The following is a 72,089-nucleotide window of genomic DNA, read 5'->3' as shown; positions in this document are numbered from 1 at the left end:
ACAGATAAACAGACTAGAGACAAGGATTGAGAAGATGCAAGAAATGTTTAACAAGGACCTAGAAGAAAAAAATAAGAGTCAATCAATAATGAATAATGCAATAACTGAGATCAAAAGCACTCTGGAGGGAAGCAACAGCAGAATAACTGAAGCAGAAGGTAGGATAAGTGAGGTGGAAGACAGAATGGTGGAAATAAATGAAGCAGAGAGGAGAAAAGAAAAAAGAACTAAAAGAAATAAGGACAATCACAGAGACCTCTGGGACAATGTTCAACACCCCAACATTCAAATCATAGCAGTCCCAGAAGACAAAAAGAAAGGGCATGAGAAAATACTTGAAGAGATAATAGTTGAAAACTTCCCTAAAATGGGGAAGGAAATAATCACCCAAGTCCAAGAAACCCAGAAAACTCCAAACAGGATAAACCCAAGGTGAAACACCCCAAGACACATATTAATCAAATTAATGAAGATCAAACACAAAGAACAAATATTAAAAGCAGCAAGGGAAAAGCAACAAATAACACACAAGGGGATTCCCGTAAGGATAACAGCTGATCTTTCAATAGAAACTCTTCAGGCCAGAATGGAATGGCAGGACATACTTTAAGTGATGAAAGAGAAAAATCTACAACCCAGATTACTATACCCAGTAAGGATCTCATTCAAATATGAAGGAGAAATCAAAAGCTTTACAGACAAGCAAAAGCTGAGAGAATCCAGTACCACCAAACTAGCTCTTCAACAAATGCTAAAGGATCTTCTCTAGACAGGAAGCACAGAAAAGATTTATAAACTCAAACCCAAAAACAACAAAGTAAATGGCAATGGGATCATACTTATCAATAAATATCTTAAATGTAAATGAGTTGAATGCCCCAACCAGAAAAGACTGGCTGAATGGATACAAAACCAAGACCCCTATATATGCTGTCTACAAGAGACCCACCTCAAAACAAGGGACACATACAGGCTGAAAGTGAAGGGCTGGTAAAAGATATTCCATGCAAAGAGAGACCAAAAGAAAGCAGGAGTAGCAATACTCATACCAGATAAAATAGACTTTGAAATAAAGGCCATAAAAAGACAAAGAAGGACACTACATAATGATCAAAGGATCAATCCAAGTTCAGTTCAGTTCAGTTGCTCAGTCGTGTCCGACTCTTTGTGACCCCATGAATCACAGCACGCCAGGCCTCTCTGTCCATCATCAACTCCTGGAGTTCACTCAAACTCATGTCCATCAAGTCGGTGATGCCATCCAGCCATCTCATCCTCTGTCATCCCCTTCTCCTGCCCCCAATCCCTCCCAGCATCAGGGTCTTTTCCAATGAGTCAACTCTTTGTATGAGGTGGCCAAAGTACTGGAGTTTCAGCTTTAGCATCAGTCCTTCCAATGAACACCCAGGACTGATATCCTTTCCAATGGACTGGTTGGACCTCCTTGCAGCCCAAGGGACTCTCAAGAGTCTTCTCCAACACCACAGTTCAAAAGCATCAATTCTTCGGTGCTCAGCTTTCTTCACAGTCCAACTCTCACATCCATACATGACCACTGGAAAAACCATAGCCTTCACTAGACGGACCTTTGTTGGCAAAGTAATATCTCTGCTTTTCAATATGCTATCAAGGTTGGTCATAATTTTCCTTCCAGGGTTTAATTTCATGGCTGCAATCACCATCTGCAGTGATTTTGGAGCCCCCCAAAATAAAGTCTGACACTGTTTCCCCATCTATTTGCCATGAAGTGATGGGACCAGATGCATGATCTTCGTTTTCTGACTGTTGAGCTTCAAGTCAACTTTTTCACCCTCCTTTTTCATTTTCACCAAGAGGCTCTTTAGTTCCTCTTCACTTTCTGCCGTAAGGGTAGTGTCATCTGCATATCTGAGGTTATTGATATTTCTCCCAGCAATCTTGATTCCAGCTTGTGCTTCTTTCAGCCCAGCATTCCTCAGATGTACTCTGCATATAACTTAAATAAGCAGGGTGACAATATACAGCCTTGACGTGCTCCTTTTCCTATTTGGAACCAGTCTATTGTTCCATGTCCAGTTCTAACCGTTGCTTCCTGACCTGCATACAGGTTTCTCAAGAGACAGGTCAGGTGGTCTGGTATTCCCATCTCTTTCAGAATTGTCCACAGTTTATTGTGACCCACACAGTCAAAGGCTGTGGCATGGTCAATAAAGCAGGAATAGATGTTTTTCTGGAACTCTCTTGCTTTTTCCATGATCCAGCGGATGTTGGCAATTTGATCTCTGGTTCCTCTGCCTTTTCTAAAACCAAGAAGAAGGTAGAACAATTTTAAATATATATGCATTCAACATAGATGTGCCACAATATGTAAGGCAAATGCTAACAAGTATGAAAGGGGAAATTAACAGTAACACAATAATAGTGGGAGAACATAATACCCCACTCACACATATGGATAGATCAACCAAATAGAAAATTAGCAAGGAAACACAAATTTTAAATGATACAATCAACCAGCTAGACCTAATTGGCATCTATAGGACATTTCACCCCCAAACAATGAATTTCACCTTTTTCTCAAGCGCACACAGAAGATTCTCCAGGACAGATCACGTTCTGGGCCATAAATCTAGCTTTGGTAAATTAAAAAAAAAATTGAAATCATTTCAAGCATCTTTTCTGATCACAATGCAGTAAGATTAGATGTCAACTACAGGAAAAAAAAACTATTAAAAATACAAACATATGGAGGCTAAACAACATGCTTCTGAATAACCAACAAATCACAAAAGAAATAAAAATATGCATAGAAGCAAATGAAAATGAAAACACAACAACCCAAAACCTATGAGATTCAGTAAAAGCAGTGCAATACAAGCTTATCTCAAGAAACAAGAGAGAAGTCAAATAAATAACCTAACTTTACACCTAAAGCAACTAGAAAAAAGAACAATGAAGCACCCCAGGGTTAGTAGAAGGAAAGAAATCATAAAAATTAGGGCAGAAATAAATGAAAAAGTAACAAAGGAGAGTACAACAAAAAACAACAAAACTAAAAGTTGGTTCTTTGAGAAGATAGATAAAATAGACAAACCATTAGCCAGACTCATCAGGAAAAAAAGGGAGAAGATTCAAATCAACAAAATTAGAAATGAAAATGGAGAAATCACAACAGACAATACAGAAATACAAAGGATCATAAGAGACTACAATCAGCAACTTTATGAAAATAAAATGGACAACTTGGAAGAAATGGACAAATTCTTAGAAAAGTATAACTTTCCAAAACTGAACCAGGAAGAAATAGAAAATCTTAACAGACCCATCACAAGCACGGAAATTGAAACTGTAATCAAAAATCTTCCAATAAACAAAAGCCCAACACCAGATGGCTTCACAGCTGAATTCTACCAAAAACTCAGAAAAGAGCTAACACCTATCCTACTCAAACTCTTCCAGAAAACTGCAGAGGAAGGTAAACTGCCAAACTCATTCTATGAGGCCACCATCACCGTAATACCAAAACCAAAGAGGCCACAGAAAAGAAAACTACAGGCCAATATCACTGATGAACATAGTTGCAAAAATCCTCAACAAAATTCTAACAGAATCCAACAACATATTAAAAAGATCATACATCACAACCAAGTGGGCTTTATCCCAGGGATGCAAGGATTCTTCAATACTCACAAATCAATCAATGTGATACACCACATTAACAAATTGAAAGATAAAAACCATGAGATTATCTCAATAGATGCAGAGAAAGCCTTTGACAAAATTCAACATCCACTTATAATCAAAAACCCTCCAGAAAGCAGGCATAGAAGGAACATACCTCAACATAATAAGACATATATGATAAATCCACAGCAAACATTATCCTAAATAGTGAAAAATTGAAAGCATTTCCCCTAAAGTCAGGAACAAGACAAGGGTGCCCACTCTCACCACTACTATTCAACATAGTTTTGGAAGTTTTAGCCACAGAAATCAGAGAAGAAAAAGAATTAAAAGGAATTCAGACTGGAAAAGAAGAAGTTAAACTCTCACTGTTTGCAGATGACATGATCCTCTACATAGAAAACCCTAAAGACACCACCAGAAAATCACTAGAGCTAATCAATGAATATAGTAGAGTTGCAGAGTATAAAATTAACAAACAGAAATCCCTTTCATACCTATACACTAACAATGAGAAAACAGTATGGTTTTCTCATTGTCAAGAGAAATTAAGGAAACAATTCCATTCACCATTGCAAAAAAAAAGAATAAAATACTTAGGAATATATCTACCTAAAGAAACAACAGATCTGTATATAGAAAACTATAAAACACTGATGAAAGAAATCAAACATGACACAAATAGATGGAGAAATATACCATGTTCACAAATCAGAAGAATCAATATAGTGAAAACTAGTATACTACCCAAAGCAATCTATAGATTCAACGCAATCCCTATGAAGCTGCTGCTGCTGCTACTGCTAAATCGCTTCAGTCGTGTCCGACTCTGTGCGATCCCATAGACGGCAGCCCACCAGGCTCTCCCATCCCTGGGATTCTCCAGGCAAGAACACTGGAGTGGGTTGCCATTGCCTTCTCCCCTATGAAGCTACCAACTATATTTTCACAGAACTAGAACAAATAATTTCACAATTCATATGGAAACACAAGAAACCTCGAATAGCCAAAGCAATCTTGAGAAAGCATGGAACTGGAAAAATCAACCTACCTGACTTTGGGCTATACTACAAAGCTACAGTCATCAAGACAGTATGGTACTGGCACAAAGACAGAAATATACATCAATGGAACAAAATAGAAAGCCCAGAAATAAACTCATGCACCTACAGACACCTTATCTTTGACAAAGGAGGCAAGAATATACAATGGAGAAAAGCAATCTCTTTAACAAGTGGTGCTAGGAAAACTGATCAGCCATTTGTAAAAGAATGAGGCTAGAACACTTTTTAACACCATACACAAAAATAAACTCAAAATGGATTAAAGATCTAAATGTAAGACCAGAAACTATAAAATTCCTAGAGGAAAACATAGGCAAAACACTCTCTGATATAAATCACAGCAGGATCCTCTATGACCCACTTCCCAGAGTAATGGAAATAAAAGCAAAAATAAACAAATGAGACCTAATTAAACTTAAAAGCCTTTGCACACTGAAGGAAACTATAAGCAAGGTGAAGAGACAGCCTTCAGAATTGGAGAAAATAATAGTAAATGAAGCAACTGACAAAGAACTAATCTCAAAAATATACAAGCAACTCCTGCAGCTCAATTCCAGAAAAATAAATGACCCAAATTGAAAAATGGGCCAAAGAACTAAACAGACATTTCTCCAAAGAAGACTTACAGATGGCTAACAAACACATGAAAAGATGCTCAACATTACTCATTATCAGAGAAACGCAAATCAAAACCACAATGAGGTACCATCTCATGCCAGTCAGAATAGCCGCTATCCAAAAGTCTACAAACAATAAATGCTGGTGAGGGTGTGGACAAAAGGGAACCCTCTTACACTGTTGGTGGGAATGCAAACTAGTACAACCACTATGGAGAACAGTGTGGAGATTCCTTAAAACACTGGAAATAGAACTGCCATATGACCCAGCAATTCCACTGCTAGGCATACACACACCAAGGAAACCAGAATTGAAAAAGACACGTGTACCCCATGTTCACTGCAGCACTGTTTACAATAGCTAAGTCATGGAAGCAACCTAGATGTCCATCAGCAGACGAATAGATAAGAAAGCTGTGGTACATATACACAATGGGATGTTACTCAGTCATTAAAAAAAAATGCATTTAAATCAGTTCTAATGAGGTGGATGAAACTGGAGACTATCATACAGAGTGAAATAAGTCAAAGGAAAAACACCAATACAGTATATTAACACATATATATGGAATTTAGAAAGATGGTAATGATGACCCTATATTCAAGACAGCAAAAGAGACACAGAGATAAAGAACAGACTTTTGGACTCTGTGGGAGAAGGCGAGGGTGGGATGATTTGAGAGAATAACATTAAAACATGTGTATTACCATATATGAAATAGATTGCCAGTCCAGGTTCAATGCATGAGACAGGGCGCTCAGGGCCGGTGCACTGGGACGACCCTAAGGGATGGGATGGGGATGGAGGTGGGAGGCGGGGTTCAGGATGGGGGACACATGTACACCCATGGCTGATTCATGTCAATGTATGGCAAAAACCACTACAATATTGTAAAGTAATTAGCCTCCAATTAAAATAAATAAATAATTTTTTAAAGATATTCATACTACTCATGAAAACATATAGTGTGATTTGAAGTGGTCTTGGATTAGCTGTAAATACATATTTGTAAACTCTAGGGCAACCACTCGGAGAAGGCAATGGCACCCCATTCCAGTACTCTTGCCTGGAAAATCCCATGGATGGAGGAGTCTGGTAGGCTGCAGTCCATGGGGTTGCTAAGAGTCGAACACGACTTAGCGACTTCACTTTCACTTTTCACTTTCACGCATTGGAGAAGGAAATGGCAACCCACTCCAGTGTTCTTGCCTGGAGAATCCCAGGGACGGGGGAGCCTGGTGGGCTGCCGTCTATGGGGTCACACAGAGTCGGACACGACTGAAGTGACTTAGCAGTAGCAGTAGGGCAACCACTAAAAAATTTTTAAGTGTCACAGATATGCTTTAAAAAAAGAGAGAGAGAAATAGAATGAGTTTCTCAATTGAATGTTCACTTCAAGCCACAAAAGACAGTAAAATATAAATATAGGAATAAAGAATAAGAGTAACAAAAACAGTAGTAAATACAGTAGATATTAATCTGAATATATCAATAACCGCTTTGAACATCATGATTTAAAAAAAAACAGTTGAACAACAGAGATTGTCAGAGTGAATCCAAAAATAAGACCCAACTATATGTTGTTTGGGCTTCCCAGGTGGCACTAATGGTAAAGGACCCACCTGCCAATGTAGGAGATGTAAGAGATGTGGTTTGATTCTGGGTCAGGAAGATCCCCTGTAAGAGGATATGGGAACCCACTCCAGTATTCTTGCCTGGAGAATCCCATGGACAGAGGAGCCTGGTAGGCTACAGTCCATGGGGTCACATAGAGATAGACATGACTGAAGCGACTTAGTACACACACACATATGTTGTCTACAAGAAAACCAGTTTAAAAGTAAATATACACACAAATTAAAAGTAAATTGATGGAGAAAATATAGCCTGCTAACACTAATCTAAAGAAAACAGGAATAGTTGTATTAATTTCAAACAGCTGCTGCTACTGCTGCTAAATCGCTTCAGTCATGTCCGACTCTGTGTGACCCCATAGACGGCAGCCCACCAGGCTCCCCCGTCCCTGGGATTCTCCAGGCAAGAACACTGGAGTGGGTTGCCATTTCCTTCTCCAATGCATGAAAGTGAAAAGTGAAAGGGAAGTTGCTCAATCGTGTCCGACTCTTAGCGACCCCATGGACTGCAGCCTACGAGGCTCCTCCACCCACGGGATTTTCCAGGCAAGAGTACTGGAGTGGGGTGCCATTGCCTTCTCCCGAAGCGAGGCTGCAGAGGACTAAACTTCAAACGAGCACATGTCAAACAAGAAAGGCTATCAGGAATAGAGCATTTCATAATAATAAAAGGGTCATTTCTCCAAGAACACATGATAATCCTTAATGTTATGATAGATAGTGATAATCCTAACAGAGCATCAAACTATAGAGGGTAAAACTGATAGAACTGCAGGGAGAAAGAGATATATCCACTACCGTAGTGGAGGCTTCAACACCTCTCTCTCAGAAATGGACAAATCCCATCGGCAGAAAATCAGTAAGGACATAGGTGAACCCAATAACACTACTGATCAATAGTTTATAATACACATCAATAGATTATTTCATACAACAGCAGAATACATATTCTTCCCACACTCACACGGGATAGTTACCAGGATAGACCTCAGTCTGGGCCATAAAACACACCTAACAAACTTAGAACAGAAATCATACATTGTCTGCTCTCAGACCACAGTGGAATTAAAACTAGAAATCAATAACAGAAAGATAACTAGAAAATCCCATAACATATGGAGACTAAATAACACACTTCTAAATAACACATGGGTCAAAGAAGAACTCTCAGGAGAAATTTTTAAATGTTCTGAACTAAGTGAAAAAGAAAATACAACTTATCAAAATTTGTGGGATGCAGAAAAAAGTAATGCTTAGAGAAAATTATAGCACTGAATGCATACATTAGGAAAAAAAAGATCTAGAATTAATCATCTAAGTTTTGGAAACTAGAAAAAGAAGAACAAATTAAATCCAAAGGAAGTAATAAGAAAAGAAATAAGACTTAGAGCAGAAATCAATGAAACTGAAAACAGTAAATCAATAGGAAAAAAAAAAAATCAATGAAACCAAAAGCTGGTTCTTTGAAAAGCTCAATAAAATTGACAAGCCTCAATCCAGGCTAACTAAGCGAAAAAAGAGAGAGGATACAAGTTACAAATATTAGAAGTGAAACAGGGAGAAACACTATATAGATCCTGTGGAAGTTTTAAATGATAATAAAAGAACATCATGGAAAATTCTATTTCCACAAATTTGATAACCTAGATGAAGTGAAACAATTCCTTGAAAAACACAATCTGCCCAAACTCTCACAAAAAGAAACAGAATTTCAGCTTTGTAAGATGAAAAAGTTCTAGAGATCTGTTGCACAACAGTGTGAATATACTTACCAAACTGTACATTTTCAAATGTTTAGAACAGTAAATTTAATGTTATGTATTTGTTACCACAATAAAAAATATATATATGCATATTACATTGATACATATGTGTGTATATACATCAATCCCTGGGTTGGGAAGATCCCCTGGAGAAGTAAATGGCAATCCAGTATTCTTGCCTGAAGAATACCATGGAAAGAGGAGCTTGGCAGGCTATAGTCCATAAGGTCACACAGAGTAAGACACAACTGAAGCAACTTAGCACACACACAACAATTACCATAGGGAAGGCAAGGGAAACCAGTATGTATTTGCAGAATATGCCTCCTTTGAGCAATTTTACAATTAAAAAGAGAGATGAAAAAGCAGACGTGACCTCTGCATCATTACTAACAGTGGGTAGGACAGGGCATCTAGGGAATGTCTCCCCAGCCAGGTGAAGGGTGGGCTGATGAGGAAGAGTGTTGAGAAGAATACCCAAAAAGTGTTGAGGGAAAGGCTTATGAACGGTGAGAACAAGGCTCACATGAGCCTTCACTTTTCAGCAAACAGAACTATTCATATCTTTTCAAAAATATTTTAACTTCAAAAATTTAACAAATAGTTCATTACCATATTTAAAAACCACCAAGGAATTATCGGTCTCTGCAAATTTTTCAGCAACTCATGCTTCCTATTAAGTTACACAAGTTATTATGTGAAAAGTGTTACTCCCTCAGTCATGTCCAACTCTTTGCAGCCCCATGGACTGGAACCCACCAAACATCTCTGTCCATAGAATTTTCCAGGCAAGAATACTGGAGTGAGTTGCCATTCTCCATCTCTCCAGGGGATCATTCTGACCCAGGGATCAAACCCAGGTCTCCCACATTGCAGACAGATTCTTCACTGTCTGACCACCGGGGAAGCCCAAGTTATTACATACCTAAACATAGTATTAGCTTCTATGACATTGTGGAGCTCTTCTTCAACTTCACATAATACTTTTCATTTATTTCTTTAGAAAATTAAGATATCATATTTTTTGTGCTCTTTTTTTTTTATACTTTAAAATATTGTATTGGTTTTGCCATACATTGACATGAATCCGCCACAGGTGTACATGAGTTTCCAATCCTGAACCCCCTTCCCACCACCCTCCCCATATCATCTCTCTGGGTCATCCCAGTGCACCAGCCCCAAGCATCCTGTATCCTGTATCAAACCTAGACTGGCGATTCGTTTCTTACATGATAGTATACATGTTTCAATGCCATTCTCCCAAATCATCCCACCCTCTCCCTCTCCCACAGCATATTTTTAATAGACAATGTTCTGAACTGGAGAAAAATCTGTTTTTATCAATTGCCCATCTAATAATTCCCTTTTCCTGTTCTCCTCCAAAGCAGAAGCCAGCAGACACAAGAGCAAACATATATTTGGACAGAATCACCCTAAATTCATGTGGCCATGAGCAGTGACTGTCAAACTCTAAACACATCCTATTTCTCATCCACATTTACACAAGTCATGATCGCACCCCTGCTTTTGGCCAAATGCTCAGAAAGTTATTGAGCCGTCCTGTTTTCATTTTCAAATCAAATAGATAAATTTTCAAAAATAAGGCTGAGCCTGATAAGCAAAGCATACATTGACTTGTATGTTTTCAGCCCAGGAATAACTTCATTGGACATTCAATTCTCTCATGACCTTCTAAGAATAAATTTTCTTTTTTTGATTAAGAGGCATTTCAGTTGACCTTCCTACAGGCTTAACTGTTGACAAGAACATATTCCTGAATGCCAGTACATGAAACAACTAAAAAATATTTAGATGCAGCTGTCATTCCTGTAGAGGCAATTTGTGAGAAGTAAGCAGTTTCTTAATCATTCACTTATTTATTTACTCGACATGTGTTGAGTTTCCCTGTCCTTCAACATTTAGGCAAGCAAGCATTATTCGTGCTACCTGGAGTGGATCTGCCTTACCTGGAAGGATGGGCTGCCCCTTGTTCAAAACAGGAAATTCTCGACAGACTTCCCCATCCTCTTGATCTCGTGCCAACCATCGTTGAACAGGTATGTGAAACTGTCTTCCAGCATTCAGGTCCCACAATTTTATCTATAACAGAAACAGTATGACTTCTAAAGAACATAATACATTATCAAAGAGTCAAATACAATTTTGTGCCCAAGCCTGACACTGAAGAAGGCTTTCAACTTTCTTTTAGTAAAAGCTGTTGAACACTTGACAAGAAAAGTGCTAATTTCTTCTATTGCTATCTCAAGTACAATGGCATTTCTTTTCTTTAATTTGAAATTTTTCAGTTTCTTATTTCTCTATTCTGAAATGCCAAACATGCCAATTTCCTCCTAAATTTTCTAACAGTCATCCATATTTTCCTATTTGGAAATATAATTACAATTTTAAAAAATCTATTACTTCCTTGTTCCAACCTCTTAGTAATGACTTTTTTTAATTTTAAAATGATTTTCTAAAACACTAGCATGAGCTTAGACTTCATACACTACAGATTCAGATCAATATAGTTCCTTCTTTGGGTTCCTAGCAATTACAGACATTCAAAGTATCATTCTTTATTTGGTACCTATTATACAGTATTAGGGCTTCCCGGGTGGCTCAGATGGTAACGACTCTGCCTGCAATACAACAGACCCAGGTTCAGCCCCTGGGTCAGGAAGATTCCCTGGAGAATGGAATGACTACTTACGCCAGTATTCTTGCCTGGAGAATTCCATGAAAAGAAGAACCTGGCAGGCTATAGTCAATGAGGTAGTAAACAGTCAGACACAAATGAGGGACTAACACTTTCTATACCATATTTTATCTTGGACTTAAACAAAGATGTTAATAAATTCTGGTAGGATCAGACGAATGCCCCCAAATCACTGAAAAGTAGAAATACGTTTTCTGATTCTAAAATCTAGCCTTTGATGAGTAGGGTACTATTATTCTTTTAAAAGCTTCAATGAGCTCTTGTTTTTTCTGTTAAATTAATCTTACTATCTTTAAAATGTCTTAAATCAGAGATTTTCAACTTTACTGTGCTTAGAAAATCACATTATAATAAAGGTAGATTGTTGATTCCTAAACCTACTGTCTCCATGGGCCCTGGTAAACCCCAGAAACCTGCATTCATAAAATACCATCACACTTTAAGCAAGGCTCCCCAAAAACAGAATCCATTCCCTTCTGCCACCACTATTTGGTCAGGTTTTTAATTACAGTCCAAGGAAGACCATTTGAGAAATACAAAATAAATTACCATTTGAAATGCTTTATTTTGTAACCTTCCTTAAATAAACTATAAAAAACAAGATGAAGTTCATAAAAGCAACATGATTATTTTATGGACTGTGGACATGTATCATTATTGCTATAAAGGCTCTGTTTTCATTCAAATCCCTTCAAGTTATAGGCACAAGTTAGCTTACTTAAAAATTTACATTTCAAACTTCTAAACAGTACTATAAAAATTCAACAGAAAATCCTCTACCTATTATCTAGCATCTTGATTTGCTAGTTATGTAAGGGTGTTATATACTCAGGATAAGACCTTGGATGAAAAACATCTCCTTTTCATTGGTGCTGAAGGACGGGTGAGGTAAACCTCAGGCAAACATGTGGCCTTGCAATGAGAGAGGAATCGCCATAGACAGAAAGACACTAAAAACTTTCGGCCTGACACTTTTGTTTTTCCTTGACAATATTAAATAACTTTTTCAGATCACTTAACCACTGTCTCAGCATCCCAGCTTCATAATCCACATAATATTGCTTATTGGTTACTAACCAAATGAGTTAGTGATCACTTTCATAAATTAGTTTGGCTCACTATGAGAGAAAAATAAAAGACAGTATTATTATCATATATAATCATTTACATATTAATGTGGATACCATACTTCAAAAGCTCTAAATAGCATAAAAAAGTATCTTATATAGAAGCCAGGCAGTAATCCTGAATTTTGAAATCTGACTTCTACACTCTGTGTTTTCATAAAGTAAATTTCATTTTTGCATTCTGCTTCAGGATCTTTTGTGTCTTTAATGTAAAAGAATGCCATTATTAATAAATATATATTTATGCTAATGAAATAAAAGATATTTACTCATCTTCCATGAATTTTTCATTAACTTTCTCATATATTATAAAACTGTAGAAGAAGTTTGCCAAGAATATCAGGGGTTTGACTGGGTGTTCTTTGCCTTTTGAGAACTTGCTTAAAGATTATTTATTCTGAAATGACAAAAGATGTAGATACCATACATAAAAATGGATGACAAGTTGTGTGACTTCCAGTGTTAAAGAGATGCATTTCTGCAGTCACTGGAGTAAGTAAAATTTTTAATTCTGAACAATGTAGAAAATTTAAGCCTTCTTTTGCTCCTGAAAGTATTCAGGGAACATTATGTCCCTTAGCATGAGTAGACTAAATTTGAGGGGTGGCATTCCAGTCTAGCAGATAATTATTTCACCAAGGGAAATGAACTATTTTTACAACTCTTCTGAAGCAGGTAACATCCACCTAGTCATGTTTCCACCACTATTACAACCAGGTGGAGCTAGTGGTAAAGAACCCACCTGCCAGTGCAGGAGATATAAGCAATGTGGGTTCAGTCCCTGGTTGGGGAAGATCCCCTGGAGGAGGGCATGGCAACCTGCTCCAGCATTCTTGCCTGGAAAATCTCATTGACAAAGGAGCCTGGCAGGCTACAGACCACAGGGTCGCAAAGTTGGACATAACAAAGGGGACAGTGCACAACCATATCAAGAAGCAGTGTGAGTTTTTACAGAGTCCCAAGTGTTTTCTTTGCAAAGAGGTGAGAGGACTGTTTGGTTGAGGTGCTTCTCTCAATTAATTAGGTGTTAAATTATTAATGGCACATGATATTGCTCCCTTGAGGAATACAATGACTAAAAGACCCAGATTTGACTCCATCAGCTCACAGTACAAAGTCTGATTCCCAAGCAGGATTTACAAGGATCTGGCAAAGGATGGAAGTGTGGGTGTACCTCTTTACCTCTTTACAGTGCCAGGAAGGGGAAAGCCCGGAGTTGGTGTGACCAACACGGATCTTAAAGAGCATCCCAATGTCTCCAACCGTGATCTGTAAAGGAACCACAGGAATTTCTTTCTGTGTAATTTCATAAAATCCATTTTTAAAACCTTATATTACAATATTATATATTGATAGAATAATCAATCAACAAGATCTTAAAATTATACAAATTTACACACCTAATAACAGAGTGCCAAAATATATGAAGCAAAAACGGACAGAACTGAATGAAGACATATTTTACAAAAACTGTCAGAGACAATTTGAATAACTCCCCTCTTTGAATAACTGTAGAACAACTAAACAGAAAATCAGTAAGGAAACAGAGGACTTGAACAACATTACACACCAACTAGATCTAACAGACAGAAGGTTCCACTCCAACAAGCAAGAATACAGAGTTTTCCTGTGGCTGATTCATGCTGATGTTTGGTAGAATCAATGCAATACTGTAAAGCAATTCTCCTTCAACTAAAAATAAATAATTTTAAAAAATAGTAATACAGTTTTCTCAAATGCACATAGAATATTCTCCAAGATAGATTATATGTTATGTCACAAAGTAGGCTTTGACAATTGAGTATCTTTTCTAACAATAATGAAATGAAACTAGAAATAAATACAAGAAAGAAAACTGGAAAATCCCCACATATGTGTAAATTAAACTACATACTCCAGCAATGAATGAGTCAAAGAAATTGCAAGGGAAATTTAAAAATATTTTGAGATGGATGAAAATAACATACAAAAAACATAATGGAGGGGACATCCCTGGAGGTTTAGTGGTTGAGAATCTGCCTTTCGATACAGGAAACGTGGGTTTGATTCCGGTGGGGGAACTAAGATGCCAGGTGCTGTTTGGCAACTAAGCCCACATGCCAAAACTACTGAGCCCACATGAGCACTGAAATGAAAACAGTTCCACTGCTGGCCTCCCCTGCTTCATCTTTGCTACCTCTGTTTCTCCCTATATCTTGATCTCAGTGGGTCTAGCCAAGACCTAACCACTTGCTGACAACTTCTGTGCTTTCCTTTATTTGATCATTTTTCCCTTTTGACCTTGACTTTTAGGCTTATTTGTTAAAGCCTCACACAGAAAGGCACAGCCCTTGCTCCTGACAGCCATGAGTACAGAAACAACAAATGCTGGTCATCCAGTATTTCTCTCTAGCTGTTGTCTCTTACCATATTGTAGTTTTATTTATGTGCAGTCCGGAGCAAAAAAATTGCCACACATTACTTTTGACTGAGCTTCTGCAAGACACATGTTGTTATGATAAGAGGCACCCAATTCGACAGACTGCATTCATTCCAAAGTATTAATACCTACTAGATGCATCCCTTACGTTATCAGCTTTTATTAAGTTGTGCTACTCACAATAAATGTGTCTTCATGACCATCCTGAAATCGGGCTCCATCTGCTCCATAAAGATATATGGGGGCTGAACTTCTATGTTGTCCATACAATATAATATAAATCTGTGAGCTGGTCCCGGCATTTGGCAAGTCACTGGTGATTATGGAAACTTTCCAGTTACCACCTATACATGCACAAACAACACAGAGACTTACAACAACTTATATTTATGGAAGACTAGGAAGAGCAGGTCATCATGAAGCTGAGAGAGTCCAAGATGGACATAACTTACTTTTTTCCATCGAAAAGTGCTATAACACAGGATTTAGAGCTGATTTCTTAAATACTCAATAAAATGACTGCCTCCTATGGTGTAACTGGGAGAATATTTCCTAGAAGATCTTTAATAAGGTTGTCATGGTTCATGATGCCTGGACTCCAAGAGTCACTATTTAAATTCTCCTAAGTTCCCATAAGATGGTGATTGCAGCCATGAAATTAAAATACTCTTACTCCTTGGAAGGAAAGTTATGACCAACCTAGATAGCATATTCAAAAGCAGAGACATTACTTTGCCAACAAAGGTCCATTTAGTCAAGGCTATGGTTTTTCCAGTGGTCATGTATGGATGTGAGAGTTGGACTGTGAAGAAAGCTGAGTGCCGAAGAATTGATGCTTTTGAACTGTGGTGTTGGAGAAGACTCTTGAGAGTCCCTTGGACTGCAAGGAGATCCAACCAGTCCATCCTAAAGGAGATCAGCCCTGGGTTTTCATTGGAAGGACTGATATTGAAGCTGAAACTCCAATACTTTGGCCACCTCATGCGAAGAGTTGACTCACTGGAAAGGACCCTGATGTTGGGAAGGATTGGGGGTAGGAGGAGAAGGGGACAACAGAGGATGAGATGGCTGGATGGCATCACCAACTCAATGGACATGGGTTTGGGTAGACTCTGGGAGTTGGTGATGGACAGGGAGGCCTTTCATGCTGACTGAGTGACTGAACTGAACTGAACTGAAGTTCCCAGAATTTTAACAAAACATCTCCAATAGTCTTAGCTCTGACATGTAATATATACACTCATAATTATATCTTTTAAGATCTTTTGAGTTTAGATGTTTATTTTCTAAAATAAAAATTATGTAATGATTTACATAAACATAAAAATTGGAATCAGATAATTTAAAGGAATTTCAAAAGTCACCTGATACAATTTCTTCATTTATTAAGTATTACTAATTAAAGTAACTAAGTTCCACAGATGTTAAGTAAATTTTGTACTACCCAGCAACAAATAAAAACAGTGCTAGACTATATACAGTTCCTGGTGAACATAACTGTGATAACCTAAATATATTGACAGTAGTATGATATTCAGTTTAATTTTGCCAGGTTTCCTTGGAGTAAACATCAAGAACTGATTAACAAGAAAACTGAAGTAATGAAAAATCAGGGAAACACACTCAAGCTTATATCAAAAAAGAGAGAAAATGAGGCAGTAAAATTCAGAATTGTAAACTTAAGTAATATTCTACTCTAGAGTGTGAATTACTCTCACCCATATTTGAACTAAAATACATTTCCTGTCTTGATCATTCAAATAACAATCAAATTCTAGATTTAAATTTTACTTATGTGGTACAATAAATATATGTTAAATGAATGTCTATTTTTTTAAATCTACTTTAAAACAAGAAATTCTACTTAATTTTTCCAACAGTAAAAAGGCATGTTAGGCTACCAAATTATCTTGGTAGACAATCAGTTAGTAAATAAAAATTCTTTTTTAAAAAACTGAAAGATGGACAGGCTGTCTTTAACAATGGCAGAAGCAACTAAATTGTAATTACAAACTACAGAGCTAGGAAAATCCTAGCTGTTTTCTGTAGAGTAACTAGTATGTTAGCGCTTGTTTGAATAAAATGAAAGAAAGCTCTTCAGCTTTTGCTGCCTTAGAAATGCAGCGAAGAGTTCAGGGAGATCAATACTTGCTAAATGTACAAGGACCAAATCAATAGGGAAAGAAATTGCCTTTTCCAACAACTACGATAGGAAAAGATGAAAGGTATAGGAACAGAAATAAAACTGAAAATAATGAAATATGATGTCTGTTTACCATATGTTTTTGCACCTCTTTAAATCACTAAAACCTTAACCTTGGAAGGGAGCGTTGTAAAAACTACAGTAGAATCTAAAGATCATGAACTGAGATTCATCTTTTAGTTTATAACTTCAGTCAATCAACACCCTACAAGTCACCGAGTACTACTGGGCCTCCAGGGTCATAGGGAGGAGTAGATGGAAATCGTAGAATGACGTCTTGGTCCTCCTTCCAGTCTATAATCTAGATGAAGCAGGAAGGCCAACACACCAAAGAGGAAAAAATACCAGAACAGAACACTCTTAAGGTAGGATGCTGATGAAGTGAGGTCATGGTACAGAAAAGCTAGCAAAATAAAAATTTTTTAATTAAAAAAAAAATAACTGGCTCCAAAAATCAACAGAAATTAAACAAAGATGGTATAAAACCTTGTGCTATAATCTTTGTAAAACAGAATCCAAGAGAAGAGTGAGACATGATTTCAGGAATTTATAGGGCAGCTAACCTGGCTTGCTCAGCAACATTATGGGAGGAAGAAGGTGAGAAGATAAAATTCTAAAAACCTTAATATTCATACCCTTGTTGTTACTGTTGTTGTTACGTCACTCAGTTGTTTTCAACTCTTTGTGACCCCAAGGACTACAGCCCACCAAGCTACAAGGGATTTCCTGTCCATGGGATTTCCTAGGCAAGAATACTGGAATGGTCTGCCATTTCCTTCTCGAGGGATCATCCTGACACAGAGATCAAACCCATGTCTCCTTTCACTGAGCCACCAGGGAAGCCCATTCATACCCTATTAGGCCCTAGTTTGAAACAGCAGGTTGAAAGGTGAGTAGATGGGCTGGATAGAAATGGGATGTAGAGAACAGACAAATGGACAAATAGTTTGATAAAAGATTCAAATTACCAAAATATACACAAAATAACTAGAAATCTTCTAAAGCCCTTTATCTTTTAAAAAATAATAATTAAAATTGGTAGTTAACTCATTTTAACAAAGAACTACAGGCCCCAGATGGTGAATTTTCTACCACAACTTTAAGAAACAAATAATGCCAATCCTACACAAATCCTTTGGAACAGCTCCCAACTCAGCATGTGAGATGAGCATTACTCTGATACCAAAACCAGACTAAGGTACAATTAGAAAACTACAGAGCAATAACCCTCATGAACATAAATGAAATAGTCTCAACAGAAATATTTGGAAGTGAAATCAACCACAAACTTTAGGTTGATCTCAGGAATGCAAATATTTTTAACATTTAAAAATTAATCAGTATAATTCATTGGGCTTCCCAGGCGCCACAGTGGTTAGGAACCGGCCTGCCAATGCAGGAGATGCAGGAGACGTGGGTTCCATCCCTGGATGGGGAAGATCTCCTGGAGGAAGAAATGGCAACTCGCTCCAGCATTCTCGCCTGGAGAATCCCATGGACAGAGGAGCCTGGCGGGCTGCAGTCCATGGGGTTGAGAAGAGTCGAATATGACTGAGCGACTGAGCACACCTCAAGCCTGTGTATGGTTTCACAGGACTTTGGACCCAAAGGAGATCACAGCCAGTGTCTCACCCATACCTGACTTACATGCTATCAAAGATGGGATTCCACACTTTTTGAGATGACTATATGATATTATATGATAAAGGATATTTTGGACTTAAAGTTGATGCTGGAATGATTAACACTTTGGGGAATGCTGGGATGTGATACATACATTTCACAATAATTTTCTAGGACAGGAAAACTATTGTGAGTTAAGTCCCCAGAAAGCGGTGTTCAAACTCTCACTCCTGAGCCCTGTGCATGTGACCTTACGTGGGGACATGATTGCTGTGGATGTGATTTGCTAAGGTAAAGTCACACTTGAGTGGTGCTGGTGTCCTTAAAAAAGAGAAGAGACAGAGACAGAAGAAAGACTGTCAACAGAGATTGGAAATACACAGCTGCAAGCCAAAGAATTCAGACTTGTAGCAACAAGGCAGAATAAATTCCATTTTTTCCCTTTTTTAAACTGGTAGGTTGAAGATCATGGCATCTGGTCCCATCACTTCATGGGAAATAGATGGGGAAACAGTGGAAACAGTGTCAGACTTTATCTTTTTGGGCTTCAAAATCACTGCAGATGGTGACTGCAGCCATGAAATTAAAAGACGCTTACTCCTTGGAAGAAAAGTTATGACCAACCGAGATAGCATATTCAAAAGCAGAGACGTCACTTTGCCAACTAAGGTCCATCTAGTCAAGGCTATGGTTTTTCCAGTGGTCATGTATGGATGTGAGAGTTGGACTGTGAAGAAAGCTGAGCGCCGAAGAATTGATGCTTTTGAACTGTGGTGTTGGAGAAGACTCTTGAGAGTCCCTTGGACTGCAAGGAGATTCAACCAATCCCTTCTAAAGGAGATCAGCCCTGGGAGTTCTTTGGAAGGAATGATGCTAAGGCTGAAACTCCAATACTTTGGCCACCTCATGCAAAGAGTTGACTCATTGGAAAAGGCTCTGATGCTGGGAGGGATTGGGGGCAGGAGGAAAAGGGGATGACAGAGGATGAGATGGCTGATGGCATCACCGACTCGATGGACATGAGTCTGAGTGAACTCTGGGAGTTGGTGATGGACAGGGAGGCCTGGCATGCTGTGATTCATGGGGTCACAAAGAGTCAGACACGACTGAGCGACTGAACTGAACTGAATGAGCTCAGCCGCAAAGTGTCTGACTCTTTGCGACCCCATGGACTATAACCCACCAGGCTCTGCTGTCCATGGGATTTCCCAGGCAAGAATACCAGAGTGTGTTGCCATGCCCTCTTCTAGGGGATCTTCCCAACCCAAGTATTGAACCTGCATCTCCTGCGTTGGCAGGAGCCATCATCGGGGAAACTGAATACTTGGGATGAAACCACTGGCCATTGTATTCCAAGCAAGGCAAAAAAAAAAAAAAGTGTTGCATTGCAGCTACCACTGTTTGAAGATTGATTGTGTGAAATCAAGTGGTCGTAAAATAAATAACTTCTGAGTAGCAGGAGACATAGAACTAATGGATGAGAACTGCTTCTCGAATCTTGCCAGAGAAGCCTTTCTTCTCACTTTCCACCCCAAAGTAGCAAAATGCCAAGGCTGGGAGTCCAAGACAATGATGGACGGCTTTACAAATGGGCTGTTGTGTTTGGTTCCCTGTGGCACTCCTCTGCACAAGGCCTCTAAGCACCAAGCTGACTGGACTCACACATCTTTGTCCTGGCTTCTATCTACACCCAAGAGCATAAAGTCCATGGCTACTTCCAGGCTGTGTACCTAGCAGTGCTTGAAAACTCCCAGCAAGGCATTTAGGGCTTTGGTCTCCAGCTGGTTGAGCAATATTTGAAGAAGAGGGAAACGAGGAGATAGAATAACAGCAATTTTGAAAGAGAACGGAGTTGAAAAATTTTGCACTATCTGCTTTTAAGACTTATTATGAGGCAACAGTAATCAAGATGGTGTATTTTGGCATACAAATAGACACACCGATCAATGAAATAAAATAGAGAGAACAGAAATACTCCCACACATATATGGCTGGATGATTTTCAACAACAGTCTAGCCTTTTCAATTGAGAGTATTTCAATGGGAAAAGAATAGTCTTTTCAACAAAGGGTGATGGAATAATTGTACATCCACCTGAAATAAAATGAGCCTTGGCCCTTACCTACTATCATATACAAAAAATAACCTCAAATGAGTCAAATACACCCAAGGTAAGCACTAAAACTATAAAACTCCTACAAGAATACATAGAAAGTCCTGTTGGGCTAGGCAGAGATTTCTTAGATGGGACTTGAAAGATATAAACCTTGTATCTTACAAAAGATATAAAAATAGAATTTTATATTTTAAACTTTTGCTAGTTGAAAGTCTCATCAATAAGAAAATTAAAAAGCAAAGTATGTACAGATGTGAGAGTTGGACCATAAGGAAGGTTGAGAACTGAAGAACTGACGCTTTCAAACTGTGGTGCTAGAGAAGACTCATAATTATGAGTCCCTGCACTGAAAGGAGATCAAACCAGTCAATTCCAAAGGAAATCAATCCTGAATATTTATTGGAAGGACTAGTGCTGAAGCTGAAGCTCCAATACTTTGGCCACCCAATGTATAGAGCCGAATCATTGGAAAAGACCCTGATGCTGGGAAAGACTGAGGGCAGAAGGAGAAGGGGGAAACAGAGCATGAGATAGTTGGATGGTATCACCAACTCAAAAGGACATGAATTTGAGCAAACTCTGGTAGATAGTGAAGGACAGGAAAGCCTGGTGTGCTGCAGCCCGTGGGGTTGCAGAGTCGGACACAACTTAGCAACTGAACAACAGACTGAGAGAAAACGTGTAAAACGTGTATCTGAATACTTTATATTCACAACATATAAAGAACTCTTCCTACTCTAAGACTGCAAAGACCCAACAGAAAATAAGATTTGAAAAGACACTGTGCCATAAAAGACACAGGAGTGATAAATACCAATAGTTACTAGGGAAATGCCAATTAAAACCACAAACAGCTACCACCACACACACACCAGAATGGCTAAAATTTAAAAGATGCTAACACCAAGGGCAAGCAAGAATACAGAGCCACTGGAATTCTCATAAGCTGCTGCTGGGATGTGAAATGGCATAGCTACTTGCAGAAGCAACTTGCAATTTCTGATAAGAGTTAAATATACGATTACCATGCAACCTAGCAATTTCACTGCTGGACGTTTCCCCAGGAGAAATAAAAATGTATTTCCTGTAAAAAGACTTGTACCTGTACTTGTGGTCTTTTCAGATCCCACACCCCCAGCCCACGTGCGGTGACCTAGAAGTGTGCAGGATATCATGGCCATGGAGGTCTCCCCTCTGAGGAGCAAAAGGTTCAAGCCCCATGTCCAGCTCCCCAGTCCAGGGAAACTGCACCAGGAAACAAGTTCTCACAAGGTCTGACTTTAAAAAACAATAAACAGCAGAGCTGACATACAGGAGAAACCAAGACTCTGCTTTAGAAGATCTTGTGCACAAACTGACTCAATCTATGCCCCAGCAGAGGTGGCAGCTTGACAAGTGCCGGGTCACACGAGGAGCTTCACTGACTAGGGGTGACTGAAGGTGCGTGCTGGGGGCAGGGGTGGAGAGCCGCCTTCAGGGACAGGCAATGTGCATCCAGTGCAATGGGCAAACTCTGTGCTGCAGCCTCACATCCTCTCCAGCTCATCTCTCAACCTTCCTCTGAAGCAGCTCCTCACAGGGGCCCCATTTGGTGGATGAGGAAACCAAGAGAATGAGTGCTGACTGCATGGAACATAGCTTCAGCATCTGTTTAACCCTTGAGAATGCGACACACCTATGGCCCTGAAGGTGAAAAGGGAGAACACGTGATGTGTGTGTGTGCATGCTAAGTCACTTCAGTCGTGTCTGACTCTTTGTGACCCCATGGACTGTTGCCTGCCAGGTTCCTCTGTCCACGGGATTCTCCAGACAAGAATACTAGAGTGGGTTACCATGCCTTTCTCCAAAGGATCTTCCAGACCCAGGGATCGAACCTGTGTCTCTTATGTCTCCAGCATTGGCAGGTGAGTTCTTTACCACTTGCACCATCTGGGAAGCCCAGAACACCTGACTGTTGTTCAGTCGCTAAGTTGTGTCTCTTTCCGACCCCATGGACTACAGCACACCAGGCTTCCCTGTGCTTCACCATCCCCTGGAAAACACCTGCTAGCTTCATGTGAAAATCACTCCTATCCGCCCAGCCCATAACTCATTAACTAAGCTTCAACCTGAGTTAGAGTTTTGGTTGCTCCAGTCTCCTCATCCTTCCTGGGGATCAACTCTGATGGTTTCTGATAGCCAGCATTTCCCTTCATATCCCCATGACTTGTGAACTTACACTCCTTGTGAACAGTGTATTTGTTCTAATTCTGAACACTGCTAATCCCTTCTGAGTTTGAGACTCGGGGCTGCCTGCACAATTGGGTCCTCAGCTCTCTGGAGCAGAGGCACGCAGCCCAGGCCTGGCTTGAACCTTAGCTGCTCCAGCAAGCCCACCAGCCTCCCGCTGAGAGGCCTGAGCGCCTGGCCGCATGTGGCACAGCTGCCATCTGGTGGCCATGGGTGGTAACTGCATCAGCCCACCTGGTTGTGTATTCCCCTGAACACAACCGGCTAGACCCCTCTCTCAGTCCTCAAGCACTTCATCTCTAAAGCAAGTCAGGTCTGTGTGCTAATCTTAAAACTTCCTCTAATGTCATTTAATCTAGATTTCCCAATGTTCCAAGTTTTTTTTTAATGTAAACCTCGTGAAAAACTTTAAAATCCTTTGAACGTTTAAAAGAAAAAAAATGATTTTCACAGACATGGCTTCATAAAATATAAGAAACTTAGTTCTGTTCCTCAGCATCTCTGTATATCTTCCCATATGTATGGATACGGAGTTAATAAAGCAAGAGCATGACAAGCACTTTGTATTCGCCCAGCACACGTTTATGAGGCACCCACCATGTCCCAGATCAAGTAAAACGCTAGATCTGGGATATAAATGTGAGAAAGACTTGGCTCCCAGTCTCAGACTTCAGTGCATCAGAAGACGTTCATTTTAAACAAGTGCATTACACAGCAGAGCATCTCTCATTCACGTTCGTCACTCCCAATTTATCTTTCCCAGTATCATCTGGGCCTCCCAGGACAACATTTGATGTCATATTACTAAAAACTGTATGCTATATGCCACATTTTTCTAAAACCTCCTGGTTGTTATTAATGATTTCCCCCATTTCCTCGGTATGCCTAAATAACATGGATGTGTGCATGCTAAGACCCTTTGGTCATGTTCCACTCTTTGCAACCCCATGGACTATACCCTGCCAGGCTCTTCTATCCATGGGATTTCCCAGGCAAGAATACTGGAGTGGGTTGCCATGCAACCCGGGGGATCTTCCCCAACCCAGGGATCGAACCCTAGTCTCTTGCATCTCTTGCAGGAGGATTCTTTACCTGTTAAGCCACCGGGGAAACCCCAAATATCACTCCTCCCAAATTAAAAGCAAAAATAATTTCCCTGTGTCTCTGCTCTGCAACATTGCCACAAATCTTCAATTTGTCAAAAACAAACAAACATGCGGTATATGAAAAATGCAATAAAGCCAAGTGCAGGTATGTCTCCACAATTTTAGCCCTTTTATTTCACTAACATTTTTCACTGCTCATTACAGAAGCTTACATAACATTACAATTTCCATATTTCAATTAGAAGAGTACATCACTCAATGCAGAAAAATCATACTCTATGTAGAGGTAGTCTTCCTCTGGTTAAATAAATAGCAACTCATAATTTTTTATGAATTTATGACTCAAGCTGAACTGAAATAGAAAATCAAGGTATTCTTTATGTAAGTAATTACTTTTAGCTCCCCAATGCCAAATTTATGTTATATTAGCACCTCCATATGTGGCTCCAAAACCATTAATTTTTCTATTTTGAGTCAATTCCAGACAAGAGACATAGATTTCCACATTTTATAAGACTTGTTTCTATACCATCAAACAATGAAAAACAAGAACCTAAAAAGATTCCTTGGTCAAGATGGAGGCAAAAATACCACAAGTATTCAAGAGACAATTTATGGTTCTCAGCCTAACAACATGTTTTTATTTATATCTAATTAAATGTTTTATTTACACAGGTGGACATGGAAAGAAATCTGTAAAGTTCTTCACAGCAGTTCTTTTTTTCAAATTTGAGAACTCTGAAGTCACCTTTCTCTTTTCTTTTCCAACTTGAATCATTCCAGTTCCTCTCATTTTTCTTCACAAAACATGCCTTAAACTTTTTCATTTTCTCTGACCTATTTAAATTTCTTGACATTTTTCTAATGTTAAAGAGATTATAATTTCTAGGAAAAGTACTGGAGAGCCAGCTGAGTGGTACAGCATCATTTTCTACTCATGAGGAAAAATGGTGAGTCCTGTCCTAAGGAAATACTTGCAAGTTCATTAGATAGATGTTCTAAGGAAAGTAGATTCAATACATTTGGCACACACACACACACACACACACACAAACATTACAAGATTGTTGTGACACTCTTATAATCATACTTTCATCAAATCAGCAGTTAAAATTAATAAATGAAGTAATCTATGTCTATTCCAGTAACTCACTAATACCTTCAATACACATTTTGCACTAAGTTGACATTAAAAAATGGGAGGGAGAGATATAATTCCTGTCCTCAAGGCATTTATGATATCTTAGGAGGAAAATAAGAGAAATAAGAAAATACACATGTTCAAGAGAAAAACGAATAGAAAGTTCAAAAAGAATAAAAACCGAGTCTGTAACTGCTGGAAAAATGGAAGAATACAGGAGTGATGAAAGTCAAATTGGATTATCCAGTGGCAAGATTTCTAGGGTAAGATCATTCTGAAGAAGTGGGAAATTCTTAGAGGTATCTAATCCACGTCCATCCCATGTGCTTCATCTTTTCATAAGAAGAAAACACTGATGAAAGGCTGCGCTAGTACTGAAATCAGAAATCTGCTTGTTCATCACGGCTTTCAAGATCAGTCCAGTGTAATTAGTTTTCCTCTTCCCAAATGAAAAGATTTTCATCTTCAAAAATATAAAATATTTCTAAGATATTTCTGTTCCTAATACCTAAGAATGTCTCAACTTGGCAAAACAGGCGGGCTTGGCCAAGCATTTCAAAGGACAAATGATAGCTGTGTTCTCTGACTACTTGGTTGAGATTCGTTCCTGAGTTCTGGAATCTGCTGTTTAATAAGTTGTTGTTCTCATCAACTACTTCAAAGATTTCCTTTGTCTGACTGCTGGGGTCTTGTGTATTTGAATTCACCTGACCCACAACTAACAACAACGTGTGCAAGAAACTCTTTAAATATGACTGAAATTTATTGAAATTATTTTCTTCCTCTAAGCCCAAGCAGTTACTTTGTTTTAGTTTTCTCCTTCTGTCCATCAGGTCAAGTGTGTTATTAAAATGAGCCCAATCGTGTGTGTTTCCAACGGCATTATCAGTAAGTGCTCTTCTACTTCTTGTTTTATTATTCTTGTCTCTGAACATGGTTTTGCTTGACTGTCGTAAACATGGGTGTATTTTCATCCATAACTGGAGACTCAAAGAATTTTCAACATCAGAATCTTTGCAATATGCAAATCCTCGGTGTTCCTCATTTACAGGCTGGTTAATCACAGTTAGTATCGGGCAATGCTGACCACAGATATTATAGAGTTTATCCAAAGAGTCGCCTTCCTGAAGGGCGCCATGAATTACATTACTACCAGCCAACGGTTGGTTCCTAACAGCACCATCAGAGACAGGATGGACTTTGTTACCAGCAGACGCGAAGGCATGAGTGGCAGACGTACACACTCTCTCTGATCTAAGGTTACCCTTCTCCTCTGCTGGGTGATTGGGTTTTCTCTCCTGAGCACAAGCTTCATCTTGACTACCCAGCTCATCGTCATGGAAGGGCTCCGAGTCACTACAATGAGGCACATTAAAATAATTGCATCTCAGCTCAGGAGGCTGAGTCAGTTCCTCTAGCTCTGAGGAGGATAGTTCAGCCATGTTTGGGCCTGGAGCCAAGTTTCCAAAATGTGAATACGGAACCTCGTTGCTGCTATTATCCAGTAGAGTATCCACTGATGTGGTGTCTGCATGGCCACACGGGCCAGAACATTCCGGCGATGATACTCTTAGCAAATGATTTTCTTTCAGGAGCCACTTGCCTTTGTCAATCAGTACTCCCTCTTCCCTGTCCCTGAGTATTCTTTTATGATCATTCTGTTTTGTACCATGTTCTGCAATGTCTTCCCTGGGATAACTGTCCCTCACGTTATTAACATCACATTTATCTCGTTTTTGCTCCGGAAATTTCTGCAACACAGTTGAATTACTAGACACCCGTTCCAAAGAGCCAAGTGACTGACCTTCAGGATCATAAAGACCTATTTTCCCAGTGCCCTGAAATTCCACAGAATCACAAGGATAAACCTGAGATGTGTGTGTAGATCCAGCAAAAAAAGATGGTCTCATCATCTCTGCTTTACCATAAAGTTTCTCTATTGTCCTTTTAACAAATCCTTTGTTGCATTCTTTCTCAGGGATCATCTCCTCACCACTGTCACTGGGGCCATCGCTGGATGTTTTGTATGACTGTTCATTCTCACTGTTTTGTCTATAATCTGACCAATCAGAAGTTCCTGACCTTCTTAGGCCGTTTTTAAAATTAAGAGGAGACTCTGCAGAACTTCCAGCTTCCAAGCTTTCCACCATCTTTCTGACTTTTGTTTTAGTTTCTCCTTCACTGGGCTCCTTTTCTGTATTTTGCTTAGAATCATAGCAAAATACTAAAGACGGTGGTGTCACCTGTTTCCTACTGATTGTCTCACAAATTATACCATCCTTTCCTTCTTCTGCATCATTCCTGCTGGACACGTAAATCAATTCCAAACTTTTACTAGCCTCTAACTCCTTTTGGATCAATTCTTCAGTCACTTGCTCCCCTGAATTTACCTTTATATTAAAGATATCAGTGTTCTGGTTTTCTAATTCCTCAAAAGATTCCATTTCTGAGACGTTTCTTTCACTTGATGTCATGCTGTTGGTTGTTGAGCCTGGTTCTTCAGAAGTCTTTGAATCCTCCTTATCAAAAGATGTATATACATTTTTATCCTGAAATTTCTTTAATGAACAACTTCCAGATTTATCTAAAAAACTATGTTCTCCATCAAGTTCTGATTCAGTTGTATTTTGGAAAGAGCCACAGTGGCTTAAACTACTGATATTTTGGTGTGACACCAACATATTAGAGCCGTGTTTACACTCAGGGTCTGCCAAAATATTTCTGTCTTTCTGAACTTCATCCACTCTTTCTAACTCTTCGGTAAATTCCAAATTATCAGCTCTCTCATACCTATGGTTTTGTTCATAAGCACAACCCTCATGAGAAGACACAGCATCAGTAAGTGAAGAGATGTCTCCTAAGAAACAAGCCTTGTTCATGGAAGTCTGATCCGTGGTACAGTCATTACTGGGGAAAGAATCTTCAATGAGGTGACAAGTCTCTTTTGGAGGGTAAGTCTTAACTACAGTGCCCATTTTACATGGAGAGCGAGTCACTGCTGTAACACAGACTTCAGAGACTTCCTCACTGGCAGTATGGCTTCCATCTAAAGAGATTTTCTGTGTTTTCTCATTTTCAGCACACTGAGGAATTATCTGAATGCTGGGTGTAGAGCAATTTGCAGAAACACCTATTGGAACCACATCCTGTTCTTTCTCAGTGAGTCCAAAGTGATTCGTGGTTGATTCCACTAAGCTGGCCACGGCGGCCTTCAAGTCATCAGCTTCCTCTGTGACGGCAATGTGCTTCAGCACCTCCAACAGTGCAAGTGTTTCTGAACTTCCACTGGTCGCCTTGAGAGCATCACCTGGACAGAAGCTATTCACACCTCCCTTTAGGGTTAGCACCAGGAGCCAAGCTAGAAGTACATTAGTGGAGGAATTACATATCAAAGAAGGGAAAGGAACTTCTGAAAGTGAACCTGGCATCTGAACAACTCCATTTTGAGCCTTGGGACTGCTAGGAGCCAAAGCTTGCAGCTGGCAAAGCAGCTGGACTGGTGACAAGTGCTGTGGGGCGTCCCCTTCCAGATCTACCTGTACGGCAGTCTCTACGCTTGGCCCTTTTGCAGCAAGGTTTATGTCTTTGTAAACAAGGCTCATCTCTTGCCCTGACTTTGCAGCAGATACTTGACTTTTAGCATTAGGATCATCCATAGCTGACTGTGACAAAGTACAGAATTCATGAACAGAAAGCAAGTAAGTATCGTTCAGAGAGTCAGTCTGGCTCTCACGGTGATCCTGGATGAGTTCTTCACTGCTATCTTTGTCAAAAGACATACCTACTTTCTTATCTAGATTGTCTCCTGTCAAACTGGCACTTTTAGTTGTGTGTCTATTACTTTGCATAACAGAATCATTTCTTTTTGCAGAACTAGTGCAAGAACTGTTTCCTGGAAGAAAACCGTTGTTGTAACTCGCCACACTCCTTTCCTTTTTGTATACTGGAGCTGACTTGCCAAGCTGCAAAGCTGCTTGTGGACTTAAGTTCTGCAACCATCTTTGTACATAACTTTGAACTGAATGATGGGTAACATTCTCAGGAAAAACAGCTTTTTCGAAAGAAGCCAAGGAATTTGCCCTAGTTGTGACATGCTGCTTACTTACAGTAGTATCTGATTTCAACTTATCCCTTTTTTGTTTTTTCTGGCTCCTTAAAGTTATGTGTGAGTTATTAACTTTTGAAACTAAACTCCTCCTTGACGTTCCTCTCAAATACCAAGATGCTGTTTCTGCCTGAGACTCTGGCCCACAAAAAGCACTGGGCTTTTGCTCAAGGAAGTTAAACAAATGAAATAAATTTTGATTTTCAAAGGTATTTTTGCAATATCCAACCTCATTATGGGAAAACACTTTCTCTCCTTGATCAATTTCTCTTTTTGTAGGTCCCCCCAAGTTTACTTTGTTTAGTGGTCTGGATTTTCTTCTGGCTAAAAGTCCTTGAACCTTAGGTTTATGAATAGTATTTAATTTATTTCTATGGAAATTTCTGGAATTCACAGGATTATTACCTTTTGAAGAAAAATAATTTGATTCAATTACTGTATCACTTGCATGGAGGTCTTTCTCACAAAGTATGGCCCCTTTGAGGGGACTACGTGAATCTCGCAATATGGTTTCCTGTGCAATTCTACCTCTTGTGTTCATTCTCTTATTCTTCCTGGGGATTCTTTTAGTTGCCATCTCTCCAGCCTGATGCTGAGAATTTATCACATGCTGCTGAGATTTCATCTTTTTTTTGCTAGCAATTAAGGATGAAATCTGCTTTTCATTTTCTGGAAGTTTTGTTAAACCACACTGAGAAAATTCATGAATCAGTTGGTCGACTCTTGTAGTGACAGTAGAGGATCCTACTGAAGCTGGGGTCTTGGAAATAGTTTTGTCAGTTCCAGGGCTGTTACTTGAAGAGTGAGCTGCATCTGCTAAGAAAGGGCTGGATCTATCATCGGTGTTACCATAAGTTCTTAAATTCCTGACCCTAGCTTTGTTGTCTGCTGTGACATTATCAACTATTCCTTCCTCCACAGTTGAGTTTTCTGATGTAGTCTGTGGCAAGCCACCATTACGGGACATCTCTAACATCTTCTGACTTGTAATTTCTACAACACCAGCACTTACTGCATTTGATTTGAGCAACCTGCTTTCCTTTTTTCTTTCTAAAGATGATGCTACCTGCTCATCATTATCAACTTCAACAACTATGGGTCTGTTGGACACAGATGACATTTTACTGCAAGAATGTGTGACCATGTGATACTCGGACTTGTTTTCCCAATCTTTCCTCTCTTCATTGTAGGAAAACTGCCCAATCATTTTCTCTTGAACCTCAGTTTCAGATACTAAGGTCACACTCCCTATCACAGACTTCTTCTGCCTCATTCTCCTTGGTCCAGGTGTAGGGGGCCTGTAGAAACGATGTTTCTCTCGATCCTGAGTTCCCTGGGTGGCATCTGTGTCCATAGCAGGGTTCTCCCAGCTGGTAGAACTGCAAGTTTCAACATCTTGACCTTTCACTTGAGTGTTCACCTCCTCCGCTAGACTGTCCACCAGACTACCACCTTTCTCCAGAGGTGAGATGTCTGTGGACAATGAACATGCAGTAATCTTTACACCAGATGATCGATCATCCGTTCTCCCTGGGAGACTGCTTATTTCACTTTTTTCACCATTATTGGACAGATCAGCTCTACAGAGAGTGGTTGTCCATTTTATGGTTTCCTCCTCTTTTATCTTGAATCGAATTTTCATCTCAACTGTCATAGTGCCATCTTGATTAAAAATAATTGATTTCTCAACATCATCTTCAGAAGGATATATCAATAAATTCTGAGAATCATTTTTTTCTAATGCCAAGTAATTTTCAGAAGCAAAAGAATGATCTGAGTAGCAATCATTACTCTGCATTTTCTCAGAAGAAAGAGAATAAATCTGAGACGTTGGGCTTGAAGGTACATGTGTGCTCACTTTCAAGATTTTAAAAGTAAAACACAACGTGGAAGAGAGAGAAGTCATAAATATCCAATAGAGGAGGCAGCAAAGAAAGAAAAGAAGAAAATGAACAATTAGTATGAAAAATACCCTATTTTCTAAATGTCATAGTAAGATGTTGTTAAGTTTCTCACCTCTATGTATTAATTTGGTCACTTTAATTCATGGTAATATCTGGTACATTTCTACAATATACTCTTTTTAAAAGAACTTAAATTCTACTTCAGTGAGGAAATTCACAGAATTGTACTTAAGTCTTAATGAGTTTAATAAGGTAATTTTAATAAAGTATAAAGTAGAAACTGCTAAGGATTCTAGCAAAAATAAAGAGGTTTCTGTGAGGTTTGGTTTTGCTGTATTATTCCGTTTCACAGTACTGGACTTGGGGTGTAATCCAGTGCTGCTTACCTATTCATATAAGCAAGGGATAGTTTTATGGTGGTATTCATCTTCCTATCAGTATGTATCAGAGAGAGGTATCTATAGCATTACCAAACTGAAAACAGTTTTATAATTTATTTTAAAGGCAAAATTAATTTAGTGATAATTATTAATCTAACATTATCTTCTATAAACAGTACATTTAATTTAATGTCAGTCACAAAACAGAAGTGCGCTAATCACAAACCCAGATACCTAGATATTTTTTTAACATGCATCTCTAGCGATGACCTTGGCACTCATGCTTCCTCAACTCAGTCAAATTACTACCTGTAGCTTGTACAGATGTGCACATGCTTGTGTTATACTATGCTCAGTCGCTCAGTCGTGTCTGACTCTATGTGACCCATGGACTGTAGTCCACCAGGCTCCTCTGTCCATGAGATTCTCCAGGCAAGCATACTGGAGTGGGTTGCCAAGCTCCAGAGAATCTTCTTGACTCAGGGATTGAAGCCAGGTCTCTGTCGTCTCCTGTACTGGCAGGTGGATTCTTTACCACTGAGTCACTTGGGAAGCCCTGTGCATATGCTTACCATCAATTCAGGGTATAAGGCTAGAGATACTTTCTCTTATTTTGGGAATACATTTACCAAAATTATAAATGAAAATGTTTCACTCATTATAATAAAAAGTGAATCTAAGGGCCTATGGCTTTTACTAGAATAACTTCAGAAAGTGGAGCATGTATGTAGTTAACAGAATTTTTTTAAAGTCAATCAATCTGAGCTCAGCTGTGCTACATGGCATTTATTATATACAGAAAACTCAAAACTACTGGTGCGTCGCTTACTCATATCCCATAGAATATAGAATTCCTCTCTAAATCAAGAAATGATGGCACTTTGATCTTTTATCTAGGTATTAGGTGCAAAACGAAAGAAAGAAAAAGAAACTCATCAATTTAAAGAGATATATCGTTGATTGATCTGAAAAACAATCTTTCTAAAATTATTAATCTCTCTGACTCTTTGCAGCTATAAATAGAACCAATTTCAGTTTAAAATGTTTTGATCCTCTCTTTTTCTGTGATGAAGGAAATTGGTCATTTAAGATGAACTGCTGTTGTTGTTTTTGAGGTTAAAACAAAACAAAACAAAACTTAGGGCTAAAAATAAGGGCTATATATTTAAGTGACTTACGTTTTCTGCTTTCTGACCTAGCATTTCCCTTGGGGTACACACGACGAGAGATGCCTGGTAATCTAGCAGGAAGCAAGTACTTTTGGATGTCATAATTTCCTGGTTTAAACGGTTCCCTTCCTGCTGCCACCACAGCTCCGGAGCTCAGGATCACAGCCTGCAGACTGGGAACCTAGGGGAAAAAATCAAAGAGCTATGGTCCTGACACAAGCAACGTGAAGTTCTATCCTTTCCATACAGAGTTTATGACAGATTGAATTAATTTAACAACCTCCACGGTTTGAAAGAGATACTCACCAACCATCTGTTGGGCACCAATGATGTATAGAAACTAATGAAGTACTAAACGAGGATGGGGGGAGAAGGGGGCATTAGACCAATATCCTCATTCAGCCCACAGCTGCCTGGAACAGATCAGAGTTCTGCCCTCATAACTAAACAAACCTTCAAAAGGTATGCGGTACTGCCCCTGTCCTACCCACCCAAGCACCCAGCTAGAAAAGGGCCTGACAGTCACTCCAGGACCGCGACATTGAGTGATTGTGGACACGCAGGTCCCAGAAAAATGCTTTCTGTCTCCAACATAATAGCACTCTAGGCCACTCTTTTTAAAGAAATATCATTGAGATAACAGGGAACAGGAAATCTGACTCTATGTTGGATCTGTTTCTTTGACTTTAACCTTTGCTTTCCAGTTGCTTTTGTTATTATCACCACATTATCAGCCATTATTACATAATAGTTGGCCTCAGGGAACCCAGACCGACTGCCTGAATGCTCACCTAAAGTGCCTTTGTTCAGCTTAAGGGCAGACAATCTGACCTTACCCACCTGTGGATGGCTGCAGAAAAAGAAGAAATTAACATGTCCTCACCCCAGGCTGGCCCAGGCTGGAAATATTTTGCAAAAGTAATGGCTATTTTACTTTATTTCCTCACCTCCTCCCCATCTCTATTCTATTAAAAAAAAAAAAAAAAAAACTGGCATACAGATTCCAATAAGATAGTTTGGAGGGGACACTAGTCTTCCATCCTCTCAGTCTGCTAGCTTTTGAATCAAGTCCTATTACTTGCCTCAACACCTTATCTCACGATTTATTGGCCTATCCTACAGTAACAGATTATGTGCCAATACCTTCTGTAAATCAAGGCTCAGGGGAAAGAGTGGAGAAGAACAAAAGAGGTCCTCCTGGACCATGCCTCATCTGAATCTGACCTCAAAAGGAAGAACATCCACCCAGGTGAGCCAGTGCCCTCCCATGCACACTGAAGCATGTTAGCATGCAACTGTGAGCCTGCACGAACGCTCTCACACACGCGCGCGCACGTAGGAAAAAACTTGCAGGAGGGGAACACCATCACATCACTCACTACTAGAGCTCAGATGTGAAGAGCCCCCGTCCCCTCAAAAGCTCACCTTCCTTCCGTCTGTGGCATACAGCTTGGTCACCGGGCGCTGCATGACCTGTGTCAGGTACTGCAGGAAGACCTCGAAGCTCTGCGTGACCCTCCTGTTAAGCACGATTGCACGCCTCGTCTTGGGGTCGCCATTTCTGAAGACCACGAGCCGTCGCGGCGCGCGCAGCATACCGGGAGCAGCAGGGGCGGGGCCTCGCTGCACATGCGTGCTGAGAGCTCGGCTGCTTAGCCAGGGCCGCGGGCGACGCCGGGCCTTGTCCAGGTCCACCGGCTGCACCTTCCTGCCGTGGGAGCACAGGTACGACTGACCGTCCTCCAGCTCTTCCAGGCGCGTGATGCTGTGCCTCCCGCGGGGGGTGCTGATGTTCCGCACCCCGAAGGGCAGGGGCACCTTGCCCGACAGGTTGTCCAGCAGAGCATCGAATGTCTTGAAGGAACGAGGGTTCAGCACCACCCGGACCCCGCCGAACTGAGGGTCTCCGCTCTTGTAGAAACTGATCCTTTTGGCCACAACAGGCTGGGTGATGCCCGACTGGCGAAGAGAAGGAAGCTGACCTTCAGAGGAGATCCGGCGAACCATGGAGAAACTGGTGGAAGGAGTTTCGCTCATTTTGGTTGAGACCTGGGGAGGGAAGGAAATTATTCATCTCATGGTAACAGCACCAAGAGGAATATGTGCTGATGCTAACACAGCTACTGATAGCTGTTCCTAGGATTTCATTCATTCACTTATTCATTCGTTATACTTTACTGTTTTGAAAGATAACTTTCAGGGCTTAAAATAAGAAGATATAAAAGCAGCAGTTAAGTAAGGGTGTTTATAATTGAAAGATTAAAAGCAGCCTAAAGGAACATCTATGGTCGTCTAGTGACTTAAGACTCTGCTCTCCCCATGCAGGGAGCCTGGTTTCCATCCCTCTTCAGGGAACTAGATCCCACATGCCACAATTAGAAATCTGACATGCTGCAACTAAGACCTGGCATAGCTAAATAAATTAATTAAATAAATAAAAATTAAAAACAACCTAAAGACACCAATGAATTGGGCATAGGTGGAGAAGGCGATGGCACCCCAGTCCAGTACTCTTGCCTGGAAAATCCCATGGACGGAGGAGCCTGGAAGGCTGCAGTCCATGGGGTCGCTGAGGGTCGGACATGACTGAGCGACTTCACTTTCACTTTTCACTTTCATGCATTGGAGAAGGAAATGGCAACCCACTCCAGTGTTCTTGCCTGGAGATTCCCAGGGACAGAGGAGCCTGGTGGGCTGCTGTCTGTAGGGTCGCACAGAGTCGGACACGACTGAAGTGACTTAGCAGCAGCAGCAGATAAATCATGAGGTATACATCCATGGAAAACTACACAGCCATTAAAGAGGGCTTTATTGGCCTGTATTTATTGGCATAGAGAAATGATCATGACATTTATTACTAAGTGAAAAAGCAGCTTGTAGAATACACACACTAGGCCATTGCCAATGTGTATAACATTTATTATACTAGAAGATGAAAATGTATATACAGCCCAGTGCTGATGGTGGTTATCTATGATGGCATAGCTGTGGATAATATTTGTGGTTTTTTATACATTGCCAAATTTTGTGACTCTTTAAAATTAGCAGGTATTATTGAACAATTTTAAAAATTAAAGAAACACAAATAAGAAACCATCCAATGAGAAGAGCTTTGCAGCTTTGTAGCCTGCCAGGCTCCTCTGTCCATGGGATTTCCCAGGCAAGAATCCTGGAGGGGATTGCCACTCCCTTCTCCAAGGGATCTTCCTGACACAGGGATCGAACATGGGGCTCCTGCATTGGCACACAGATTCGTTACCACTTAAGCCCCCACGTTTCTGATGAGGCTTTTAATTCCAGTAGCATCCTGCCTGGATCTCACTATTTGGAGAGCCGCTCACCTGCTGGTCATGTTGGGAACACAGTTATGTGAGCTGATACTCCTTGGGTTTTGTTTGGGGGGGAGGGGGGATGGGGGAAGGTATCTCGGTTTTTGTTTGTTTGTGGCTGAAAAAAAAGAGAAAGAAGATTTTGTGCTGGGACCAGAAAGGAGACCATAAAAACTAGGGTCCATGGGAGGGAAGACATGGCCCCCATGGTCCTACTCTGACTGCTGTCCAGTCCTGATCATTGGTGTTGAATCTAATGCAGGAAGGAAGAAGCTGGAGTTACCATGTCCTGGGAAGAAGCCATATGCCCAGCAGAGGAGGCACATCTGCAGAGCAATTACCTGCAGCAGAGTAGTTGCCAGGTACCTTGAAGAGGAGGCCACAGCAAAAAAAAAAATACAAGTTCCTCTGGTCTTTCACTGCTTTTAGAGGATCTATAAGAACTCTTGGAAGTGACCGGAGGAGGTTTTGGAGAGAGTGTTGATATTTTGCATACATGTGGCTGTGATTTAAGAGCCCATGGTGAGGTGGGCAAGCACAGCAGAGTGTAATGAAGACTCCACTATTATTGAATAAAAGGATCTCTGGGCATACAGTGGGACTTCCCTGGTGGCTCAGACAGTAAAAGAATCTGCCAACAATGTGAAAGACCTCGGTTCAATCCCTGGGTCAGGAAGATCCCCTGGAGAAAGGAATGGCTACCCACTCCAGTATTCTTGCCTGGAGAACTCCAAGGACAGAAGAGCCTGGTGAGCTACAGTCCATGGGGTCGCAAGGAAGCTAGGATCTTGAGGCCCTCCATTGTCCTTACCACTGACTGCCCTAGAGGTAGCAAAGCATCCAGTACACAAAATCTCTTGCCTCCAACCCCAAATTATATTGAAATCTGCTTCTAATGACAACTTGCTACCAATATCATCCCCTCTTCTTTGAATGCTCTTCATTGCTGATCAGACCATGAAGCTGTGAATACTTGCATAGCTTTTTAATATTAACCAGATTCAGCACCCTTGGTTTCCCTAGGTGCAACTATTGTTACACTGCTCTGTGCTGTCACTGGTCTGAGTCATGCATGCAGCTCAGAGCTAAATAGTTGCCTCTACCCAGAGGGCTGTACCTTCCTTCTCTCCCCTCCTCACTTGACAACAGATGACAGGTTTATAAAGTGCAGGCACATCATTTCTTAATTATATTTTTGATTTAATTTTCTGGCACACAGTAAGAATGCAAGCAACTCAGAAAGAAAAAGTCAAAAACAAAATATAAAGCTGGTATATTCATTATGTTCTGTAGTGATTCAGAGATCTGACGTTGCAAGAAAAAATATTTCATTTCACAGGTCATAACTCTATGGGACTAGGGTTTAGGGTTCAGAAAGGAAATATGCGACTTATTCTTTGTGGCTTCCCAGGTGGCACTAATGGTAAAGAACCCACCTGCCAATGCAGAAGGTGTAAGAGACACAGGTTCAATCCCTGGGTGGGGAAGATCCCCAGAGGAGGAAATGGCAACCCACTCCAGGATTCTTGCCTGGAGAACCCCACGGACAGAGGAGCCTGGCAGGCTACAGTCCATGGGGTTGCAAAGAGTCAGACATGACTACAGTGGTTTAGCACACATGCACATTCCCAGTGGCAGTCCCAGTTCTTCCAAAGCACGAGCACCCTCCTTCTTTGATGTATTGCACAAATATCTCTAATGAGTAAATAGAGCTTTTAAATCAGGAAAAATACTTTACTCGTATTTGAATACACTTGAATTTATTGATTTCCTGATATTAAAGTTCCCTCCTACTTCAATATCAGCATATTGAGAAGGTTTCATGCTTATCTGGATAAAGATAATATTAGCAATAGTTATTGTTTTTCTAATGGTTATAGATAGAACACAAATATGTAGTCTAGATATAAAATATAAAATGAAGTACAGCTAGCTAAAATAGATTATTTTCACAATAAAGATTTTTTAAATAGTTTTGTACTTACCAGAACTTGAAACTTCCCTTAAAAAGATGGCTCAAGTTCAATAATCCTCACAAATGTTACTGGATATGTAACCTGTTCGTTTCGTGCAAAGAAACTAGTGTCCTTGGGTATATTCTGAGTTGGGCCGCTCAGAGATTGAGGGCAGCTTATTAATTTAATCCGAGGCGATGCTAATCCCCGGGCAGACTGCGCCTTAAGGGAACCACAGCCAGAGAGAAGCCAGTTCCCATCATGCTCCAGAGTCCTGAGTCTTCCTAATTAGTGTCTCTTGCATTGCTTTCTGCTTCCCTAGTATCATTCTCCGGGGAAAGTACTTCCCCAATTCACGAGCATTTTCCTCCCAGACAGCCTCAAGTCCTCACTTATTTGTATTAAAGAGAAAAAGTTGTTATGCTGTTAAAAATGACATTTTTGTCATTCTTTGATAAGTAGTTCTGAGTCAGTATTTACTCATGGTAGTCATTAAAAAAAGGACCTAAGCCCTTTGTTTTTAATGCAAGCACTCCTAAGTATTGTGGCATCGATGTAGTTCTATAAAGAGGGCTATAAGTTTAACAGGCCAGCTGCTCAGCATAGCACAAGTGCAAGAGGCACCACGCAGAAGGGGAGCTACGCCTCCACACACCCTGTCTCCCACTGCTCTGCTTTAATCATCGGGGGTTTGAACATGTTTTAAGACTGTGTCACACACGCAGTCCCCAAATGACACATACTGCCTCCAACAGCTACCTGCAGTCTAAGCTGATTTGAAGATGCCTCCCACCTAATCGGATTTACCGGGCTTCTCACCTCAGCTTTCAACCTCAAAAACAACAGGAGGGGTGCTCTGGGAAAGAAGGACCTAGTTCATACCTGTGCTTCCGAGTGTTGCCTCCAAACACATCACTAAAGGAACAAGGTGATGACATGGCACAGTTTGCCTAGTAAATACTGACTTTATAACAAGTGACCAATTAAAAAAGTAAAAAGGAAAAAACAAATATGATGTATTAATACATATATATGAAATCTAGAAAGATGGTACTGATGAACCTATACTGCAAGGGAAGCAAAGGAGAGGCAGCCACAGAGAACAGACTGTGGACACAGTGAGGGAAGGAGAGGGTGGAAGGAATTGAGAGAGCAGCATTGTTTCAATGTATTTTACATTACCATACATAAAATAGGTAGCAAGTGGGAACTTGCTGTATGACACAGGGACCTCCAATCCTGTGCTCTGTGACCACCTAGAGGGGTGGAATGGAGTGGGATGTGGAAGGGAGAGGACCTAGGTATACTTATGGCTGATTCATGTTGATGTATGGCAGAAACCAACACAATATTGTAAAGTAATTAAATTTTTTAAAAATGTAAAAAGGAGTAAGAAAGGGACGGAGGAAAGAAAGGAGGGAGGGTAGATATGAGAAATGATAGTTATAAACCTCCATTTATAACATCGCCATCCACACAGACATGGCAACTGAAGCAATAAACAAATGTATATTTACAGAGTAGTGACAGACAAGTCATATATATATATATAACTGAGTTACTTTGCTGTAAAGCAGAAATTAACACAACATTGTAAATCAACTATACCTGAATAAAAGAATTTTTTAAATGCTTGGCTAAGGAGTTTTGATTCTATTCTGTAGAACATGGAAATGCACCGAAAAATTTTGAGCAGAAATGACATCAGAACTGAACTTTTCACTGACTCTGTATGTCAGATGACTTGCGGGGAGGAGACTGTGGTGACAGAAACTGGGGAGGTGGCCCTAAAAATAGTTAAATCAAGAGCTCCTGAGGGCCTGACTTGGAGTAATGAGAATAGAAATAGAAAGGAAGGAAATTATTTCCAAAAGTTTCAGAGGTAAACTCGAAATAACACAACAATAGGTCGACTGTGGAAGGCAAGGAGATAGGTAATTTATTTAATCCTTTAAATGAATAATCTACTATAACTAAAGAAGCCGGTGCAGAGCATAGTTCAGCAAAATTGCATGAAGCAGGCTGAACAAAAATGACAACAGGAATTGGCTTTTATCAAGTATACTTGCTATGTCCTCATTTAAATGAATAACTTGAGTTTTTTAAGCTACATAAGAGGAGAGACTGTGAAGTCAGGAATTGTCCTAATCCATTCCATTTTTAAATACTTAGTTTGAGGTCATAGAAGGACATCCAGGTAGTGGTGTGCAAAAACCAGTTATTAATATAACACTGAACATTGGGAGAGGTCAGGATAAAAGAGAGATTTTAGAGGCATTCAAGGAGGGGCTATAATTTGTGTGTTGGGATCACCAAGAGAAAGAATTATGAAAGCAGTGAATATTATTATTCACATTATGAAATGGGCAGACTCTGGAAGTTATGTAGTATTTAAAGTTGTGGTGCGACCAGATTTCTGTAATCAACATCATAGTCAGGATTATGGTGAAATAACAAAAATTCACAATCCCCAAATTCACAATGGAATATCACATTTCCATCATTGGCTGATCAGATGAAACTGACCTAGATATATCAAAAATTTAAATTCCAGATTAAAATATCTTCAAGTCTATTATAGTCTTTTGGAGAAATAGTATTATTAAAACAGAATACTATACATTCCAAGAATTTCTTAAACTATACCAAGATGAAATTCATCATTTCTGTGACTAATAATTTTTAATTCAGGACAAATTAATTAGTTATAATCACTTGGTCAGAATCTGATAAATACTATTCACTAAATGAAAAACTGGAAAAAAAAATGAGTCGCTCTAAAAAATTTATCTGTCAGGGATAAATCATCTTTTGTATAATGTCTTCAAGAGTGTGCAAAACCCTATAAAGAGATATGTTTTACTCTACCAAAAAAGAAATAACTTTACTATTAGTCAAAGAAAATGCAGCTATCCTCAAAATATGCATAATCACGCTAAGGTTGCTTCCCTGGTAGCTCAGCTGGTAAAGAATCCGCCTGCAATGCAGAAGACCCTGGTTTGCTTCCCGAGTTGGGAAGATTCACTGAAGAAGGGATAGGCTACCCACTCCAGTATTCTTGGGCTTCCCTGTGGCTCAGCTGGAAAAGAATCAACCTGCAATGGGGGAGACCTAGGTTTGACCCCTGGGTTGGGAAGATCCCCTGGAGAAGGGAAAGGCTGCCCACTTCAGTATTCTGGCTGGGAGAATTCCATGGACTGTATACTCCGTGGGGTCGAAAAGAGTCGGACACAACTGAGCGACTTTCACTTCACATGCTAAGGTCAGAGACAAGTCAATCCAAAAAAAAATTCCTAAACTTCTTAACAAAATAAAACAATATTTCTGCTTATAAAAATCAGGTAAGTAGACTCTCAGTTTATACTTTTCTCTCTCCATTCATAAGCAGCTCTTGGATTTTTACATCAATTATTGGAAACAGCCAGTTTCTAAAAAGTGATTTGGGGTAAGTCTCCCATGGTATGTTCTTAGCACGCTGCCATGGGGAAATATTTAGCTGTTCAAAGGTTCCAACTTTCTATGAAGAGATGAAAGTGGAAAATTTCATTTCATCTGTGTGATTAGATTAAGTTATTTTAAAATGTTTGGAAGATCTTTATTGCTTAGAGGAAATAGGCTTTCTTGAATAAAATCATACTATGCAAAAGGATTTACTTATTTTAAGATAGATGTTGGCTATTTTTTTAAAGTGAGAAAAACACCTTGAAATTCTTTTAGACTGATGACACTTTTGCCTTAAAAAAGGAGACATTTGGATATTCTCTCCAGATAGTAGTTTTATGCTAATCCTTGCCACTAATCCTGTCATCAAGAGCTTTCCTTTCCTGTTAAAGAATATTTTTAAAAGTCACAAACATGGTCTTTTTAACTCATTCTAAAAACGGAAATTTCTGAAAAATGTTAGCACATGTATTTTTTATTGAACTATAGTTGACTCACAATCCTATACTAGTTTCAGATGTACAATATAGTGATTTGGTATATCAGGGATTGCACACCATGCAAAGTTATAAAATACTGCCACCATTTTCTGTTCTGTACATTCCATCCCTGTGACTTATTTCTCTTATAACTGGTAGCTTGTCACCTTCACCTACATCCCTCCCTCCACCCGTCTCCTTTGACAATTACTAAAATGTTCCCTGTATCTGTGAGTTTATTTTATTATATTTGTTGATTCATGTTTGCTTTTTTAAAATTCCACATATAAGTGAAAACATACTTTTTATGAATTCAGAATAAAACTTTTATTGAAATATAATTGATTTACAATACTGTGTTAGTTTCGGGTATACAGCAAAGTGAATAAGTTTTATATATATATATATATATACATTTTCAGGTTCTTTTCCCTTATAGGTTATTTCAAAATATTGAATATAGTCCCCTGTGCTATGCAGTAGGTCCTCGTTGGCTATGTGTTTTATATACAGTAGTGTGTGTATATTGGGCTTCCCTGACGGTAATGAATCTCAAACTCCTAACTTATCCTTTTTCCCCTCCCCTTTGGGTAACCACAGATTTATTTTCTGTGTCTGTGAATCTATTTCTGTTTTGTAAGTAAGTTCATTTGTATCTTCTTTTTTTAAAATTCCAGATATAAGTGATATCATATGATATCTATCCTTCTCTGACTTAACGTCACTTAGTATGATAATGTCTGGGTCCATCCATGTTGCTACAAATGGCTATTATTTCATTCTTTTTTATGGCTAATATTCCATTGTGTGCATATATATATATATGTATATGTATATATATATATACACATACCATATCTTCTTTATTCATTCCTCTGTCAATGGACATTTAGAGTGCTGCCATGTCTAGGCTACTGTAAATAGTGCTTCAATGAACACTGGGGTGCAGAAAACCTATGTCTTTAATTAACTTTCATAATAATTGCAGTGCCTCTAATGGCCCTTTATTTGCCTTAAAATTCTGCGTTTTTGAATTCTTTTCATCCTAGTACCTCTAAGGAGAGGGGGAAATGAATATATAATCACAGACTGGAGCTGGAATCAAAGTCTGAAGTTGAAATTTTAATTTTGCCTGAAAAATAGCATGACAATTTTATATTGTAACTGTAATATTTTATTGTAAAAATGGTTCAAGTTATTTTTCATCAAAAAAAATGAGAGGTATCAGAATTGTCCACCATGGCTTTTCAAAGTCTCCCTCTAAACACAGCAGCAAAGAATACGTTTCTAGCAAAAAGTGGAACACTCGTCAAAATAGAGAGAAGAAGGCCAGCAGATGGGGCTGCCAGTCCCCTGCCTGACCTGACACGGTCTGGCCACCAAAGTCTGCAAAGTGCAGACTCAGCCTCCCTAGTCTGACCGCCCAGGGCCTCATCCTCTCCAGAGGATTAAGAATGGTTGAGTGCCTACTTCAGCTGCATGGCCCTGAACTTCAGCCTCCCCTGTGGGCCAGTCTGCATTTCAGTCTGCAGTTCTTGACCTTGGTTCATGCTCCACTTCTCTGGGGTGAAAAGACTGCCATGGACCCCACTGATTGGACGAAGATGGCCTTTGCCTGCTGCAGCCCAACCAGACTTCCTGCCTGATAGAAATTCTAAAGCTGGGGGTCTTCCCTGAATCAGGTCTGGCTTACTCCCTTCCCAGTGCAGACTTCCGCCCTTATCCCAGGAATCCCTGCTGCCTGTCCTCTGCACACCTCAGATATGGCCGCAGACACCAGGTGGCCGTGAGATTAGCCGATTGGGGAGTGATTACCAGTTAAGGTGCTGATGTGGGAAGGTAACAAACAGCTAGTGCAAGGAGCTGCATCCCAGGCTGGGAGCTTGAGTTTACTACAACAGAACTAATACAGATTTTTGAGAAGGAAAAAGGACAAGACAAAAATGGTATTCAAGATGATATTCTAGTGGCAGAAGGTAATGTACACAAGGATGGGAAAGACCAGAAAGAGAAATATAGCACAGAAACAGGTCAGCATGGTAACAAATCTTTAGTAATCAGCCTGAAATAAAATGATGGTGCTGTAGTGTATTATATTACACATAATAAAAATAGAAAGTAAGTAGCTTGTTTGACTTCTACAGGAAGAAATACTCTTTTTGGCCTACAAAGATTCGTAAGGTGGGTAATCTCCCAAACTCAAAAGAACTCTCAGATGCACATAATCTAAAGTCAATTGCAAATATACAGTATTATGGTAGATGGTTTACAAAAATGAGTAAACTGACTCCTTCCCTATGTTCACATTCCATAAGGAATGTGTCATCTGTAGCACCTCCCAACACAGGTGGTATCTGTTTCTTCACTGCTTCAATCTGAGAAGCTTTGCATGACAGAATGAAGTGGCGGGACATTACACCAGTACCAAAACTGAACCTCTAGAGAATGGGTACACTCAGTTCTCCCGCAAAACCTCATGTGAATAAGCCAGGCTGGCCTGACAGATGATGCGAGAAACCTAGGCCAGGCGCCCAGTCAGTGCAGTCAACAGCCAGCTGACCCTCAGAAACAGAGCCACCTCCCTGACCACAGACATAGAAGCAACCTAGCCTAGCCCAGAAGACCTGCCCCTAAGAGCCTCAGTTCAGTTCAGTTGCTCAGTCGTGTCCGACTCTTTGTGACCCCATGAATCGCAGCACGCCAGGCCTCCCTGTCCATCACCAACTCCCGGAGTTCACTCAAACTTATGTCCATCAAGTCAGTGATGCCATCCAGCCATCTCATTCTCTGTCATCCCCTTCTCCTCCTGCCCCCAATCCCGCCCAGCATCACAGTCTTTTCCAATGAGTCAACTCTTCGCATGAGGTGGCCAAAGTACTGGAGCTTCACCTTTAGCATCATTCCTTCCCAAGAAATCCCAGGGCTGATCTCCTTCAGAATGAACTGGTTGGATCTCCTTGCAGTCCAAGGGACTCTCAAGAGTCTTCTCCAACACCACAGTTCAAAAGCATCAATTCTTCAGCACTCAGCCTTCTTCACAGTCCAACTCTCACATCCATACACGACCACTGGAAAAACCATAGCCTTGACTAGACAGACCTTTGTTGGCAAAGTAATGTCTCTGCTTTTGAATATGCTATCTAGGTTGGTCATAGCTTTTCTTCCAAGGAGTAAGCGTCTTTTGATTTCATGGCTGCAATCACCATCTGCAGTGATTTTGGAGCCCAAAAAAATAAATTCTGACACTGTTTCCACTGTTTCCCCTGTTTCCCCATCTATTTCCCATGAAGTGATGGGACCAGATGCCATGATTTTCATTTTCAGAATGTTGAGCTTTAAGCCAACTTTTTCGCTCTCCTCTTTCACTTTCAGCCAGAGGCTTTTTAGTTCCTCTTCACTTTCTGCCATAAGGGTGGTGTCATCTGCATATCTGAGGTTATTGATGTTTCTCCCAGCAATCTTGATTCCAGCTTCTTCCAGCCCAACATTTCTCATGATGTACTCTGCATAGAAGTTAAATAAGCAGGGTGACAATATACAGCCTTCATGTATTCCTTTTCCTATTTGGAACCAGTCTGTTGTTCCATGTCCAGTTCTAACTGTTGCTTCCTGACCTGCATACAGATTTCTCAAGAGGCAGGTCAGGTGGTCTGGTACTCCCATCTCTTGAAGAATTTTCCACAGTTTATTGTGATCCACACAGTCAAGGCTTTGGCATAGTCAATAAAGCAGAAATAGATGTTTTTCTGGAACTCTCTTGCTTTTTCCATGAGCCAGTGGATGTTGGCAATTTGATCTCTGATTCCTCTGCCTTTCCTAAAACCAGCTTGAACATCTGGAAGTTCATGGTTCACGTATTGCTGAAGCCTGGCTTGGAGAATTTTGAGCATTACTTTACTAGTGTGTGAGATGAGTACAATTGTGCAGTAGTTAGAGCATTCTTTGGCATTGCCTTTCTTTGGGATTGGAATGAAAACTGAACTTTTTCAGTCCTGTGGCCACTGCTGAGTTTTCCAAATTTGCTGGCATATTGAGTACAGCACTTTCATAGCATCATCTTTTAGGATTTGAAATAGCTCAACTGGAATTCCATCACCTCCACTAGCTTTGTTCATAGTGATGCTTTCTAAGGCCCACTTGACTTCACATTCCAGGATGTCTAGCTCTTAGGTGAGTGATCATACCATCATGATTATCTGAGTCATGAAGATCTTTTTTGTACAGTTCTTCTGTGTATTCTTGCCACCTCTTCTTAAAATCTTCTGCTTCTGTTAGGGCCATACCATTTCTGTCCTTTATCGAGCCCATCTTTGCATGAAATGTTCCCTTGATATCTCTAATTTTCTTGGAGAGATCTCTAGTCTTCCCCAGTCTGTTCTTTTCCTCTATTTCTTTGCATTGATCGCTGAGGAAGGCTTTCTTATCTCTTCTTGCTATTCGTTGGAACTCTGCATTCAGATGCTTATATCTTTCCTATTCTCCTTTGCTTTTCCCTTCTCTTCTTTTCACAGCTATTTGAAAGGCCTCCCCAGACAGCCATTTTGCTTTTTTGCATTTCTTTTCCTTGGGGATGGTCTTGATCCCTGCCTCCTGTACAATGTCACGAACCTCTGTCCACAGTTCATCAGGCACTCTATCTATCAGATCTAGGCCCTTAAATCTATTTCTCACTTCCTCTGTATAATCACAAGAGATTTGATTTAGGTCATACCTGAATGGTCTAGTGGTTTTCCCTACTTTCTTCAATTTAAGTCTGAATTTGGCAATAAGGAGTTCATGATCTGAGCCACAGTCAGCTCCCGGTCTTGTTTTTGCTGACTGTATAGAGCTTCTCCATCTTTGGCTGCAAAGAATATAATCAATGTGATTTTGGTGTTGACCATCTGGTGATGCATCCATGTGTAGAGTCTTCTCTTGTGTTGTTTGAAGAGGATGTTTGCTGTGACCAGTGTGTTCTCTTAGCAAAACTTTATTAGCCTTTGTCCTACTTCATTCCATATTGCAAGGCCAAATTTGCCTGTTACTCCAGGTGTTTCTCGACCTCCTACTTTTGCATTCCAGTCCCCTATAATGAAAAGGATATCTTTTTTGGGTGTTAGTTCTAAGAGGTCTTGTAGGTCTTCATAGAACCGTTCAACTTCAGCTTCTTCAGTATTACTGGTTGGGGCATTCTGAGCCTAGTCCAACCCAAGAATTGTAAGCTCAATTAAAACACTTGTTTTAACCATAAGTTTGGGGAACATTTTTATGTGGTAAAAGCTAACTGATGGAATTATATACAACAAAAAAAAAAAAGAAAAGAAAGAGAAAATTAGTAAATAAAATAGTTTCAGGTACAGAAGTGATCTGAACAATATAAATTAGGGTAGGGCTTCCCATGTGGTGCAATGGTAAAGAATCCACCTGTCAATGCGGGAGACGCAGGAGACTCGAGCTCCCTGGGTTGGGAAGATCCCCTGAGAGGGAATAACTACCCACTCCAGTATTCTGGTTTGGAGAATTCCATGGGCAAAGGAGCCTGGCGGACTATAGTCCATGGGTCGAAAAGAGTTGGACATGACTGATGACTGAGCACACACACAAAGTACAGTAATTTGGCAGAAAAGTGATAAAAGCCAGTCAGTTTCTTGGGGAAGTCCTCTCTGAGAAGGGGATCTTTAAGATGAAACTAAATCTGAAGGAGAACAAACTATTCTAAGATGTAGTAGAAACGTACCCCAAATAGAAGGGGTAGCGTGAGCAAAGGCCCTGTGACAGAAATGAGGGCAGAGAAGCTGAAAGACATGAGCCAAGTGGAGAGTGAAGGCAACATCAGAGGAAGAAGAGGAGGCGCCCAGCTGTTTAGGCCCCCAGGCGGTGGTGAGGGGCTTGTGGCTGTTCTGGTGAGGAACTCAGGGTCACCCTGTAGAGAGACTGCCCTGGTAACAGCAGAAGCCAGGCCCTCGGCTGACAGATACTAGGCAAGAATGAGAAACCTCTGGGCCTTCTGTGCATCAGTGCTGTGGACATGAAACCATTCTAAAAAGTAAAGTGAAGTGAAGTCGCTCAGTCATGTCCCACTCTTTGCGACCCCATGGACTGTAGCCTACCAGGCTCCTCTGTCCATGGGATTTTCCAGACAATAGTACTGGAGTGGACTGCCATTTCCTTCTCCAGGGGATCTTCCCGACCCAGGGATTGAACCCGGGTCTCCTGCATTGTAGACAGATGCTTTACCGTCTGAGCCACCAGGGAAGTCCTCTAAAAAGCAAAGTCTATCTTAAAACATCAGAAAAGTAGGGGGAGGGGGGAAAGATTTTAAGAGACTGGTAGAAGAAGAAAGAGGTACTGGAAGCCAGGTAATGATACTGGGAGGTGCTGTGTGTGGGGCTCATGGCCAGAGCCACCAGGCACTCAGGGAAACAGCCTATAGTTGACAAGCATGTTACAGGGAGAAGCCAGTGCTGACTCTATGTTGGAACTGTTTTCTTTGACTTGCTTTTCATTGCTTTTGTTATTACAGTCATACATGATGGCCTGCCTCAGAGGGCTCTGGGTCCTGCCTGACCATAAGCGAAAGTGCCTTTGTTCAGCTCAGAGACAGAGAATCTGACTCTCCCCACCTGTGAACAGATTAACACACCTCTTCCAAAGGCTGGCCATTTCCTTGGAGATGTTTTGCAAGCCTAAAGATTCTTTCACTTTACTTCCCCACTGCCTCTTCCTTTCTTTCTGCCTTTTGACTTTGTAGCTCCTCATTGCTTCTTTCCCTCTGACTCTACAAAACAACACAACTTCCAGACCCCACAAGGTAGTTATTTTGAGGCGCTAGGCTGTCATCTTCTCGGGCAGCTGGCTCCCCAGATAAAGTCATCTTCCTTGCCTCAACACTGTGTTTCAGATTTATTGACCTATTTTGCAGCCAGCAGAGCAAGGTTCAGTTCAGTTCAGTTCAGTTCAGTCACTCAGTCGTGTCCACCTCTTTGCAATCACATGGACTGCAGCACACCAGGCCTCCCTGGCCATCAGCAACTCCCAGAGTTTACTCAAATGCATGTCCATTGAGTCAGTGATACTATCTAACCATTTCATCCTCTGTCATCCCCTTATCCTCCTGCCTTTAATCTTTCCCAGCATCAGGGTCTTTTCCAATGAGTCAGTGGCCAAAGTATTGGCGTTTTAGCTTCAGCATCAGTCCTTCCAATGAATATTCAGGACTGACTTCCTCCAGGATGGATTGGTTGAATCTCCTTGCTGTCCAAACAGAGGAGGCCATGAGAATCATGCAAACCCTACAGTGAGTCTAGAGCCTACCACTAGCTGTTCACGTGCCCCAGGGTGAACTTACCTAGCTTGTCTGCTGTGAAATACAGAGAAAGACAAGCATCTCATAGGCTGGGCAACAGCAGATGAGGAGTGTATGTAAAGCGCCAAGCCAAGTCCTTTTTAAATGGAAGACATTTCATGAGGGTTGGTCTCACTCTCTTTCACCTTCCTTGCCAGACAGAAGACCCGGTATCCAGAATAAAAGCTGAAGACCCAGGGGTACTAAAATCAAGGCAGACATACAGCTGGAGCTGCTATAAAATACGCAACTGCCTTTCTTCCCATGAATGCCCCTTCAGGACGCTCCCCTGACATTCTCACCTACCTGCACCTGCACCTTCCCACTACTGACACCAGCTTCTGACCTAACATGGCGGGTATACAACTTCAGGCTAAATGGGTAGGGGGCTTGGGGAGGTGTGGACTGGGAGTTTGGGATTAGCAGATGCAAACTAATATATATAGAATAGATAAACAACAAAGACCTACTCTACAGCCCAGAGAACCATACTGGATATCTCATGATAAACAATGGTTTGAATGTGAAAAGAATATGTGTAACTGAATCAGTTTGTGTAACTGAATCTGTACAGCAGAAATGAGCACAACATCGTAAATCAATGATGTTTCAGCAAAATACATAAAAATAAAAAACTTCAAGCTAAACTGAAATGTCAGTTTCGTGGCCAAAGAAGTTTTGGTTGCCAAAGGCTGTTGTCCAGCTCCTTCTTTGGTCCTGCTTCCTACGTTGGTGAGATCAGAATATTGCAACTACTCTTCTAAACTCCCTTCAAAATGTGCCTCCTGCAGCAGCCCAGGTTCTGAGCCTGACTCTGACCTCAGAGCTGTGATTGGCTTCCTTGGGACCCCCTCAATCCCTGGGCTCTTTGCTTCTCCAGCCTCTCTTTTGCTCAATATGCCCAACTCCGTATGTCACAGGGGCTCTCCTCGTGGCTCAGAGGTAAAGAATCTGCCTGCCAATGCAGGAGACATGAGTTCAATTCCTGGCTGGGGAAGATCCCCTGGAGAAAGGAATGGCAACCCACTCCAGTGTTCTTGACTGGGAAATCCCTTGGACAGAGGAGCCTGATGGGTTACAGTCCCTGGGATGCCAAAAGAGTCAGACAACCGGGCAACTAATCAACAACAGCAACCGTATGTCATGACCCATCTCAATCTTCTGCAACATGCCATCCTGAAAGCACCATCTACTGTGCAAACCTTGTTTCTGTAAAATTGCTCTTTAATCCTTGCAGGACAGAGTATTCTTCTGCCTTTGGATCAGCTTTCTGTTCCCAGAAATAACCAAAATGGAAAGATGTTCCATAATTTGCAATTAAAGTCATAGGATAAAAGCCACAAGCTGGCCAGTTGATGGTATTAACTTCCTTATCAAAGGTGGATGAGCTCTTCTGTAAATGTAATTCAAAAATAGACACAGACATAAGGCAACAGGAGGGGACAGCTTTGCTTCGTAGGAGGAGAAATTTGTAAGACAGGATTTAAAATGAACTAAACTTGGTGTATGAAATGGCACTTTTGTTGTAATTTTAAGCTTTGTAAGTAGAATCTATAAATATATCTGAGGGGCAAAAAAATGCCAAGAAGGCTAAAAGAAAAAATATACATACATTAGAAAATACAAAAAAGAAAGAGACCTCTCCACAGACTCACAGAAACTAGAAAGGGAAAATTCTCTAGTCTCCGTGTTCTTTTTGCAGCAAGTAGAATTCATTCATGAATGTTTGATGGTCTCATTTTCAATGATCCAAGAGTCTTGACTCCAGGCCTTTTGCTTGTAAAACCATTCTGTTATCTAATGTAGCTTCACAAGCTGACAAGCCTTCCAGCCCCTTGTCTGTGTGTGCTCAGTCATGTCCAACCCAGGGACTGTAACCCACCAGGCTCCTCTACCCATGGAATTCTCCGAGGAAGAAGACTAGAGTGGGTTGCTCTTCTCTTCTCCAGGGGATCTTCCTGAGCCAGGGATTGAACCTGGATCTCCCACATTGCTGGCAGATTTTTTACTATCTGAGCCACCAGGGAAGCCTGAACCTCATCAAAACCAGGATAGGCATTCTCTAAAGATCACTGGGCTGGTACGGAATGTGAGTCCTGACTTCTGTGTCCCGACTTCTTTGTTTCCAATGTTACCAACCATCCCAGAGGCTTAAGAAGGTCTAAGTTAGGGGCTCCTCTTGTGGTCCAGTGGTTGAGAATATGCCTGTCAATGCAGGGGATGCAGGTTCAATCCCTGGTCTGGAAAGATTTCACATGTGGCAGAGCAACTAAGGCCATGTGCCGCAACTATTGAACCATGATTAGAAAGTCCATGGGCTGCAATGAAAGATCCTGCATGATGCAACTAAGACCTGAAACAAAAAAGAAGGCCTAAGTTGTATTAGTAACTGTGCAAAGAGTTCATTGAAAGACACAATCAACACTATCAGCTAGCAGTAGCTAACACATGCCAGACATCACACCAGGGGCTTTGTACACTTCAACTCTGACCTTAAAACAACCCTGGGGAAACAGCCTCCTCTAGGGTCCAACAGCGAGTTCAGGGCAGGTTGGAGCCACTATCTCAGTCAAGTCCATCTGGCTGGGACCCTGGCTTTTCTTACCGCACTGTGTGATCACTACAGCACTGGTCAGCACCTGGTCCGGTCCAAACAGCAGGTGTCTCTGGAACCAGGCAGAATGTGAGGTTAGGAGGCAACAGAGCTCCACGCTCCCTGGGAGATGCGCTGCTCTGGGGATTCAAGAGGGCAGTCTTGCAGACCGATTTTGAAGACATTGGTCCCTGGCATTAACTCACAGGAATGAGGAACCCAGACACAGTCTCAGTGGACACCGGGGTATGAAGTTGGGGATAGAGTGCCCAGCTGCCCTAACTGGGGAGTAAGCAGGATGAGGAAGCAGTGTACTTGATACTCAGCAACCACATGCAGCCTGCTGACCCTTCCACGGCGGCTTCAGGGACCCTGGGGCCCTCCAGGGCTTTGAATCAGGAACCAAACATGGGCCCTGACTATGGACTGGGGTTTTAAAGAACCTGGTCCAGAACTTCTCCCTGACCCGGGCACTGTGTGCCTGCATGCCAACTCGCTTTAATCGGGTTCAATTCTGTGCAACCATACAGACTGTAGCCCACCAGGCTCTTCTGTCCATGGGATTCTCCAGGAAAAGATACTGGAGTGCATTGCCATTTCCTCTTCCAGGGATCTTCCTGACCCAGGGATCAAACCTGAGTCTCTTGCATTGGCAGACGGCTTCTTTACCACTAGCGCCATCTGGGAAGCCCTGTGAGGAATGTTAGCACTCCTTCCTACAGTTGAATCAATAATCCTAAATGCCCCAGACTTAACAAGGTGGGAGATGGAATCCCCTGACACCCAACCCACTGTTAACCACAGGGCAGGTGCCAGCCTGGGAGGAGGGCGAGTCCTTGATTCCCCCTGGATCTCTAGCCTGCAGATTTCAGCCTACATTTAAGCTTCTGGAATCTTTGTGAGTGAGATGTGCTGACTAGATTCATCAGCAGCTTGCATCATGCCCCCCTCATTTGGAAACGTCAATAACCATCAAAGGAATCTGCCTGGAACTACTGATTCACAGCTGCATGTCTACCGAGATAACACAGGGTAGAAATCTGGACAGTTTGGGCCCAGATTCCAGCCTCCCAGACAAAGCTACACTGATTACATCAAGAGTTCCTGAAACAACACACCAGGCAGCTTTTCTAAGATGCAACAGATTCTGAGTTGAAACTCACATGGACTTGCAACCCAACCATTGAGAGGAAGCACTGAGACAGAATTGGAAGGTTAATTAAGAATCTGCTTATTTGAGGAAATCATTGTATTTCCCTCACTTTTCAAGGGACAATAAGTCTATTTCTAAGAAGGGAATGTGGCAGAGCTGGAATCCCACTCACCCAGAGGCTGTTTTCCTAGCAAAATATGGACACTCACACCAGCTCACATGGTGCACACAATAATTCAATGAAGTAGCTTGCCTACAACCCCGTGTCTTATGCTTAACAAACCAGAGTCCTTCCTTTGATTAAGAGGACACAAGAACTCAGCAGCTCATTTTGTGAAGCTGTAATAGGGGATGTTTTTACTTGAAGAGCACAGCAGTATCTTGGGATGCTGGTTAGAAATTCTAAAATACTTAGCTTCTATAGTCGGAGGTCAAAAGAAACGGAATACAGAATTGCTTTGGTACAGTTCCCACTAATCTGTGGCTGCTAAGATGCTTTAGGAAATTAGTTGATTACTTGGAGCCAATCCTCTCTCTTATAATTAGAAAATTCTGCCGTCTTCTCCTTTCCGTAAATGTCTAAGAAGCTTCTCATCGATGGAATTTATCCAAGTCTGAGGTCATCCAGGCCAGTGGGGGACACTGACTAAACACCCTGGACACACCTGACACTGACCTGGACTCACCTGCACTTGATCCACCGCCGCTGCACACCTTCCAGCTGTGGGACCTGGTTAATTACACAATGTGGGGAGGTCGTTGCGGTATATGTCTTACAGTACTGTTTTAAGATTAAATGAGATAAAGCAGCTTGTGTGCTCAGTCACATCCAACTCTTTGGGACCCTATAGACTGTAGCCCCCCAGGCTCCTCTGTCCATGGGATTCTCCATGCAAGAATACTGGAGTGGGTTACCATGCCTTCCTCCAGGGGATCTTCCCGACCCAGGGATCGAACCCAGGTCTCCTGCAGTTGCTGCATTGTTGGTGGATTCTTTAACACTAGTGCCACCTGGGAAACCCTAGGTCACAATACCTACTAAGAAATCCTGTTAGCCAAAATTATTATTAATAAGCAACTTACAACATCTGTGACTGCTTGGTAACATATGAACCAAGTAAGAAGGGAATGTGAATTTAATAATACTTCTTTCTCACCACTGCATAAGCAAAAAAAAAAAAAAAAAGTATTTTTTCATATAAAAAATCACACAGGCTATAAATTTTGAGTGCTGATTCATTATTTATAGCATTTATATTTTAGTCAATACAATGACAATAAAATTTTCCCCCTTGCGTGGAAATCACAAGTAAATAAATGATAGACAATTTTTATACCAAAAATAGGCAGTATTTTCCCATCCTCTCAGATAGCGTTCTCTTATTTTAAAAAGTTTTCATTTCATACTTAAAAGTATAGAGGAGTAAACAGAACTACTAGAAGTAGCAGCACTGCAAATAAATCTAGAACATATTCTGATCAGTTGAATCAAGTCGAGTTTTCAGAAATCTCTGGCCCATTTAACCTGGAACCATTGATAACACTGTCCACACCTTCAATTGCCTCACGACCACATCCCTACTGGCCCAGATGCCCCAAGTCTTATCAAGGAAACAAAGCCTGTGAATTTCCAGACCCAAAGTGGAAAGAGATTAACTCTGGCCCTGGAATAAATAACTTCCCTATGTTTTCACTTCCAGACTCCTAACATTTTTCCCTGCAGTTTTGGATATGACCAGAAGTGTCACACATCCCTCACAAAGATGAGCAATTACACTCTAATCCCAAGTAAAACTGGGAGCCTGTAGGATCTTGTCATTGTCACCCATGTGGCATCATTTTTGTAACATAGCTGACAATGCCTTTTGTGGTATCGAATATACCTTTGAAGAATGTCTTTAAAGCATGAGAAGAGGTTCAGCGTCAATTTGTTGTTCCTGCTGTTTAGTCACCGAGTCAAGTGCAACTCTTTTGTGGCCTCATGGACAGAAGCCCACCAGGCTCCTCTGTCCATGGGATTTCCCAGCCAAGAATATTGGAGTGGCTTGCCATTTCTTTCTCCAGGAGATCTTCCTATCCCAGGGATCAAAACTGCGTCTCTTGCATTAGCAAGCTGATTATTTACCACTGAGTTACCGAAGAAGCCCTGGTGTCAATTAGGTTGCCACTTAGTCATGTAAGAGGGGCAGGAACGTGCTTCGTGGCTGCTAATGAAGTTGTCAGGACAGTGGCTGTTGCAGGTTGATCACTAGCATTGATCAGTGGTAAGAGGCTGACATTCAATCATTCATTTTCCCCTTAGGACACGCACACAGCACATAAGCTGAGAACTTCCTAATGCAGCAAACAGCAGTTGAAAAACTGGGGTATTCCTTCTGTGTGTTCATACCCTCGGGTGAGAAAGAACTCCCCTCCCTCTAGTTAATCACAGTGCTATGGAAACAGACATTTTCTGTGCTTCCAATTGTCAAGTGCACTTCACTTTCCAGACCCATCATCAGCTTTTCTCCATCATCATGGTTTTGGTACACTGCGTTCTGTGTGTTAAGGTGCTATAGTCGTGTCTGACTCTTTTGTGACCCCATGGACTGTAGCCCACCAAGCTCTTCTGTCCATGGGATTCTCCAGGCAAGAATACCAGAGTGGGTTGCCATGCCCTCCTCCAGGGGATCTTCCCAATCTAGGGATTACACCTGGTCTCTTATGTCTCCTGCATTGGCAGGCAGGTTCTTTACCACTAGCACCACCTGGGAAACCCCTCTGGTACTTTAGGGAACAACTCGGGACCCCTAATTCCAAGTCATCATAAGACACCATCCAGTGGAATAGAGTCCTGGAATGGTGGAACTGATCCTGCGGAATCCAGGAGCCAGGGTCGGGCATCCCTGGCTTCACTTCATCTAAGAGTGGAGGTGCATTGGCTTAGGACAAAGCCCATGATGAGACAGCTCTATGTATAAGAAGGGCTTCCCTGTGGCTCAGCTGGTAAAGAATCTGCCTACAATGCGGGAGACCTGGGTTCGATCCCTGAGTTGGGAAGCTCCCCTGGAGAAGGGAAAGGCTACCTACTCCAGTATTCTTGCCTGGAGAATTCCATGGACTGTATAATCCATGGGTTCGCAAAAAGCTGGACACGACTGAGTGACTTTCACTTCATATAAGAAAGTTCTTACTGATATTGAGTCAAACTGCTACTCAAGATGCTCACTTTTTTCCAAAAAGTCTGTGCTTGACAGCAACAGGAACTTACGTGTGAATTGTGGAAACATCCCCAGAGGTGGCCCTTGATGAGGAACCCCTTGACAGGGTAGATGTTGCTTCGAACTCTCAGCAGGAGGGCAGGCACTAAACATAAAGGAGGCCCCAAAATAGACAACCAGGCCCCAAACCCGAGGCTGGGGATCAAGGGCAAATTTCTACTCTTTGGCTGAGCAATCCCAGACTGCAGAATCATGGGAAACAGTAAGTTGCTGCTATTTTAGGCCAGTTAGTGTCTTAGCGTTGGAGCAGTTATGTAGCAGTAAATATCTGAAACATGGACATACACTCAAAGTTTCAACAAAATGTCACAGACTAAGTGAAGCCCATTCCCAGGCTTCTCAGAGTTGTGCACCCAAGTCTGAAATCCCTGGATGGCAACGCTCCCAGGCCCCAGTCTATGAGCTCAGGGCTGCATCTTTTATGACTTGCCCGCACCTCAAAGTTTGCAGGATCCTATTTCCCCAAATAGTGATCAACCCTGGGCCCTCAGCAGTGAACTTACTGAGTCCTAACCACTGGACTACTAGGGAATTCCCAAAAGGTTTCAATTTTTATGCCTCTTGCTTATCATTCCCCCTGCTTGGAAAGCCATCTCCCATCAGAATTTCTTCTTACCAGACCCCTAACCATCCTTCAGTTCAGAAAGGTCCCCTGGAGAAGGGAATGGCAACCCACTCCAGTATTCTTGCCTGGAGAATCCCATGGACAGAGGAGCCTGGTGGGCTAAAGTCCATAGGGTCGAAAAGAGTTGGACACGACTAAGCAACTAACACACGCACTGGACTTCCCTGGTGGCCCAGTGGTTAAGAATCCTCTTGCCAATGCAGGGGACATGGATTTGATCCCTGGTCCAGGAAGATCACACACACTGTAGAGCAACTAAGCCCATACCACACAAGTACCAAGCCCACACGCCCTAGAGCCTGTGTTCCACAACAAGAGAAGTCACTGCAATGAGAAATCCATGCACTGCAACAAAGAGTAACCCCTGATCACCATAACTAGAGAAAGCCCGTACGCAGCAATGAAGACCTGGCACAGTCAAAAATGAATAAAGAAATAAAATTTTTAATAAAAATAAATGCAAATCTAAGCATTCTTCAATTTGAAGGAAAAGCTACTGTATTGAGAGTTTGACTCTCTAGCTTCATATAAAATTCATCTTCCCCTCAACCTTAAACTAGAACTCAATCCATTAATCAATCCTCTTTCTCCTGAGTTAGTTATTTTCAGCCTCAACTTTAAGTGAGACGAAACACTGACCTCCCTCTCTTCATGATAACAACGGTCACATCCTTAACCCTGATTCCCTACCACTGACCCGGCATAGCTAGTGGACAGTTACGTCTTTTTTCTGTTTGCTTTGGAAAGACCAAATGGAAAGCAGAGTCTACGCCTCACTCAAGCTGCTCTGCCTCATTCTTCTTGGAAAAAGAAGGTGATGACTGATTTATCTAAATACGGTTAAGACATCTGGTCTATTGTGTATGCTCCCAACCATCAAGGGTCACGGTTTTATGACAAAATAAAGAAAAAAGGTTAAGATGCATTGAGCATTGTAAGAGGCAGTACAATAGAAGGAGAGGGCATCTTAAATCTCTATTTATAGTAATGATGCTATTAGTAGCAGGACTTTTTTATGCCAAGATTATCAAGAAACCCTGAAGGCTCCGTAATACAAGTAAAAACTCAGATCTGGCTGTTGATCATGTTATCAGATACTTACAGAAATAACTCTTTGGAAAAACTGGTCACCATGAGGATAAAATGACACATTCAACCCCTGAGAATTCTGGCACCACAGACCCAGCAGAGAGTGACCCCTAGGATGGGTGAGGGGGCAGTGACCCTAGAAAAGGGCATGTGTCCTTTGTGCTGGGCTGTCCCATGCAAGGAGCAGATGCTGAGCACATTAAAACAGACGAAGGCAGGGACCAGTCCCTTCCCTCTGTGCTGAGGTCAGAACCACCTCGTGTCCACCGCTGATAATGGACAGGAAAGCGCTTGGTTGATGCCTTCCTATACTTTATTGTTGTTGATGTTCAGTCACTCAGTCATGTCCAGCTCTTTGTGACCCCATTGACTGCAGCACACCAGGCTCCCCTGTCCTTCACTATCTCCTAGAGTTGGCTCAAACTCATGTCTATTGAATCAGTGATGCCATCCAACTATCTCATCCTCTGCCACCCCCTTTTCCTCCTGCCCTTAATCTTTCCCAATATCAGGGTCTTTTCCAATGAGTTAGCTCTTCACATCAGGTGGTCAAAGTATTGGAGCTTCAGCTTCAGCATCAGTCCTTCCAATGAATATTTTGGGTTGATTTCCTTTAGAATTGACTGGTTGGATCTCCTTGTAGTCCAAGGGACTCGCAAGAGTCTTCTCCAACACCACAGTTCAAAAGCATCAAGCCACAGTTCCAATTCCTCACAGAACGTTTCTGCTTTCCACTCTAAAAGAACCACATCTTACAAAGAAGCTTCCAGTCAGAGGGGTCCTTAAAGCCAGAACTTTCCAGATGACTCACTGATGTCCAGACAATGAAGTTACTTGCCAGGGCCCTCACAGCAAAGATGTGGCAAAACTTGCATTGCTTCTGATTTCAAAGGTTGGGTGACTTTCATCAAATCACGGGCAAGGTCACTTTCTCTAAATAACTGCTTCTTGATCCATGAGACTAAAGGGAGCTCCGTGGCTGCCCTTCTTGGTAAATATGCAGCCAAGAGGTCTAATGTCTGTTGATAGAACCATGTGAAGACAATTTTCCAAACAAGCTCCATTATCCAAGCAAACCAGCCTCCTAGTTTATAACCCAAGTTTTCCTAACTTATGATTCTTTCTCACAAAAGACACCAATTAAGGCTAAACCCAGGAAAATAACGCAAGCACCCCAGATTCTAAAAATGGTGTGTAAGGAGCATCACCCTTCAACAGAGAGGACAGTAAGTGATGGTCTTAGCCGTCCTTGTGGACTGATGGGTGTCCTCACAAGCACTAGTACCTGTGGAGGGTCCCTTCTGTAAAAGCTGAGTCTTTGCACATGATCAAGTTAAAACAAGGTGCTAGGGTGGGTCCTAACCCAGTTATGACTGGTGACCTTATAAAAGGGAAATTTGGACAGTACTGGGCCCTCATAGAGAATACCACATGAAGATGAAGGCAGAGATCAGGAGATGTCTACAAGCCAAAGACTGCCCACAAGTCCCAGAAGCTGGGAGAGCGGCAAGGAACAGACCCTCCCCTCATGGCCTGGCTGGGAACCAGAGCCACGGACACTCTGATCTTGGCCTTCTAGGTCCAGAACTAAGAGACAATAGTTTGTCCAAACCATCTAGCTTATGGTACTTTGTTTGGCAGATTCAGCAAACTGGTACCATTACCCCATCTGACAAACAATGACTGAACTGATTGATTTCACTGGCCCTTCTGTCCTAACCATCTCCCCTCCCCCACTGCCCCAGTTCCATGGAGGTGTGTAGGACTGTACAGAGGCCCTGAGTCCATGCCTGGCCCTGGATCCTGTCTGCTGTCATGGGAGGGGACACCAGACATGGTATACAGCCAAGAACAGTTAAGACATGGTCCCTAGGGCCGGAATTCACACCTCCCAGGCAAGGTGAGCTCTAAGCGAGTGAAGACAAGCATGGTGCAAGCTGCAGAGACACCGAGGCTGCCCTGGAGCAACTGGGCTGCTCTGCGGGCCCGGGGAGATTTGGGAGGGACAGGAGTAAGGGGGAGGTGTCAACATCCCAGCAAAGCAGGTAGGGGAGGGTCGGGTCATGCCCAGCAGGACCAGCTCAAAGGGAGTCCAGGGGTGGGGCCAGCCTATGGGGCAGAGAGGAAGACAGGGCTCCCGGTGACACAGCCTGTCAGGGCCACTCGGGGTGAAGAGGCAGTGTCAGTAGCAGTGGTGAGTCACTTCCAAACCTCAGTTATATTTGGATCTCTGTTGGGCCTCATGGCATCCTTTCTGTTTCATATTTAAACATGGAGTCTAGCAGGCCAAGAGCAGGAATGGTGACTGAGCAGAGGATTTCATCCGGACCACAAGCCAGCTTCCCTTGTCAACATGTTCGGCCATTAGGCTCCTGCGAGAAGGCATGCTCTTTGTGTTTGCTTATTTGTTTCAAAACAGCTAAGAACAGTTTGACATATACTGTCAACTATACAAAAGGATGGAGAAGGCCATAGCAACCCATTCCAGTATTCTCACCTGGAGAACCCCACAGACAGAGGAGCCTGGCAGGCTACAGTCCAGGGGGGTCGCAAAGAGTAGGACACAAGAGAATTGACTTAGCAGGAACATACCAAAGGGAAGAGACACTGGCCATTAAATGCTGATTAAACTGGTTTCTGGAAAAGGAAGACCATGCTCTGCAAGGATTAATACTGTGACACCAGCTGCACTCTTCCTGCCCTCAAGACAAGCTAGGAATAAAGGCTATAAGCTGCTGGATTTTCCACATCACTTTTAAGATTTTTGTTCTGCTGTTTGCATTATTAATTACCATTAACAACTATTGAGTCCTTAGTACGTGCCAAGCATTGAGCAGAGCTCCCCACATTCTTTTTCTTCTTTTTAAAATGTATTTATTTGGCTGCATCGTGTCTTAGTTGCAGCACTCAGGATCTTTACTTTCGGTTTGTGAAAGATTCGTTGTGGCATGTGGGATCCAGTTCCCTGACCAGAGATCGAACCCAGATCTCCTGCGTTGGCATCATGGAGTCTTAGTCACTGGACCACCAGGGAAGTCCCCCCTTTCTTTCTTAATACTCCAGTCCATGAAAGAACAGGCTTTTATCAATATTACCTCCATTTTAAAGAGGTGGAAACTGAGGCCTCACAATGTTAACCAACTGATCTTCAGTTGCACAGAAACTAAGTGGTGGAGCCACTTAAAAGTCAGCATTTTTTTAATTCATGTGGAAACTGGAGTCCAGCCTAGATTTCATCCCATGTGTGGGTGTGCGAGAAAACTGGAGCAATTAATTCTCAGGCCACCTCGTCTATTGTCAGGGCACTGGGTTTCCAGCTGATGGAACTTGACAGCAATTGTTTCACACTTTCAGGCTCACACCCAGCTTCCTGAAGGGCAGACAGCACCAGGGCTGTCCTGTCCTTGACCACAGAGGTCAGATCAGCCGTGATGTGTGCAGGGCCAGCATTGTCTCTCCCAAGTCCTGGGTGTATAACACTATGAGGTTTAGGAGCTGCCCAGTTTCTCAGGAGAGAAGATCAATCCACAAACGGTCTTGTGTGCACCAGTTCTGGCCAATGGGTCCAGCTGCCTGCAACAAGTATTTTCTGAGATGAATAGTAGGGATTGCTAGCTGTATGTCAAAATCCATTCTTCCCTCCTTTTAAATAAAAGGATTCTGACTTTTTTTATAAGTCAAGTGCATTTCTCAGTGTCTGTCAAGGCCATCTGCTACCAGGTCTAACCAGAGTTGGAAGCAGTAGTGTAGTATGGTTCTTTCAGGAAGACTCCTAAATAGGGAGGGATTCCCTTTTTGTGTTCTTTCTTTCTCTTTTCTGTCCTGGAATTTGATTCAATGGTTGGAGCTCCAGCAGCCATCTTGGACTACAAGCTAACCCTGGGAGTGGTAGCCAATAACAGCAGAGAGAAAAGATAGAAGAATCTTCTGTCTCACACTGTAGACCCCACCAAACCAGACCTGCACTGTGGATTCATATTTTTTTAACAAAAAACATATATGTCTATTTTTCATGTTTCAGTTATACTCTGTAAGAATTATCCAACAGAAGCATTACTGTGTACCAGGCTTTGAGCTTGAAACAAATTCCCGCCATTTCCCCCACCCCCAAGACACACATTCAGACAGTAAAATAAATAGTTTGAGTGTCTGGACAATGCTTGACCTAGTGCAGCAATCACAGATACATCACACCAACCACAAACATTACTCTTAAAGATTTTACAGAAGCGCTTCAGAGGACCCTGAAATTTTGTGAAACATTCTCAAATCCATGACTTCATAATAGATTCTTCTTCTACACAGAGTGATTTTTTTTCCCCCTGAATCTATAAAGTGAAGTCATTTTGCTTCCCGTTTCTTACTGCGTTCAGAGACCATAACACTGAAAACAATTACCTTGAACCAATAGGAACATTTTTTCTTCTCCATCCCACCTGTTAAAAAGTAACAGTCTAGAGTGTGTGTGCTTACATTTTTATTCTACTTTTCCTCAGGAAGCCTCCTGATAAGTGAAATGCCCATGACTTTAATAAGCTCTGAATTAAGCAGTAGAAACAATTCTCTTTGTAGTTTCCTGAAAGGTATTTGGATCTGAGACTGTAAAAAAAAAAAAAATTGCTCAGATACTGATGCCCATGTCAAATTGGCCCTTTTACCAGAATATAATGGAAGTTTTCTATTCATGTTGCCAAGTGTAGGCTTCCCTCTGTATGTCTAAAGACCTTAACTGATGAATAACAATAGTACATCCTGTGACTACAGAGAAGTTTGACAAAATATGTCAAATAGGCACTTAAATGTAAGGAGACAGAATAATTGCCTATATTGAAGAGTTTTCCTCTGAGATTTGTCTTTGGAGAAGCAAAAGTCAGGTTGCCGTTTGCACTACAAGGTTTTAAGTGTTCAGATCAACTGTAAGAAAATCAGGGAACACCCAGGCCAAAGGAAGGGCTCAGAACTGCATCTAGGACTTTCAAGGGGACCAGTCAGCTCTGTCCCCGCTCCACCCACCCTGGGGTGGAACCAGGCAAGCCTCCGAGCCCCACCACCAACTCTGCCAGGCACCCCCAAGGCCCCCAGGCCCAAGAGCCCTTCCCTCTGTTAGTTCCATCCATGTCAGCACTTTCCTGGTCGTATCAGATTGCTCTGTGGCTTGTAGCAGTTGCTGACCTGAGCCCCCTGTAAATAACTCATCAGTATTTAGTCTCTTATCTTTTCCCTTTCACTCTGGAATCAGGGGGTGAGAGCCTGGGGTCTGGGGAGGAGGGAGGGGTGCTGAGCTCAATAGTGATCCTTTCCACAGCTCAGCCACCACCATCCACAGCTCTCCTGGGCCAGCCTAGGTAACAAAGCCACAGCTCCGACAGGAAGAAAGTATGAATACCAACTGAACAAAGACAGCTCTTAGGAAGGAAGGAATGGCAGTCACCTAGACGAGATGCTCCAAGTGGGAGGTTAGGATTGACATACACACATACACAACACTGTGTATAGAACAGACAACTAGTACAGACCTACAGGATAGCACAGTGTGTGTATGTGTGTGTGTGTGTGTGTGTGTGTGTGTGTGAGCTAAGTCGTGTCCGACTCTTTGCAACTCAGTGGACTGTAGCCCACCAGCCTCCTCTGTTCATGGGATTCTCCAGGCAAGAACACTGGAGTGGGTTGCCCTTTACTGCTCTGTGGAATCTTTCTGACCCAGGGATTGTAGCTGCATCTCCAGCATTGCCAGGTGGATTCTTTACCACTGAGTCACTGGGAAGCCCCCATGTTAGAGTCCTAGGGCCCTGTCATTACAGGTCTAGTGATGCCACTAATTGGACACCACCATTTCTGGAGGCCTGGGGGGTGCCGGGCACCTGACCCCAGAGGGTTGCAATGGAAAAGGTTTCGTGGAGGCCATGTGACACCATGGCCATGGCTGACTCCAGCCAGGCCCCCTTTCCTTCATACGCCCTCCTGAGGTCAGGTCCGCTCTTCTCCTTGCTGTACCAGAAAGGAGACTGCAGCTCTGAGAGCTTCAGCCACTCGCCCAGCCCGAACTAGGGAGACATGGGTCGGGGGTCTCAGCCCCAGGCCAGGCCAGGCTCCAGACCTGACACCCGACTCCTCTACTGGGAAACAGGCCAGGTGCTTGGCACCCCCAGGCCTCCCAGAACAGTGGCAGCCATTTGAGGGTGGTCATCAGACCCTGTAATGACCAAATGAGAGAAATCCTCCCAGTAAAAAAAGTCTACATTCAGAAAGTGGCCTCCAGAGGTGAAGACCACGGGTATACATCTGTGAACAGAGCAGTGTGCTCCCCATGCTCTTGGCCCCAACAGTCCTGGCATCAGGAACACAGGCCAGGATGGAAGCCTCAGGCCTTACCAGCGGAAGATGGGGACGGGAAGGTTCTAGAGACAGTCATCACTTCATAGGAACAGTTAGAGCCACCAGGTCTGACATCAGCGTAACCTGAGGAAGCTCCTCCTGGGTGAGCTCATGTACATTTCTGAAGAAACAGCCAAAACTGCTGCTCAAGGTCAGTCTTTTCCAGTTACTTCCACTCTTTAGACAAATATAGGGGCCTTGGGGTGTCAAAAAATATAACAGTAGTTAATATGTATAAGGCATTTAAAATATGCTGGGCTCTTAAGGAGAAACATCCTATGACATTCTTTATCTGTGGAATCTAAAAAGAAATGATACAAACAAACTAACCTACAAAACAGAAAGAGACTCACAGACTTAAGAGAATGAACTTACTGTTGCCAGGGGAAAGGGATAGTTAGGGAGTTTGGGATGGACATGTACACACTGCTATATTTAAAATGGATAAACATCAAAGACCTACTGTGTAGCACAGGGAACTCTGCTCAATGTTACGTGGCAGCCTGGATGCAATGGGGGTTGGGAGGAAAATGGATACATGTGTATGTATGGCTGAGTCCCTTCGGGATTCACCTGAAATTATCACAATATTGTTAATCAGCTATGCATGCATGCATGCCTGCTTAGTCACTCAGTCGTGTCCAACTCTGCGATCCCATGGGCCGTAATCTGCCAGGCTCCTCTGGCCATGGGATTCTCCAGGCAAGAATACTGGAGCAGGTTCCCATTTCCTACTCCTTAATTGCCATTTCCTGTAGTATAATCAGCTATACTCCAATACAAAATAAAAAGTTTAAAGACTGGGGGGAAAATGTGCTGGGCCCTTAAATATCAAACAAGCCTACAAGAGTGGTCCTTTTTCTGCATCACACAGCTGGAAATGGAGATGAAAGAGGGAAAAGACAGACTCCGACCCGGGGGTTCTCAAAGGTCGACCCCAACAAGCAAGGCTGTCTTGGGATCCAGCTCCCCAGGATGACTGGGGGGAGCGGGGCATGGTGTTGGGAGGGAGCAGGATGCCCTGGTGCGCGTCCCTCTCGGCCTGTTCCCACCTCCCATCTCCTTAGGAAGCCCCCCCGCCCCCGGCAGCCTGAGCCAACCCAAGCACTGACCCTTCTGTTCTGGGCTTAAAGGGAAGCCAGTTAGGTTTTCCTCTTCCTTTCTTGGCATTTGATTTCCTTCCTTATCAGAGTGGTGAGACCAAGGGGCAGATAACAGGATGTAGACATAAGGGAAACAGTCCACAGTCACGGCTGGGACAGCTTTAGTGTTATAGGGTTAGGTTTGGAGCTGCAGGGGTCTCCAAAAAAGGGGGTGTCCATCTGGCCTCCCTGTTGACCAGAGCCTGTATCACTATCCGGGGCAAAATCTGTAGAAATAGGAAGTGTTTGCCTAGCTCTGTGTTCTTTGCACAGAACTCCCCCAGGGACCTTCAAGAACCTTTCACAACTTGCTTTTCTCTTCTATGTTAAAGCAGATGCCATTTGTCTAGCACCTGCCATGAAAATGCTTTTCTGATCAATTAATATGGAAGTCTTAGATGACAATTCTTAATGTATAATGACACTCCACCAGCCCTAATTACTCAAGATCTTTCTTTTAGTTCAGAGACTGGCTTTTACATCATAGACCAATGTTATAATTTCAACATTCAAAGATGCCTTCTCTAAAATGTCACATAACTTCAGATATGAATAACACAATTGTTTAATAAAAAGCAACTGTCAATCAGTCTTCATTTTCTTCATGGCTCTAAAAATGCTACACCTATATTCCCTAGTTTCATAGATGAACATGATTAAGACAAGAAGTTTGAGACTCAGTTTCAAACCATTTGAGTAATAGAAAAGCTGCTGCTATTTTAGAAAGCTTCATTTTAAATTACTTATTACTATTAGGATCACACATTTCTCTAAGTAACTTCAGGGCAAGAAATACTAGAGTGGATTGCCATTCCCTTCTCCAGGGGTTCTTCCTGATGCAGAGATGGAACTTGGGTCTCCTGCATTGCAGGCAGATTCTTTACCATCTGAGCTACCAGGGAAGCCCCCCTACTCTTCCACAGCCAATCCCATATGCCTCCTGTAGCTTGTTGTTCAGTCACCCAATCCTATCTGTCTCTTTGAGGCTCCAAGGACAGTAGCCCATCAGGTTTCTTCATCCTCCACTAGTACTTTATCAGGATAAGTGATATTTATGTTAATGTCCCAGAAATGCCATAAAAACTTGAAATATCTTCTCAAAAGAAAAATTAGTTTCATTTATATTTGAGTGTGTTTTCATTATTTGAGTATAGTTATGACAACACCATGGCATTAATTAGTATATAATAAGGATATATAAATAATGGGATTCACCCACCATGCATAGAAAGCAATTTCCTCATAGAATGTTCTAGCAATGATATTTACTGATCTTTTTTTTTTGTTTGATAATTGCTAAAATTACTTTGTGATTAAGTAAGTTAACCTGGAGTAAGATAATCCAATGGCCAGAGTCTATACATTTTGTCAATTAACCACCTGAAAAGTCACAGTGTATGTTTTAAAAGCTGACTTCGATGTTCCCTTTCTACATGGCTTGACCGTCTAAGTCATGTTCCCCAAACTTGTCTAGCAATTCCTGGTGCTGAGGAGCCCTTTCACCCTGGTAATGCCCAGGTCTTTGCTGTGTTTAGAAGTTTCTAAGGGTGCTGTCTGGCTTCTGTGTTATGTTGCTATTAGATTAGTTTAAGAGCTTAACTAAAGTAAATGTTAGCAGACACCGAACACCCATTTCTATGACACTGATCCATCAAGGAACCTGAACAGTCACTCCAAGTTACTCAGAACACATGGTGCACTGTAAATATATAAATTCTACTTGGCCAAAAGGAAGAAAGACATTCATGCTATATTCTTGTTAAAGTATTATGCCATTAATTTCAAGCATGCCAAAGGAAATAATGGAGAAGAAAATGGCTCTGGTATTCCTACCCACAGACAGAGGAGCCTGGCGGGGCTACAGTCCATGGGGTCTCAAAGAGTTGGAAATGACTGAGCAACTAAAGAAGAAAAAAAAAACAAACAAAGAGGTTGAGGATTTATTACCAAGTTTAGTAGTAGGAGCTTCTGTTCAGTTCGGTGGGGCCAGCCTGACAGAACCCTCTCCTGAGGATCCCTGGCCCCCAGGCTAACGGGGCGCCAACAGTTTCCTGTTTCCTGCCTGGTGCCCCCCCACCCACAATCAGCTGTGGTTGTTCAGCCGCCAAAGCCTGTGTCACACCTCCTGAGGCTGCAGAGTGGCCCCATTCCCGATGCTGGAGAGATGGGGACGGAGTCTGAGTGTCCACAGGGAGGTTCCCAAGTTAGCTCACCTGAAGTCACTGAATGCCATTACCCAGCAACGACACAAAATGTCCCCTGGGCCACATGGGGCTCCCCAACTGAATGATGTAGACATATCAGACCCAAAGAAACAAGATCTCAGTTCATGAACCGGGTGCTCACAACGTACTGTACATGGTGCCCACACAGCCCTACCGGTGTTGTCCCCATCAACAGATGTGTAAACAGGAGGAGGGGGAGGAATAAGCTGCCCAGGGGAAGGGCTAGAGCAGGCATCCTGGAGCATGCTGTGATGTGTGGGATTGATTGGTCTTAACTCCTGTGCACGGCCCACAGGTTCTTGAACTAGAAAAGAGTTGTCCAAACAACCTCTGAAAGCTAAACCTCCTTAGAAATATCTGCCAAGATGCCCTACAAGAAAAATAAGTTCCCTCACCTTCCCCATAGCAACCAGGACTAAAAACAATTGCGCTCCAGCCTTTCCTGCTTTCTCTACCATCGTTGGCATAGTTTCCAAAACCACTGAGTGATCTTCAATGTTTCAGTAAAAGTTTAAGATGTCCTCCCTTTTAAAGACCTAATTATAAAGCTTAACGTTTTAATTACCTATTCTTGTTTTTAAAAAGGGTAAGGAGGAAAAAAAAAAAGCATATATTTTACCTGTAATTTCCAAGACAAATTCCTCAGTTGCTTCCAGAATGTCTTACCAGAAGGGCTGGAGTCAGGAAGCGTCAGAGCCCAGGACCTGGCAACCTGGGGAACCCGTGGATCCAGACACTGCTTGGGAGTGAACTGGGCTTCTGTCTGTGCTGGCCAGAGGGAACGGCAATGTTTGTGTTTTCACCTGGATTACCTGTAGCAACAGTAAGCACTGCAAGTAACTCCAGACCACAGGCTGGCAAGAACAGAGCTAGTCTCAGATTCACAACTACTAGTGAGTGTCAGTGAGTGCATTCCTCTCATTCCATACAGAAATGCCCAGACTAGATCACCGACAGCTGCTTTTTCCCTGCCATCCCAGTTACCTATAATACCCAACCAAATCATCTACTTTAAATAAAACTTTTTACTAAACGAACAATAAAATAACCTGTTTGTTCAATGGATCCTCTCTGGCATACAAATAGAAGGTGCATGTGACCATGTGAGCTTTTTACCTTATTCTGAAGATGATGTTTTGAATATTCACCTTGAAGAGTATGTTTTCGTTCGGTAAGACACCATGACGTGATGGTCAAGTCCCCATTAACAAGCAGGTTGATTCAATTCAACTGGTATTTGTTAAGTGTTGCTCCATTGAAAAGATAGGCCTACTTTAAAAAAAAAAACTAAACTCTGACTTCTAACAATTAACAAGCCAGCAGTCTTCCCTACTAGAACATCAACATGCAAGTATTACCTTCACTCTTCACTTACTCTCTCAATACTCATGTGCATACCTCTTCAGCCCAGGCAGAGAGGAGCTCCGAATACTGCCAGAAGCCCGGGGAGGTGGGGGGCGGGAGTGAGGGGCCCAGAGGATGATGAATCACTGTCATCAATATCACCTTCCTTTTGGTCACTGGAACCCCTGGCTGAAGGTCTCATATTGTTTCATGGTTTTTTTTAACAACTTTATTGAGATGTACTGACTATGAGGAGCTCCATGTATTTGATATGTACATTTTTATGAGGTTGGACACCTGCAAAACAGCCATGACACCGCCACCACAGTCGAGGAAATAGACTGATCCATTACCTCCCTGAGTCTCCTTGCCTCCCTTTGTTTTTGCTTGTTTGTTTTTATAGTAAAAATACTTGCCATGAGGCCTGCCCTCTTCATACACTCTAAAGTGCACACACTATGGGTGTCAACTGTGTTCATTTGCTCAGTCGTGTCCAGCTCTTTGTGACCCCATGGACTATAACCCACCAGGCTCCTCCGTCCATGGGATTTTCCAGGCAAGAATAGTGGAGTGGGTTGCCATTCCCTTCTCCAGGAGATCTTCCCAACACAGGTATTGAACCTGTGTCTCCTACATTGGCAGGCAGATTCTTTACCACTAGCGCCACCTGGGAAGCCTGTTACCCATTTAATCATCTGCTTATTTGGGGTGTTTTGCTATTAAGTTGTGGTCTCATACTGGTTTTAATACTCAGAAAAAGGCACAATCTGTTTGCCTTTCTCCTAGACAGAGAAGATATAATTTTGGTGAGTATAACACATAAGAAACGAAGTTCCTTCGAAAGTGACTCCAAATGTCAATTTGAGAGAGTGACAAATTCTGTCCAGAGGAACCTGTGCCTTTAAGAAACACTGAACTTTTTGTTTGTTTGTTTTTACTATGTATTTCTTTTTTATTATTTTTTTAATTTTTTTTAATTTTATTTTTTTCCTTTACAGTACTGTATTGGTTTTGCCATACATTGACATGAATCCACCACAGGTGTACATGAGTTCCCAACCCTGAACCCCCCTCCCATCACCCTCCCCATATCATCTCTCTGGGTCATCCCAGTGCACCAGCCCCAAGCATCCTGTATCCTGTATTGAACCTAGACTAGCGATCTGTTTCTTACATGATAGTATACATTTTTTTTTTGATGAGCTGAGCAGCAGGGGGCAGGATGGTGCAGTGAACAATCAGAGGCCAGGGCAGGTCTTATCCTCCTGGAAGTCTCCTCACCTCTGCTGAGCATCTAACTCCTCTGCAGAGAAAGGACCTGGGAGGATAGACCTGATGCACTAGCATTTTTTTCTTTCACTGAGTAATATTATTGCCTACCTACTCAGTAGCTCAGTGGTAAAGAATCTGCCTGCAATGCAGGATACTTTGGTTCAAGTCCTGGGTCAAGAAGATCCCCTGGAGAAGGAAATGACAACCCACTCCAGTCTTTTTGCCTGGGAAATCCCATGGACAGAGAAGCCTCGTGGGCTATAGTCCGTGGGGTTGCAAAGAGTCGGACAAAACTTAGCTACTAAACAACAACAACAAAACAGTGCAGCAAAGGCAATTTTTTCATTTCTTCACCCAACAAGCATTTGTTGAGGACCTATTTGGATACAAACATTTTGAGGAAATTCAGCAAGCCCCCAAGCAGATCTTCAGATGCTTGAAAACACTGTGTCAGCCTCACCCTGCTCTCTGTACACTTATTATATGCCAACCTGGCCTCAGTCTTTGCCAGAGGGAAGGATCACCGTAGGATACAAAATTATAACATCTAGGGTGAGACAGTTAGCAGAGATAAAGCCTTGTTCAGACTGCATCTTGCGCTAAAGTTCATATAAAAAACATACACCTTATCACACTAAGTACTTCATAATTTGTCCAGCAGGCTTTCCTAGTGGCTCAGTGGTAAAGAATCCCCCTGGCAATCAGGAGACACAAGTTCGACCCCTGGATTGGGAAGATCTCCTGGAGAAGGAAATGGCAACCCACTCCAGTATTCTTGTCTGGGAAATTCAATGGACAGAGGAACTTGGCAGGCTATATTTATACACAGAACTGAAGAGCTTCAACAAGAACAGGGGAAATGGGAGAAATCTTGCTACACTGAGACAACCATACACTATGCTGAGACAGCATATGAGTATGGTTAATGACAATGTTAAGTTGAACTGTATAAATTGCAATTTTTCTAATTCAAAATAGGTCATTTATCAGTAATTTTGTATCATTTAACCTACTATATACAGTAGGGCTATGAAAGAAGCTGTGGGGAAGGTGGGTGGTGCATCCTGTGAGGGGAGTTTGGATTTTATGCTACAGTCTGTGACAAGCCACGCAAGAATTTCAAACAGAGGAAAGACGTGACATTTATTTTGTAATTACCATTCTGATAATGTGGCTAAGCTTGAAGGCAATGAAATTGGATTTAAAGAAACCAGTTAAGTGACTATACCAATAGTTCATTAACTCATCAGTATTTGTTAGTTGCAGTATTTATTGACCGAGGGAGAGAAAGATGGCTCCTCAAAGATGTCCACATTCTAACATGAGACTTATGAATGTGTCAGCAAAAGGGACTTTGCAAACATGATTAAAATACAGATATAGATATAGATGGGCTCCCCTGGGACTCAGTCCGTAAAGAATCTGCCTGCAATGCGGGAGACCCAGGTTCCATCCCTGGGTCGGGAGGATCCCCTGGAGGAGGAAATGGCAACCCACTCCAGT

General features: G+C 41.8%; 1 protein-coding gene across 1 annotated transcript; it reads right to left on the bottom strand.

The window, feature by feature from the left end:
- Window positions 1-25,850: 25,850 nt before the first annotated feature.
- On the bottom strand, window positions 25,851-35,017 carry RP1 (RP1 axonemal microtubule associated). The gene is made up of 3 exons (XM_052652016.1): window positions 34,406-35,017; window positions 32,990-33,161; window positions 25,851-31,384 (listed from the first exon to the last, which is right to left on the bottom strand). Exons 1-3 carry the CDS (start codon window positions 35,015-35,017, stop codon window positions 25,851-25,853), a joined length of 6,318 nt encoding a protein of 2,105 aa, XP_052507976.1.
- Window positions 35,018-72,089: the final 37,072 nt, after the last annotated feature.

The sequence above is a fragment of the Budorcas taxicolor genome, chromosome 14 (assembly GCF_023091745.1).
Source record: "Budorcas taxicolor isolate Tak-1 chromosome 14, Takin1.1, whole genome shotgun sequence".
Classification (NCBI taxonomy): domain Eukaryota; kingdom Metazoa; phylum Chordata; class Mammalia; order Artiodactyla; family Bovidae; genus Budorcas; species Budorcas taxicolor.
This window is presented reverse-complemented; position numbering and strand designations above follow the sequence as displayed.

Excerpts from the sequence above, each read along its gene's own strand:
- RP1 (XM_052652016.1), bottom strand. The coding sequence starts at position 35,017 with ATGAGCGAAACTCCTTCCACCAGTTTCTCCATGGTTCGCCGGATCTCC. Across the intron at positions 33,162-34,405 it reads ATGCCACAGACGGAAGGAAG|GTTCCCAGTCTGCAGGCTGT; the intron begins GTGAGCTTTTGA and ends TTTTTCCCCTAG. Across the intron at positions 31,385-32,989 it reads TAGGTCAGAAAGCAGAAAAC|TGAGCACACATGTACCTTCA; the intron begins GTAAGTCACTTA and ends AAATCTTGAAAG.